The 71,906-nt window shown below is 33.8% G+C and overlaps 7 protein-coding genes across 9 annotated transcripts; 3 read left to right on the plus strand and 4 right to left on the minus strand.

Moving 5' to 3' along the window:
* Positions 1-2,193: 2,193 nt before the first annotated feature.
* Positions 2,194-2,820, minus strand: LOC130975132 (uncharacterized). The gene has a single exon (XM_057899964.1). It carries the CDS (start codon positions 2,818-2,820, stop codon positions 2,194-2,196), a length of 627 nt encoding a protein of 208 aa, XP_057755947.1.
* A 25,842-nt stretch (positions 2,821-28,662) lies between these two features.
* Positions 28,663-36,365, plus strand: LOC130936333 (DNA-directed RNA polymerase 1, mitochondrial-like). Its single transcript, XM_057866391.1, has 20 exons — positions 28,663-29,365; positions 29,893-30,189; positions 30,498-30,752; positions 30,838-30,971; positions 31,074-31,134; positions 31,283-31,341; positions 31,686-31,803; positions 31,897-32,010; positions 32,305-32,436; positions 32,539-32,955; positions 33,193-33,243; positions 33,597-33,667; positions 33,902-33,986; positions 34,197-34,349; positions 34,435-34,509; positions 34,633-34,722; positions 34,820-34,867; positions 35,136-35,250; positions 35,326-35,429; positions 35,509-36,365. Exons 1-20 carry the CDS (start codon positions 28,841-28,843, stop codon positions 35,617-35,619), a joined length of 3,015 nt encoding a protein of 1,004 aa, XP_057722374.1. The 5' UTR covers positions 28,663-28,840; the 3' UTR covers positions 35,620-36,365.
* A 548-nt stretch (positions 36,366-36,913) lies between these two features.
* LOC130942351 (amino acid transporter AVT6B-like) lies at positions 36,914-39,988 on the minus strand. Its single transcript, XM_057870997.1, has 5 exons — positions 39,446-39,988; positions 38,772-38,924; positions 38,475-38,678; positions 37,672-38,137; positions 36,914-37,295 (listed from the first exon to the last, which is right to left on the minus strand). The coding sequence occupies exons 1-5, from the start codon at positions 39,873-39,875 to the stop codon at positions 37,157-37,159; spliced, it is 1,392 nt and encodes a 463-aa protein (XP_057726980.1). The 5' UTR covers positions 39,876-39,988; the 3' UTR covers positions 36,914-37,156.
* Positions 39,989-42,548: 2,560 nt separating this feature from the next.
* LOC130961515 (uncharacterized) lies at positions 42,549-44,962 on the plus strand. 2 transcript variants are annotated; one of them, XM_057887458.1, is made up of 5 exons: positions 42,549-42,701; positions 42,810-43,384; positions 43,846-43,954; positions 44,029-44,349; positions 44,445-44,962. In XM_057887458.1, exons 1-5 carry the CDS (start codon positions 42,549-42,551, stop codon positions 44,460-44,462), a joined length of 1,176 nt encoding a protein of 391 aa, XP_057743441.1. In that variant the 3' UTR covers positions 44,463-44,962. The 2 variants fall into 2 exon arrangements, with proteins under 2 accessions (XP_057743441.1, XP_057743433.1); XM_057887450.1 differs by lacking the exon at positions 44,445-44,962 and having other exon boundaries at positions 44,029-44,408.
* Positions 43,360-48,098, minus strand: LOC130961506 (putative pentatricopeptide repeat-containing protein At1g68930). The gene is made up of 3 exons (XM_057887440.1): positions 45,395-48,098; positions 44,278-44,435; positions 43,360-43,420 (listed from the first exon to the last, which is right to left on the minus strand). The coding sequence occupies exon 1, from the start codon at positions 48,083-48,085 to the stop codon at positions 45,851-45,853; it is 2,235 nt and encodes a 744-aa protein (XP_057743423.1). The 5' UTR covers positions 48,086-48,098; the 3' UTR covers positions 43,360-43,420; positions 44,278-44,435; positions 45,395-45,850.
* A 1,231-nt stretch (positions 48,099-49,329) lies between these two features.
* Positions 49,330-53,465, minus strand: LOC130964487 (transcription factor bHLH49). 2 transcript variants are annotated; one of them, XM_057889893.1, is made up of 10 exons: positions 53,128-53,465; positions 52,979-53,018; positions 51,458-52,310; positions 51,151-51,381; positions 50,988-51,053; positions 50,821-50,889; positions 50,530-50,601; positions 50,240-50,440; positions 50,011-50,098; positions 49,330-49,909 (listed from the first exon to the last, which is right to left on the minus strand). In XM_057889893.1, the coding sequence occupies exons 3-10, from the start codon at positions 52,253-52,255 to the stop codon at positions 49,872-49,874; spliced, it is 1,563 nt and encodes a 520-aa protein (XP_057745876.1). In that variant the 5' UTR covers positions 52,256-52,310; positions 52,979-53,018; positions 53,128-53,465; the 3' UTR covers positions 49,330-49,871. The 2 variants fall into 2 exon arrangements, with proteins under 2 accessions (XP_057745876.1, XP_057745870.1); XM_057889887.1 differs by having other exon boundaries at positions 51,458-52,313.
* A 16,131-nt stretch (positions 53,466-69,596) lies between these two features.
* Positions 69,597-70,769, plus strand: LOC130946143 (pentatricopeptide repeat-containing protein At5g56310-like). The gene is made up of 2 exons (XM_057874822.1): positions 69,597-70,019; positions 70,142-70,769. Exons 1-2 carry the CDS (start codon positions 69,892-69,894, stop codon positions 70,428-70,430), a joined length of 417 nt encoding a protein of 138 aa, XP_057730805.1. The 5' UTR covers positions 69,597-69,891; the 3' UTR covers positions 70,431-70,769.
* Positions 70,770-71,906: the final 1,137 nt, after the last annotated feature.

Consider the following 71,906-nt stretch of genomic DNA (forward strand, 5'->3'; position numbering starts at 1 on the left):
CCGGAGGTTCTCAGTATGGTAAAGGTGCCACACACATATATAAGGTCCTGGGAATGCCAGAGGCAATCCTAGAACACCGACACTCAGATTATAGAGCTTAAAGTATTAAACATAAGCCATAGAAGGTGGTTTTCTAAGAGCATTTAAACCTAACTTAACTTAACCTTAAAATCTAAGTCTCATACTGCCATTCCTCCATACCTCCAATTCCATCATGCATTTTCACAGACAAATAAACAGATAAAAGCAAGCACAAGAAGGTTACAAATACTGCAGGTAACAAATACACATTTAACATGGCAAGTACATTTAGACACCCAATTAAAGCACAAGAAAGTAATTCAAGTAATATGCATATGATGCATGCCTGTCCTATGGCTGATGAGGCTCATCTGTCGGTTATCTAGCCAACCCGACAAGTCTGAATTGTACTTAGACTGTCCCCCGACGTGCATCCCCAAGAGTCTATGCATAGCTTTTTCTCAAATAATCAATATTGCTCAGTAGGGGTAACATTCCCGGGAATTTATATAGTGCCCGGTCACACTTACATCGTAGGGTCAACAGAGTATCGAGTTTTCAACCTGGTACACGTGGTGGCAAGCCACGGCACTTAACCCAGGGAATCTCGTATCTCAGATCATTCAAATTCATAAGCCATATAAACAATTCAATTATAATTCATCAACATCCACATCATTCTCAATTGCTTCTCATTCATCATTATACGTCAATCATATTCAATCCTTATCCTTCATTATCACACCTCCCACTCCGTCTATCAATAGTTCCAATTCAAAACATAATTCATTCTTTTCTAAGTGAATCAAACTTAAAACATGCTCATTTTCTTATAACTCTAATTCAAACCATATAACATTTGAATCTAAATCTTTTTAAATAATCATATAAACAAAATCTCTAATTTTTATAAAATTTTGACAGCATCTCCTCTAAAACTTGGACTTTGCCACCCTTTTCGGGTCCAAACCTGCTTTCTTTTCAATTCAACATACCCTTCCTCATCATCATAACAGTCACCACAATAAATCTACTTCAGATTAACAATTAAATTCATACAATATTCAAATCCAACAACCAAAATTCAACTAAGGATCATAGTTCACTAATCCTAGGCTTCTAACACAAAATATCTCAAATCAATAATTCACCAAATCATTAGCACTAAACCAACCATGTTCATCAACAATAACATTCACCATCCAAGATTAATAACTAATTATCCAATAAACTTCAACCAAATGTATTCATCGACAAATTACTAAACATTAAACATACACCTGCATTCCAACTTATCCTATGGCCGTTTAGCCTAAGTTTTCACAGAACATTATATATTAAATGCAAGAAACCTAAACCATACCTTAGCCGATTTCCACGTAACGACCAAAGCTATTTATTCAAAACCAAGACAGCCCCTCAAAACTCAACTAATCCGCTTCCTCCAAGTTCCAGTATTCACAATTTCAAGCTCCAATTATTTATTCACAACCTAATACACATTCATAACACATATATATATAATTTAATACTCAAAGCTCAAATTCAATGAAAATAAAATAGAATTATCGTATCCTCACCTTACCCAAGCTTCACATAAGCAAGAGTGAACGTTTCTCTCAAGCTAATTGGATCCTAAAACATCAGAAATCAAAGAAATTCAATATTCCCACTTAAAATTCGAAAATTGGGGGAAGATGAAGCTGAGAGTGATTAAACAAGTTACCAATGAAATTGTTCCGGTAGAAATGTAGAGCTCGACACGGTGGACGCGTGGCCACAAACGGTGCGGCAATCGGAGCTCGGACGGAAAAGTTACGGGGGATGGAAGGTTACCGTAAGGGTTCGGGAGTGTTTTTCTCCTCCCTGGGCATTTTCACGCTGCAGCTGGTGAAATGGAGAAGAAGGGCTTTCGGGCTCATTAAAAGTGTGGGTCCGGTTGGACCGACAGCCCGGTTTGGATTCGGTTCAACCGGTTCGGCCCGTTCGGTCCAATTTTGGACCGTTTTCTTCGAAATTGGTGTCAAAATTCTCGTTTCGATGAGCTCTATCCTAATTTAATATAATATTCACATTTTTAATCCTCCTTATTAAAAACTAATTTATTAACTAATTTAACCGGGGTTTACATCCTACCCACCTAATAAAGAATTTTGCCCTCAAAATTCAAATCTAGTTACCTGAAAATAGATGTGGATAGTCCTTTCGCATATTTGATTCGAGTTCCCAGGTATGTTCCTCGATACCAGTTCGTCTCCAAGCTACTTTTACCAATGATACTTCCCTTCCTCGTAATCGTTTAACACTGGTGTCATCAATCCTCACCGGAATTACTGGGAGTGTTAGATCTTCTCTCACTTGGATTGGTTCTGGTTCTAGAACATGACTTGCATCAGGAGTATACTTCCTAAGCTGAGACACATGAAACACGTCGTGCAAATTCAAAAGATATGGCGGTAAGGCAATTCTATAAGCCACTGGCCCAATCCTCTTCAGAATCTCAAAGGGTCCAATATAACGGGGATTCAGCTTCTTAGTCTTAATAGCCCTTACCACGCCAGTGGTTGGTGTAACTTTCAGAAAGACATGTTCTCCTTCTTCGAATTCCAAAGGCTTTCGCCTCTGATCAGCATAGCTCTTCTGGCGGCTTTGGGCTATAAGCATTCTATTACGAATCTTCTTTATCAGTTCAGTTGTTTCAGTTATCATTTCAGGCCCTAATAAACTTCTTTCTCCAGTTTCATACCAACATAGTGGAGACTGACATTTTCTGCCATACAGAGCCTCATATGGAGCCATTCCGATGCTCGCATGATAGCTATTATTATAAGAAAATTCTATTAATGGCATATACCGATCCCAGCTCGTCGGCTGGTCTAAAACACAAGCCCTTAACATATCCTCCAAGGTCTAAATAGTTCTTTCTGACTGACCATCTGTCTGAGGGTGATACGCAGTACTCAAGCTTAACTGAGTCCCAAATGCACGCTAAAAAGCTCCCCAGAACCTTGATGTGAAACGAGGATCTCTATCAGATATGATAGTAGAAGGCACGCCATGCAACCTGACAATCTCTTTAATATACATTCGAGCCAATTCCTCCATTGTGCAACTTATTCGAATAGGAAGAAAGTGAGCTTATTTTGTTAGTCGATCCACAACCACCCAAATAGCGTCACAACCAGATCGGGTTTTAGGCAAACCTATCACAAAATCCATTGCGATACTCTCCCATTTCCATTGTGGAATCTCCAAAGGCTGAAGGGTTCCTGATGGTCTCTGATGCTCAATCTTAACCTTCTGACACGTTAAACATTTAGATACATGTAATGCCACATCATTCTTCATCCCTGGCCACCAGAAAATCGCTTTTAGATCTTGATACATTTTAGTGCTCCCTGGGTGAATTGAAAACCCGCTCTTATGAGCTTCCTTCAAGATTCTCTGTCGCGGGTCTCCAATATCTGGCACAATAATCCGGTTCTTGAACCTCCACAAATCATCCTTTCCTTCTGACACTTTCCACTGTTTCCCCTGTTCGACTGCTGGTAATACCTTACGTAACGCTTCACTGTCTCGATGAGCCTTCAGAAGTTCTGATTTAAAGTCACTAGAAATTTGCAACTGACTCAAACACAGGATTCCAGATTCTTCTCTAACTCCCAAATTCAAACCTTGGAATGCCTTCAGTAACTCTTCCTCCCGTAGCATCATCCAAGCTGCATATAAAGACTTTCGACTCAAAGCGTCCGCCACAACGTTCGCTTTTCCTGGATGATAATTCAATTCAAAATCATAATCTTTCAGAAGCTCCATCCACCTCCTCTGATGCATATTCAACTCTTTCTGCTCAAAAAGATACTTCAAACTCTTATGATCTGAGAAAACATGAAACCTAACGCCATAGAGGTAGTGCCTCCAGATCTTTAAAGCAAACACAACAGCAGCAAGTTCCAAATCATGTGTCGGATAGTTCATTTCATGCGGCCTTAATTGCCGTGAGGCGTATGCTACAACATTCTGGTGCTGCATCAGAACACACCCCAAACCTTTCAGAGATGCATCACAATACACTTCAAACGGTTCACTTAGTTCAGGTAGTACCAATACAGGTGCAGTAGTCAACCTGTGCTTCAATGCCTGGAAACTCTCTTCACATTCCGAAGTCCAGATAAAAGGTGTATCCTTCCTAGTCAATTTAGTTAAAGGTAAGGCGAGCTGTGAAAATCCCTTAATGAATCTGCGATAATACCCCACTAAACCTAAGAAACTCCTTATCTCTGTCACTGAAGTTGGTCGCTCCCAATTCATCACTGCTTCCACCTTAGCAGGATCCACAGCTATCCCCTGCTTACTCACCACGTGGCCGAGAAACTTCACTTCACTCTTCCAGAACTCGCATTTAGATAACTTAGCATATAACTTCCTATCTCTCAGAATTTGCAGCACAGTTCGCAAGTGATCAGCATGTTCCTCTTCAGTCTTAGAATAAACAAGAATATCATCAATGAAGACAATAACAAACTTGTCTAGATACGGTCGAAAAATCCTGTTCATATAATCCATAAATACCGCCGGGGCATTAGTTAACCCGAAAGACATCACTGTATACTCATAATGACCATAACGGGTCCTGAAAGCAGTTTTCGGAATATCCTCGTCTCTAACCCTTATCTGATGATATCCGGATCGCAGGTCAATCTTAGAAAACACACCAGCACCCTGTAACTGATCCATTAGATCATCGATTCTAGGCAACGGATATTTGTTCTTCACAGTAATCTTATTCAATTGCCGATAGTCGACACACAACCGCATACTTCCATCCTTCTTCTTTACTAGTAACACTGGTGCTCCCCACGGAGAAACACTTGGTCGGATGAAATGCTTACCTAACAGATCTTCAAGCTGAGCCTTCAGTTCAACCATTTCTAAAGGTGACATCCTATAAGGAGTAATTGAAATTGGACCGGATCCAGGTACCAACTCGATTGCAAATTCAACCTCTCGGTTAGGTGGGAATTCATTAATATCATCCGGAAACACATCTGGAAATTCACATACAACCGAAATTTGCTCTAAACTCTGATCATCACCTGATACTCCCGCAGTTAATAACATAATACCCTGACATTCGGTTCCAGAACAGTTTACTATCATAGAATTCAAATAGTAACTATTCACCACATCCGGTGCTTCTGACCCTTTCGGCATAAACTGTACTGACTTTTCAGAACAATCAAGTAAAACATGATTCTTGGATAACCAATCCAATCCCAAAATGAGATCAAGACCAGTCATAGGCAAACAAATCAAATCATGCACAAATTCACGTTGCTGTACTCGAAAGGGAACTTGTGGACATCCTATCCTAGTCACCATAGCTTCATGAGTAGCATTATATACTTTCAAATCATAACCTAAAACCACCATTCTCAATCCTAATTCATGGGCCTTTTCAAATGCAATAAATGAATGAGACGCTCCTGAATCAAATAAAGCATTTAAGATTTTACCAGCCATTTCACAATTACCTCTAATCAGTGTCTCAGATCCCTCAGCACCTATGGTAGAAGTGGTGTATACTCTCCCTGGCTGCTGCACCCTACCAGTCTCATACTTCTTCTTCTCCGGGCAATTAGTGGCCATATGCCCGGGCTGTCCACAAGAATAGCATACTCCAAGTCCGAATCTGCACGGAACTCCAGGGTGATACCTTCCGCACTTCTGACAGTTCAGATCTTGCTGTGGCTGCTTCCCAAACCTTCTTCCTTGACTAGAATTAGTATTCGGCCTTCTATAATTACCTTGTCCCTGAGTCTGCTGCGGAACAGAGCCTCCATATTTGAAATTCCTACCTCTCGGAGCAAAGTTCCTTCCTGAAGGTCTCTGAAAAGGCACCCTCAAACTCCCTTTCTCTGCTGCCGCCTTCCTCACACAATCCTCAGCCACCCTACTCTTATTTACCAATTCAGAAAACACCCTGATCTCCATTGGGGCAACAAAGCTCAGAATATCGCTCCGAAGACCTCCCTCATATTTAATACACTTCCATTCAGCAAAATCTTCAGGCGCACCTTGACAGATACGAGAAAAGCGACATAACTCCTCAAATTTACTGGTATACTCAGCAACAGTCATCTGTCCCTGCTTTAACTGCATTAATTCAAGTTCCTTGGCATTTCTAGCTGAATTAGGAAAATATTTCTTATAGAACTCTGTCCGGAAAATCTCCCAAGGAATCGCAGCACCATCAGGCTGCAGGATACGTCGTGTTCCCTGCCACCAATACTGAGCTTCACCTTGCAACTGATAAGTTCCAAATTCAACCCATTGCTCTTCAGGAACCTGTTGTGCCTGTAACGCCCTTTCCATAGCATGAATCCAATTATCTGCGTCAGTGGGATTCGAGGTTCCTGATGAGCGGATAATTTATACGCTTTTTGGCATTGTTTTTAGTATGTTTTTAGTATGATTTAGCTAGTTTTTAGTATATTTTTATTAGTTTTTAGTTAAAATTCACTTTTCTGGACTTTACTATGAGTTTGTGTGTTTTTCTGTGATTTCAGGTATTTTCTGGCTGAAATTGAGGGATCTGAGCAAAAATCTGATTTAGAGGCTGAAAAGGACTGCAGATGCTGTTGGATTCTGACCTCCCTGCACTCGAAGCGTATTTTCTAGAGCTACAGAAGCCCAATTGGCGCGCTCTCAACGGCGTTGGAAAGTAGACATTCTGGGCTTTCCAGCAATGTATAATAGTCCATACTTTGCCCGAGATTTGATGGCCCAAACCGGCGTTGCAAATCAGCCTCAGAATTTCCAGCGTTTAACGCTGGAACTGGCATAAAAATTGGAGTTAAACGCCCAAACTGGCATGAAAGCTGGCGTTTAACTCCAGAAAAGGTCTCTACACATGAAAGCTTCAATGCTCAGCCCAAGCACACACCAAGTGGGCTCGGAAGTGGATTTTTCTGTCATTTACTCATTTCTGTAAACCTTAGGTTACTAGTTCACTATTAATAGGATCTTTTGACATTGTATCTGTACCTCATGACACTTTACATGTTTCTTTGTATACTTTCCACGGCATGAGTCTCTAAACCCCATGGTTGGGGGTGAGGAGCTCTACTGTGTCTTGATGGATTAATGCAATTACTACTGTTTCTTATTCAATCATGCTTGCTTCCGTTCTAAGATATCACTTGCTCTTAACCCGGATGAATGTGATGATCCGTGACACTCATCATCATTCTCAACTATGAACGTGTGCCTGACAACCACCTCCGTTCTATCTTAGATTAAGTAGATATCTCTTGGATTCTTTAATCAGAATCTTCATGGTATAAGCTAGAACTGATGGCGGCATTCAAGAGAATCCGGAAGGTCTAAACCTTGTCTGTGGTATTCTGAGTAGGATTCAATGATTGAATGACTGTGACGAGCTTCAAACTCCTGAGGGCGGGGCGTTAGTGACAGACGCAAAAGAATCATTGGATTCTATTCCGGCCTGATTGAGAACCGACAGATGGATAGTCGTGCCGTGACAGGGTGCGTTGAACATTTCCACTGAGAGGATGGGAGGTAGCCACTGACAACGGTGAAACCCTTGCATACAGCTTGCCATGGAAGGAGTCTTGCGTGTTTGATGAAGAAGACAGTAGGAAAGCAGAGATTCAGAAGATGGAGCATCTCCAAAACCTCAACCTGTTCCCCATTACTGCAAAACAAGTACTTATTTCATGTTCTTTTACTTTTCACAATCAACCCTGATAATCTTTGATATCCTGACTAAAATTTACAAGATAACCATAGCTTGCTTCAAGCCGACAATCTCCGTGGGATCGACCCTTACTCACGTAAGGTATTACTTGGACGACCCAGTGCACTTGCTGGTTAGTTGTGCGGGATTGCAAAAGTGTGATTGCAATTTCGTGCACCAAGTTTTTGGCGCCGTTGCCGGGGATTGTTCGAGTTTGGACAACTGACGGCTTATCTTGTTGCTTAGATTAGGACTGTTTTGTTTTTATTGGTTTAGAGTCTTTTAGTTGAGTCTAGTTTCATAATTTAAGTTTGGTGTCAATTGCATGCTTTTGTTTTTCTTCTAATTTTCGAATTTGCATGTCTTTAGTCCCTTTTTGATCCGTAAAAATTCTAAGTTTGGTGTCCTCTTGGTGTTTTTCCTTTAAAATTTTCGAAAAATTGTGTTTGATTTTCTAAAAATTTTAAGTTTGGTGTCATTTTGTTGTTTTTCTCTTTCTTCACTTCAAAAATCAAATCTTTTTCATAAAAATTTTTCAAGCATATCTTTCTAATTGCTAATCTCAAAATCTTTTTAATTAACTAATTGATTCAATTTTTAATTTGCTTTGATCTTATTTTCTTTTAATTTTCGAATTTTAATTTATTTTCCTTTTGTTTTATTTTATTTTTTTCGGTTAATTTAAAAAAAATAAAAAAATAAAAAAAATATTTTTCTACTTGCAATCCATATCATTCCCTTTATCCATCATGGACCTGAGTGAGATTGATCAGTCCAGAAGGACTCTGGGGTCATATGCTAATCCCATTACAGCTGCATATGGGAGTAGCATCTGTACACCTCCCATCAAAGCAAGCAGCTTTGAGCTAAACCCTCAACTCATTATCATAGTGCAGCAAAATTGCCAGTATTTCGGTCTTCCTCAGGAAAAGCCTACTGAGTTTCTGGCACAGTTCTTACAAATTGCTGACACAGTACATGATAAAGAGGTGGATCAGGATGTCTACAGACTATTACTGTTTCCATTTGCTGTAAAAGATCAAGCTAAAAGGTGGTTGAATAACCAACCTACAGCAAACATAAAGACATGGAAACAGTTATCAGACAAATTCCTGAATCATTTTTACCCTCCAAAGAGAATGACACAGCTGAGGCTGGACATCCAAGGCTTTAAACAAGAGGATAATGAATCCCTTTATAATGCCTGGGAGAGGTATAGAGGTATGCTAAGAAAATGCCCCTCTGAAATGTTTTCAGAGTGGGTACAGTTAGACATCTTCTACTATGGGCTTACAGAAAAAGCTCAGATGTCTTTAGACCACTCAGCTGGTGGATCTATACACATGAGGAAGACAATTGAAGAGGCTCAAGAGCTTATAGACACTGTTGCTAGAAACCAATATTTGTACTCTAGCAATGAGTTCTCTCCAGAAGAGGAAGTCACGACAGTAGTCACTGACCCTAATCCTCAAGAACAGATGATTGAGCTTAATCAACAATTGCTCCTGATGACAGAACAGTTAGCAGAATTTAAAGAGATGCTCCATGAAACTAAAGTTGCTAACAAGAACATAGAATTGCAGTTGAATCAAGCAAAACAGCAAATATCTAAACAGATAACAGAGGAATGTCAAGCAGTTCAACTGAGGAGTGGGAAGACACTGGATAACACTGCCCAAAAGAGCAAAAGACCAAATAAGGAACAATTGACAGAGGATAACCAACCCACTGTTCAAAATCCCTCTGAGGACAGTAAGAGCCCAGAGAGGAATGCTAGTGGCGTTCAAACGCCAGAAAGGGAGGGAAAGCTGGCGTTAAACGCCCATTCCCTGCCCAGTTCTGGCGTTCAAACGCCAGAAAAGGGGGAAAAGTTGGCGTTAAACGCCCATTTTCCACCCAATTCTGGCGTTCAGACGCCAAGGGGAGATCAGACACCTGAGAGTGCTGACAGTAATCCCTCTAACAAGGCTTCTTCAACCACTTCTGTAAGGAATAAACCTGCAGCATCTAAGGTTGAAGACTATAAAGCCAAGATGCCTTATCATCAAAAACTCCGCCAAGCGGAACAGGATAAGCAATTTGCCCGCTTTGCAGACTATCTAAGGACTCTTGAAATAAAGATTCCGTTTGCAGAGGCACTTGAGCAAATACCTTCTTATGCTAAGTTCATGAAAGAGATCTTAAGTCATAAGAAGGATTGGAGAGAAACTGAAAAAGTATTTCTCACTGAAGAATGCAGTGCAGTCATTCTGAAAAGCTTACCAGAAAAGCTTCAAGATCCAGGAAGCTTTATGATACCATGCACATTAGAAGGTGCTTGCACCAAGACAGCCCTATGTGATCTTGGAGCAAGCATCAATCTAATACCTGCATCCACTATCAGAAAGCTTGGGTTGACTGGAGAAGTCAAACCAACCCGGATATGCCTCCAACTTGCTGATGGCTCCATTAAACATCCATCAGGCATAATAGAGGATATGATTGTCAAGGTTGGGCCATTTGCCTTTCCAACTGACTTTGTGGTGCTGGAAATGGAGGAGCACAAAAGTGCAACTCTCATTCTAGGAAGACCTTTCCTAGCAACTGGACGAACTCTCATTGATGTACAAAAAGGGGAAGTAACCCTGAGAGTCAATGAGGATGAGTTCAAGTTGAATGCTGTAAAAGCTATGCAGCATCCAGACACACCAAATGACTGCATGGGCGCTGACATTATTGACTCTTTGGTGGAAGAGATCAATATGACTGAAAGCCTAGAATCAGAGCTTGAAGACATCTTCAAGGATGCTCAACCTGATCAAGAAGAACCACAGGAAACAAAGGAATTTTCGAAAATTCCTCAGGAGGAGGATAAGCCTCCCAAACCTGAACTCAAACCACTACCACCATCCCTGAAGTATGCATTTCTGGGAGAGGGTGACACTTTTTCAGTGATTATAAGCTCTGCTTTAAATCCACAGGAAGAGGAAGCACTGATTCAAGTGCTAAGGACACACAAGACAGCTCTTGGGTGGTCCATAAGTGATCTTAAGGGCATTAGCCCAGCTAGATGCATGCACAAGATCCTGTTGGAGGATAATGCCAAACCAGTGGTCCAACCACAGAGGAGGCTGAATCCAGCCATGAAGGAGGTGGTGCAGAAAGAGGTCACTAAATTACTAGAGGCTGGGATTATTTATCCTATTTCTGATAGCCCCTGGGTGAGCCCTGTCCAAGTTGTCCCCAAAAATGGAGGCATGACAGTGGTTCATAATGAAAAAAATGAACTGGTTCCTACAAGAACAGTCACAGGGTGGCGCATGTGTATTGACTACAGAAGGCTCAATACAGCCACCAGAAAGGATCATTTTCCTTTACCATTCATAGACCAAATGCTAGAAAGACTAGCTGGTCATGATTATTACTGCTTTTTGGATGGCTATTCAGGTTACAACCAAATTGCAGTAGATCCTCAGGACCAAGAGAAAACAGCATTTACTTGCCCTTCTGGCGTGTTTGCCTACAGAAGGATGCCTTTTGGTCTATGTAATGCTCCTGCAACCTTTCAGAGATGCATGTTATCCATCTTCTCTGATATGGTGAAGAAATTCCTGGAAGTCTTCATGGATGACTTCTCAGTATATGGAGACTCATTCAGCTCCTGTCTTAATCACCTAGCACTTGTCCTGAAAAGGTGCCAAGAGACTAACCTGGTTTTAAACTGGGAGAAATGTCACTTTATGGTGACTGAAGGAATTGTCCTTGGGCACAAAATTTCAAGCAGGGGAATAGAGGTGGATAAGGCAAAGGTAGAGGTAATTGAAAAATTACCACCACCTGCCAATGTTAAAGCAATCAGAAGCTTTCTGGGGCATGCAGGATTCTACAGAAGGTTCATAAAGGATTTTTCGAAAATTGCAGAACCTTTGAGCAACCTGCTAGCTGCTGACACGCCATTTGTGTTTGACACACAGTGTCAGCAGGCGTTTGAGACCCTGAAAGCTAAGCTGGTCACAGCACCAGTCATCTCTGCACCAGATTGGACATTGCCATTTGAATTAATGTGTGATGCCAGTGACCATGCCATTGGTGCAGTGTTGGGACAGAGGCATAACAAGCTTCTGCACGTCATTTATTATGCTAGCCGTGTTCTAAATGATGCGCAGAAGAATTACACAACCACAGAAAAAGAGTTACTTGCAGTGGTCTATGCCATTGACAAGTTTAGATCTTATCTAGTGGGATCCAAAGTGATTGTGTACACTGACCATGCTGCTCTTAAATACTTACTCACAAAGCAGGATTCAAAACTCAGGCTTATAAGATGGGTGTTGCTTCTGCAAGAGTTTGATATAGAAATAAGAGACAGAAAAGGGACAGAGAACCAAGTAGCTGATCATCTATCCCGAATAGAACCATTAGCTGGGACGTCCCTCCCTTCTACTGAGATTTCTGAGACTTTCCCAGATGAGCAACTCTTTGCCATTCAGGAAGCTCCATGGTTTGCAGATATTGCAAACTACAAAGCTGTGAGGTTCATACCCCAGGAGTACAGCAGAGTGCAAAGAAAGAAATTAATTTCAGATGCCAAGTACTACCTATGGGATGAGCCATATCTCTTTAAGAGATATGCAGACAGAATGATCCGCAGATGTGTACCCAGAGAAGAAGCACAAAGGATCCTATGGCATTGCCATGGATCACAGTATGGAGGACATTTTGGAAGTGAGCGAACAGCTACTAAAGTCCTCCAATGTGGCTTCTACTGGCCTACTCTCTATAAAGATTTCCGAGAGTTTGTGCGTAACTGTGACAGTTGCCAAAGAGCTGGTAACTTGCCTCACGGATATGCCATGCCTCAACAAGGGATATTAGAGATAGAATTGTTTGATGTATGGGGAATTGACTTCATGGGTCCATTCCCACCATCATACTCAAACAGTTACATACTGGTGGCAGTGGACTATGTATCTAAGTGGGTAGAAGCAATTGCCACACCCACTAATGATACCAAGACCGTGCTGAAATTCCTCCAGAAACACATCTTCAGCAGGTTTGGTGTTCCCAGAGTATTAATCAGTGACGGGGGCACTCATTTCTGCAATAGACAGCTATACTCTGCTATGGTCAGATATGGAATTAGCCACAAAGTGGCAACTCCGTATCATCCACAGACAAATGGGCAAGCTGAAGTCTCTAACAGAGAGCTAAAAAGAATCCTAGAACGGACTGTGATAGCCCAAAGAAAGGATTGGGCAAAGAGCTTGGATGATGCTCTGTGGGCATACAGAACAGCATTCAAGACTCCTATAGGAACCTCTCCATACCAACTGGTGTATGGGAAGGCCTGTCATCTGCCCGTGGAACTGGAACATAAAGCCTACTAGGCAACCAGATTCCTAAACATGGATGCGCAGTTGGCTGGTGAAAAAAGATTACTCCAGCTAAATGAGCTAGAGGAGTTCAGACTCAATGCCTTTGAAAATGCAAAAATTTATAAGGAAAAGGCAAAGAAATGGCATGACAAGAAGCTGTCATCCAGAGTCTTTGAGCCAGGACAAAAAGTTCTGCTCTTCAACTCTAGGCTTAGATTGTTTCCAGGAAAACTTAAATCCCGGTGGAGGGGTCCGTATGTGATTACAGGGGTATCACCATATGGATATGTTGAGCTTCAAGATATTGATTCTGACAAAAAGTTCATTGTTAATGGACAGAGAATCAAGCATTATCTTGAAAGCAATTTTGAGCAGGAATGCTCAAAACTGAGACTTGAGTGATTCTCAGTAAAGGTCCAGCTAAAGACAGTAAAGAAGCGCTTGCTGGGAGGCAACCCAGTCATTATGAGGTTATATGATTTGTTTTTACAGAGGCAAGTATCAAAAATGAAGGAATTCACAGAGTTACAGAAAGATTCAGCTCAAAAAGCAGAGAAAAAGAGCTTACTGGCGAAAAAACGCCAGTAAGGGGCATTTTGGGCGTTAAACGCCAGAAAGGGTACCATTCTGGGCGTTTAACGCCAGGAATGGTGCCATTTTGGGCGTTAAACGCCAGAATGGGCACCATTCTGGGCGTTTAACGCCAAGTGTGCAGCATCCTGGGTGTTTAGCAAAACGCCCAGTGACAAAGGGGAATCTGGCGTTTAACGCCAGCCAGGGCACCTGGCTGGGCGTTAAACGCCCACAATGGGCATCAAATAGGCGTTAAACGCCAGAATGGGCACCATTCTGGGCGTTTAACGCCAGAAAGGTGGGGGGACCAAGATTTTGTTTTTCCATCAAATTTTTTTTAAACTTTCCTTTTCTTACCCACACTTTTCTACATAAACACACTTCGACCTCTCATCATTCACTTTCAAATCTTCAAAAAATCAAAACCATTCTTCAAATCTATCTCAAATCAATTCCAAATCTCATTCAAAAACTCACCCTTCTCTCAAATCCTCTCCATATCTTCTCAAATCTCTTTTCAATTTTTTTTTTCGAAATCTCTTCCCCCTATAAAAACACGTTCGGCCTCACCATTCCCCCACACCATTCGAATTTGCTCCTCTCATCTCTCTCCTCCTTCCTTTCTTTTGCTTGAGGACAAGCAAACCTCTAAGTTTGGTGTGCTTTTCCGTGATCACTAAAGTCAAGATTCATCAAGATCATGGCTCCTAAGGGAAAACAAACCAATTTAAGAGGAAAGAAAGAGAATAATCCAAAGAATCTTTGGAATCAAGAGAAGTTCTTAACCAAAGAACATGAAGACCATTATCACAAAATAATGGGTCTGAGGTCAGTGATCCCGGAAGTGAAGTTTGATCTGAAAGAAGATGAATATCCGGGGATCCAAGAGCAAATTCGAAACAGAGGATGGGAAGTTCTAACCAATCCTGAAATAAAGGTTGGAAGGAATATGGTTCAGGAATTCTACTCAAATCTGTGGCTAACAGATAAGCAGAGAATGACTGAAACTGCTTACCATACCTACAGAACCATGGTCAGAGGGAAAGTTATGTACTTCCATCTGGACAAAATAAGAGAAATCTTCAAATTACCTCAACTGCAAGATGATCTTGAATCCTTTAATAGGAGAATGGTGAGAGCAGATAAAGGGTTGGATCAAGTTCTAGAGGACATATGCCTCCCTGGAACTAAGTGGATAACCAATTCTAAGGGTGTCCCAAACCAACTCAAGAGGAGAGACCTCAAACCAATTGCAAGAGGTTGGCTAGACTTTATTGGGCGTTCCATACTGCCCACTAGCAACCGTTCTGAGGTCACTATCAAGAGAGCAGTGATGATTCATTGCATTATGCTTGGAAAAGAAGTGGAGGTTCATCATGTGATTGCTTGTGAGATCTACACAATTGCAAATAAGAATTCCACTGAAGCCAAACTGGCTTACCCAAGCTTGATCTCCTTGCTCTGTAAAGAGGCTGGGGTAAAGATGGGAGTAGATGAATTCATACCCATTGAACACCCAATCACCAAGAAGTCAATGGAAGGACAAATGCAAGACAACTCTATCAAAAGGAGGGCGCAGGAGTTCCTCCCTGAATTCCCTGAAATTGGCTACTGGGCCAGCCTAGAAGCATCTATCAACAAGTTGCAAGAGACTGTGGAGCAACTTAAGGAAGAACAGCAGAATCAGAACTGCATGCTCTGCAAATTGCTGAAGGAACAAGAGAAGCAGGGGCGTGAACTCCAAGAGTGGAAACGCCAAAAGCTCTCCTCTCAAGCTGAGGGAGCATCCACTTCTCAAAATCAAGGTTGTTGAGTCCTAACTCTGTGAAAACCTCTATCATTAGGAGCCTAGTTTAAATTTTTGTTTTCTAATTTTTTCTTTTTAGTCTCACCTTATATCTATTTTTTGAGTCTTGTTCTTAATTCATAATTAATAGAATTTAAAATTCATGTCTTAAAGCTATGAATGTCCTATGAATCCATCACCTCTCTTAAATAAAAAAATGCTTTAATCACAAAAGAACAAGAAGTACAGGATTTCGAATTTATCCTTGAAACTAGTTGAATTAGTTTGATGTGGTGACAATACTTTTTGTTTTCTGAATGAATGCTTGAACAGTGCATATGTCTTTTGAAATTGTTGTTTTGAGAATGTTAAAATTGTTGACCCTTGAAAGAATGAGGAAAAAGAGAACTGTTATTGAGGATTTAAAAAAAATCATCAGATTGATTCTTGAAGCAAGAAAAAGCAGTGAATACAAAAAAAAATTTCGAAAAAAAAAAGAAAAAAAAGAAGAAAAAAGAAAAAGAAAGGAATAAAGTTGTGAACCAAGGCAAAAAGAGTGTGCTTAAGAACCCTGGACACCTCTAATTGGGGACTCTAGCAAAGCTGGGTCACAATCTGAAAAGGTTCACCCAATTATGTGTCTGTGGCATGAATGTATCCGGTGGTAATACTGGAAGACAGAGTGCTTTGGGCCACAGCCAAGACTCATACACTAGCTATGCTCAAGAATCATTATTCTTAACTAGGAGAATCAATAACACTATCTGAGTTCTGAGTTCCTAAAGATGCCAATCATTCTGAACTTCAAAGGATAAAGTGAGATGCCAAAACTGTTCGGAAGCAAAAAGCTACTGGTCCCGCTCATCTAATTGGAACTATGTTTCTTTGATATTTTGGAGTCTATAGTATATTCTCTTCTTTTTATTCTATTTTGATTTTCAGTTGCTTGGGGACAAGCAACAATTTAAGTTTGGTGTTGTGATGAGCGGATAATTTATACGCTTTTTGGCATTGTTTTTAGTATGTTTTTAGTATGATTTAGCTAGTTTTTAGTATATTTTTATTAGTTTTTAGTTAAAATTCATTTTCTGGACTTTACTATGAGTTTGTGTGTTTTTCTATGATTTCAGGTATTTTCTGGCTGAAATTGAGGGATCTGAGCAAAAATCTGATTTAGAGGCTGAAAAGGACTGCAGATGTTGTTGGATTCTGACCTCCCTGCACTCGAAGCGGATTTTCTGGAGCTACAGAAGCCCAATTGGCGCGCTCTCAACGGCGTTGGAAAGTAGACATCCTGGGCTTTCCAGCAATGTATAATAGTCTATACTTTGCCCGAGATTTGATGGCCCAAACTGGCGTTGCAAATCAGCCTCAGAATTTCCAGCGTTTAACGCTGGAACTGGCATAAAAATTGGAGTTAAACGCCCAAACTGGCATGAAAGCTGGCGTTTAACTCCAGAAAAGGTCTCTACACATGAAAGCTTCAATGCTCAGCCCAAGCACACACCAAGTGGGCCCGGAAGTGGATTTTTCTGTCATTTACTCATTTCTGTAAACCTTAGGTTACTAGTTCACTATTAATAGGATCTTTTGACATTGTATCTGTACCTCATGACACTTTACATGTTTCTTTGTATACTTTCCACGGCATGAGTCTCTAAACCCCATGGTTGGGGGTGAGGAGCTCTGCTGTGTCTTGATGGATTAATGCAATTACTACTGTTTCTTATTCAATCATGCTTGCTTCCGTTCTAAGATATCACTTGCTCTTAACCCGGATGAATGTGATGATCCGTGACACTCATCATCATTCTCAACTATGAACGTGTGTCTGACAACCACCTCCGTTCTATCTTAGATTAAGTAGATATCTCTTGGATTCTTTAATCAGAATCTTCGTGGTATAAGCTAGAACTGATGGCGGCATTCAAGAGAATCCGGAAGGTCTAAACCTTGTCTGTGGTATTCTGAGTAGGATTCAATGATTGAATGACTGTGACGTGCTTCAAACTCCTGAGGGCGGGGCGTTAGTGACAGACGCAAAAGAATCATTGGATTCTATTCCGGCCTGATTGAGAACCGACAGATGGATAGCCGTGCCGTGACAGGGTGCGTTGAACATTTCCACTGAGAGGATGGGAGGTAACCACTGACAACGGTGAAACCCTTGCATACAGCTTGCCATGGAAGGAGTCTTGCGTGTTTGATGAAGAAGACAGTAGGAAAGCAGAGATTCAGAAGATGGAGCATCTCCAAAACCTCAACCTGTTCTCCATTACTGCAAAACAAGTACTTATTTCATGTTCTTTTACTTTTCACAATCAACCCTGATAATCTTTGATATCCTGACTAAGATTTACAAGATAACCATAGCTTGCTTCAAGCCGACAATCTCCGTGGGATCGACCCTTACTCACGTAAGGTATTACTTGGACGACCCAGTGCACTTGCTGGTTAGTTGTGCGGGATTGCAAAAGTGTGATTGCAATTTCGTGCACCAGTTCCCCTGAAGGTCGGAGGATGAACTTTCAGAAACGTTGCAAGTGTCATAGGACTGTCCTCATCATTATGGTTCCCATGATTGCCTTGATTTATCTGATTACCCAGTGCCTCGGGCTGTCGCCTGCATAGCTGCAGCCATATTTCCCAGGGCAGCCATAAAGTCTACTGGATCAGTCCCTATAGGGGCAGGAGTAACGGTGCCTGTCCTACCTCTACCTCGCCCGCGACCGCGTCCGCGAGTTGACATCTGGTCCCTATATACACCAAACAAGTGATATTAAGTTGATCAGTCTCAATATCGCAAGTCTAATGCTTTAAGTTCCAAATGCATGCTCACAAACGTTTATGCCATATATATCAGTCAGATATCCTAATAGCACATAAACACATATACAAAGAATGCACAGAAGCACAATCAGTCCGTCTTTCAGGCTCTATCGGAACGAACTGCTCTGATACCATAATGTAACACCCTACCACACTAAGTATTACGCTTAAGTCGTAAAACAGAGGTGGTGTGGTATTACGACCTTTGAATAAAATAAGTACATATAATAGCAGAAGAATTATAATATGCTAGGAGCCTTGAAGAATAGAGGAAACAAAAATCGCGAAATAAAAGCGCAACGCTCAGGGAACGAGTTAACCTGCGTGCTAAGAAAACTATAACTATTAAACGCAAGATAACAGAAGTGGGAATAGAGTGCCAAAGATACAAAATACCAAGCTCCTAACTCAGCCTGCGAAGTCAAGACTGGCCGGAGAATATTTACACATATATACATACATATCCAAAATCCAAAAGTACATATACACAATCCTGCCTCTCCATAAACCTCTAAGAGGATCAAAAAGAATAAGTCATGCGGAGAGAAAGCTAAGTACATATATATACACCATAGCATAACAAAATATCCCAGTAACCACTCCGCTTCAAAAGTCCAGACGCCTAACGAGATGCCTCTCGACCTGCATCTGAAAAACAACAACATAGTATGGAATGAGAACTGGAGGTTCTCAGTATGGTAAAGGTGCCACACACATAATATATAAGGTCCAGGGAATGCCAGAGGCAATCCCAGAACACCGACACTCAGATTATAGAGCTTAAAGTATTAAACATAAGCCATAGAAGGTGGTTTTCTAAGAGCATTTAAACCTAACTTAACTTAACCTTAAAATCTAAGTCTCATACTGCCATTCCTCCATACCTCCAATTCCATCATGCATTTTCACAGACAAATAAACAGATAAAAGCAAGCACAAGAAAGTTACAAATACTGCAGGTAACAAATACACATTTAACATGGCAAGTACATTTAGACACACCCAATTAAAGCACAAGAAAGTAATTCAAGTAATATGCATATGATACATGCCTGTCCTATGGCTAATGAGGCTCATCTGTCGGTTATCCAGCCAACCCGACAAGTCTGAATTGTACTTAGACTGTCCCCTGACGTGCATCCCCAAGAGTCTATGCATAGCTTTTTCTCAAATAATCAATATTGCTCAGTGGGGGTAACATTCCCGGGAATTTATATAGTGCCCGGTCACACTTACATCGTAGGGTCAACAGAGTATTGAGTTTTCAACCTGGTACACGTGGTGGCAAGCCACGGCACTTAACCCAGGGAATCTCGTATCTCAGATCATTCAAATTCATAAGCCATATAAACAATTCAATTATAATTCATCAACATCCACATCATTCTCAATTGCTTCTCATTCATCATTATACGTCAATCATATTCAATCCTTATCCTTCATTATCACACCTCCCACTCCGTCTATCAATAGTTCCAATTCAAAACATAATTCATTCTTTTCTAAGTGAATCAAACTTAAAACATGCTCATTTTCTTATAACTCTAATTCAAACCATATAACCTTTGAATCTAAATCTTTTTAAATAATCATATAAACAAAATCTCTAATTTTTATAAAATTTCGACAGCATCTCCTCTAAAACTTGGACTTTGCCACCCTTTTCGGGTCCAAACCTGCTTTCTTTTCAATTCAACATACCCTTCCTCATCATCATAACAGTCACCACAATAAATCTACTTCAGATTAACAATTATATTCATACAATATTCAAATCCAATAACCAAAATTCAACTAAGGATCATAGTTCACTAATCCTAGGCTTCTAACACAAAATATCTCAAATCAATAATTCACCAAATCATTAGCACTAAACCAACCATGTTCATCAACAATAACATTCACCATCCAAGATTAATAACTAATTATCCAATAAACTTCAACCAAATGTATTCATCGACAAATTACTAAACATTAAACATACACCTGCATTCCAACTTATCCTATGGCCGTTTAGCCTAAGTTTTCACAGAACATTATATATTAAATGCAAGAAACCTAAACCATACCTTAGCCGATTTCCACGTAACGACCAAAGCTATTTATTCAAAACCAAGACAGCCCCTCAAAACTCAACTAATCCGCTTCCTCCAAGTTCCAGTATTCACAATTTCAAGCTCCAATTATTTATTCACAACCTAATACACATTCATAACACATATATATATAATTTAATACTCAAAGCTCAAATTCAATGAAAATAAAATAGAATTATCGTATCTTCACCTTACCCAAGCTTCACATAAGCAAGAGTGAACGTTTCTCTCAAGCTAATTGGATCCTAAAACATCAGAAATCAAAGAAATTCAATATTCCCACTTAAAATTCGAAAATTGGGGAAAGATGAAGCTGAGAGTGATTAAACAAGTTACCAATGAAATTGTTCTGGTAGAAATGTAGAGCTCGACACGGTGGACGCGTGGCCACAAACAGTGCAGCAATCGGAGCTCGGACGGGGAAGTTACGGGGGATGGAAGGTTACCGTAAGGGTTCGGGAGTGTTTTTCTCCTCCCTGGGCATTTTCACGCTGCAGCTGGTGAAATGGAGAAGAAGGGCTTTCGGGCTCATTAAAAGTGTGGGTCCGGTTGGACCGACAGCCCGGTTTGGGTCCGGTTCAACCGGTTCGGCCCGTTCGGTCCAATTTTGGACCGTTTTCTTCGAAATTGGTGTCAAAATTCTCGTTTCGATGAGCTCTATCCTAATTTAATATAATATTCACATTTTTAATCCTCCTTATTAAAAACTAATTTATTAACTAATTTAACCGGGGTTTACAGCATTCTTATGATCTTTTCAAATCAGTTAAACCACAGAAATTCTATTCTCTTTTTTACCACTCTGTTTCTGCTATCAGGGTGAAAAAAAGAAGATAAAAAGAACTAAAACTCAGAAATATTGGATCCCAAATAGTTTATCATTTTCATTTCTAACATGAGACTTCTTTTAACAGATTAATTAAAGCACAAACACTTAGAGACATTTATAGTTTAGAGTTTATGAGGGGTAGGAATTAATCCAGATCATTCTATCATCAAAGACTTAAATGTAAGACCCTAGTTTAATGCTATTGATCAATAACAGTCTTTAGTTTATCAAACTTGAGATTTTTGAATGGAAAAAATTATTTGAAATGTGTTATTTTTTTTTCTTTGCACTTTTTGACAATTTTAAAGTGTAGAATTGCATATCTTAAAAGTTTAGAATGTAAAGTGCACTAGCATTAACACAAGGTTTTAAGAAGGAACACACCGAATTAACTTAATAATTACATTAGTTGCTGATTCTACGGCTAAAAAATTACACAAAATAAATATGAATGTAAGTTTTGTAGTTATAATTTTGATCGGAGTTTTGAATCTCTTTGCTTTTTTTGTTGCAATGCAAGCAGTATTTAAATATTCACCATAAATATAAAATACGTCAAATAAATTATAATTTTTTAAAATAAAAAAATTAGTAAAGCAAAAAATTAATTATTCTTAAATTAAGATAATAAAATAAATATTTCATGAGAATTATAAATTCAACTGTAATTAACCCTCACTTTATTATTTTAGTAAGTATCTAAATTTCATGTTTGCTTTAACGTAACACATGCTTTTAATGCAAGTAAAAATAAGTTATTTGGTCAGATTAAATGGTCTTTTTCTTTTCTTTTTTTTTTCAAAGAAAATATTGCACAAATAATATCTATGATATCTAGTTAGCGGTAGTTACTACTCAATCATTGAGTCTAAAACACAATAGGAGAAAAATACTAAAATAATCTAAGATATAAATTACTATTTCTGCTTATAAAAATTTATAATATTAATAAATTTATTTATGAAAATTTAGCATATTGATAAATTTATTTGATTCAAAAAAAATTTTAGTTATTGTTGACATATAAAGACAATCATGAGCAGATACAAAACTAATTTTATTTATTTCTAAATAAAAGTAATTTACTCATAATATATCCTTATCAATTCCTCTCAATTTAGCCTTTATATAATTACAATTCTACTATGTATGTATTTTTATAGCAAATATCATCTTAATATAGTAACAATCAAATACGTTATATTATATTAAATACACAATGAATTCATCAGAACTGAATTCTTATTTTGTTTACAATAATAGTACCCTAATGATATTTTGCATACAATTATATCAGAATATATATATTAAGGGAGAAAGATAAATATATTACACTTTTTAATTACAATTCACATAAATTTTTATTAATTAAAAATACAAAAAAAATTTATTTTTTAAAATATAAGACATTTAAATCATTTCATTTAAAATATATAAAGATAACTAGATTTTTCAGAAGAATTTAGAGATTGCTGGAATTTTTTTGTCATCATTCGAATCTCTATCCACAATCACGTCAACTTTTTTTTGTTAATCTTTCAAAAACTATTTTATTAATAATATACTATTTTATCAGCACCAAAATCTTTCGAGTGTCGAGTATCAATTTAATATTTATCTCTTGATAAGAAGCTGAGTTGGATGCCCATTAATATATGGGTGGCTCAGTTTCTCAACGAAAAAATTGTTTTGTTCTTCAATAAATGAGATGTGAAAAAAAGGTGTTCCATATGTGTATAAATAGAGAGAGAGGCTTAAGCCTTTGAACACACACATCAGTAACAATAAAACAAAAACAATTCTCTCTCTCTTTACTTTTAATTTATACCTCTTTATATATATATATATATATATATATATATATATATATATATATATATTACAACATTTAATATTAGTAGATACATATATGAATTATTATTGAGTTAATTATATTAATATTAGAGTCTTCTATTTATACATCTTTATTTTATATTTAGTATAACTTTATTTATTTTACAACACGTTATCAGCACGAGACTTTGATCAAATTTTTAGGAAGACTCAAGTAATAAATTTTCATTATGTCGAAACTCTCTCATCTTGAATTCAATGCTCTTGATATATCTGGAAACAATTATTTATCATGGATACTAGATGCTGAAATTCATCTTGATTAAATGGATCTTAGAGATACCATTAAGGCTGAAAATAATGCATCCTAGAAGGATAAAGCCAAAGACATGATTTTTCTTCGTCGTCATCTTGACGAAGGATTGAAAAATGAATATCTCACATTAAAAGATCCTGCAGATCTTTGAAAAGACCTTGAAAAAAGGTACAATCATAAAAAAACGGTAATACTTCTTCAAGCTCGATATGAATGGACGCACTTGCGTCTACAAGATTTTAAATCTATAAATGAATATAATTTTGCAATGTTTCGAATCACCTCACGAATGAAATTATGTGGAGAAAAGATAATTGATCATGATATGTTGGAGAAAACTTTCTCAACCTTCCATGCCTCGAACGTGCTCCTGCAGCAGCAGTATCGAGAAAAAGAATTTAAAAAATATTCTGAGTTAATTTCTTGCCTTCTTGTTGCTGAACGCAACAATGAGTTGCTCTTGAAAAATCATGAAGCGCACCCAGCTGGCACCGCCCTATTTCCTAAAGTAAATGCGGTAAATTACCCTAAAAGAGGTAAATGACAAGGTTTTAATAACAAGAAAAATTATGGAAGGAAAAGGAATTATATTCAAAAGAGAGGATCTCACCAGAAGTGGGATAAAGGAAAAAATATCGGGCAGAATAAATCAACAGAGGATAAGTGTTTCCGTTGTGGTGGAAAGGGCCATTGGTCACGTACCTGTCGTACCCCAAGGCACCTAGTCGATCTTTACCAGGCATCTTTAAAAAAGGACGACAAGGGAAAAGAGTCGAATTTCGTTTCAAATGATGCTGAAAATTCCACCACTCATTATGATGTATCTGATTTTTTTGAGGATCTTGAAGAAAATATTGGTCATTTGATCAATGATGGAATGGTTTAATGTGTGAGATTGTTAATTATTCATGTAAATATATAATGTAAAGAACTTATTGTTAAGTTTTATTTTCTATGTATTTAAGTTTCAAATATGATGTATAAATATTTATGAATTTTGAAATCATTAAATATGTCATGTTTTAAAATAAAATTTTAGTATATGACATTATTTTATGTGTAGTATTTCTTAGAAAAATAATTTCGATCAAGTATTCAATTTAACTGTGCATACTACTCATTTTATTATTATTTGTCTTTGAAGAGAATGGCAAGGATATGTAATGAAGATGTATGCCTTGCGGATAGTACAAGTTCGCACACTATTCTCAAAAGTGATATATATTTTACCCATCTTGTGCCAAAAGAATAATGTGTTAATACTATTATTGACTCAGGCAATGTGATTGAAGGCTCCGGAAGAGCTATAATTTTGTTTCCCGGATGAACAAAATTTATAATAAATAATACATTATTGTCTACCAAGTCTCGAAGAAACTTGTTGAGCTTTAAAGATATTCGCCGAAATAGATATCATATTGAGACTATGAATGAGGGAAATCATGAGTATTTATGTATCACAATTCATGATTCAAATAAGAAATTTATATTAGAAAAATTACCCTCACTTTCATCTGGGTTGTATTATACCAAGATTAGTGCAATTGAATCACATGCCACTGTAAACCAGAAGTTTACTATCCCAAATGAATTCATAACTTGGCATGATAGATTGGGTCATCCGGAAACAACCATGATGATGAGAATTATTAAAAACTCCCATGGACATTCACTAAAGAACCAGAAGATTCTTAAATCTAGTGAATTTTGTTGTGCTGCATGTTCTCAATGGAAGTTAATTTTAAGGCCATCACCAGTAAAGATTGGATTTGAGTCCTCTGAATTCCTAGAAAGGATTCAAGGTGATATATGTGGACCTATTCATCCACCATGTGGATCTTTTAGATATTTTATGGTCCTGATAGACGCATCTTCGAGATGGTCACATGTGTGCTTATTGTTTTCTCGCAACCTGGCGTTTGCGAGATTACTGGCTCAAATTATTCGATTAAAAGCACAATTTCCAGAAAATCCGATCAAAACAATTCGTCTTGATAATGCTGGTGAATTTACTTCCCAAGCTTTTGATGCTTATTGTATGGCTAATGGAATAAGTGTTGAACATCCAATAGCTTATGTTCACACACAAAATGGGTTAGCAAAATCACTTATTAAATGCCTCCAATTGATTGCTAGACCCTTACTTATGAGAACAAATCTCCCAACCTCGGTTTGGGGGCATGCTATTTTACATGTCGCAGCACTTATTCGTTTGAGGCCAACGAGTTACCATCAGTTCTTCCCTATGCAATTAGCATTTGGCTAGCAGCCAAATGTTTCCCATTTAAGAATATTTGGGTGTGCGATATATGTTCCCATTGCACAATCTAATCGCACTAAAATGGGACCCCAAAGAAAATTGGGGATATATGTTAGATATTATTCTCCCTCTATAGTAAGGTATCTTGAGATACAAACTGGGAATGTATTTAAAACCCGGTTTGCAGATTGTCATTTTGATGAATCAAAATTTCCAATATTAAGGGGAGAGAATAAGTTTCCTGAAAAGGAACTTAATTGGAATGCATCATCCTTGATGCATTTAGATCCTCGATTAGGGCAATGTGAACTAGAAGTTCAAAAGATTATTATACATTTGTAAAGAATAGCAAATGAATTGTCTGATACATTTTTTGATACAAATAGGATAACCAAATCTTATATACCAGCAGAAAATGCCCCAATTCAAATTGATGTCCCAGTTGGACAAATTGCCACCGAAGCAAATACACGCCAGAAGCGTGGCAGGCCTGTCGGTTCCAAAAACAAAAATCCTTGAAAAAGAAAAGAGGTAAATACGATTTCTGTTGAAAAAGACATAGTAAAGACACCTGCAGTTGTCCAAAATTCTGATATAACGCCAGAAGATGTTCAGGTACCTGAAAATTATAAAAATGACGAGATCTCGATAAATTATGTTTTTACAGAAGAGAAATGGGACCGAAATAAGACAATTGTCAATGAAATATTTTCATATAACGTGGCATTAAATATCATGCATGAAAGTAAGGATCTTGAGCCAAGATCAGTTGAAGAATGTCGACAAAGGGATGATTGGCCAAAATGGAAAGAAGCCATGAAGGCTGAGTTAGACTCACTTGTAAAACATGAAGTCTTTGGACCTGTAGTCCATACACCAGAAGATCTAAAACCTGTTGGATACCGATGGGTATTTGTGAGAAAACGAAATGAGAAAAATGAAGTTGTGCGCTACAAAGCCCGACTTGTGGCATAAGGCTTTTCGCAAAGGCCCGGTATAGATTATGAAGAAATGTATTCCCTTGTAGTGGATGCGATAACATTGCGTTATTTGGTCAGTTTATCTGCATATCATAAACTGCATATGCATTTAATGGATGTGGTAACAGCCTATTTATACGACTCATTAGATCGGGATATCTATATGAAAGTCCCTGAAGGACTAAAGATATCTAAACCATCCAATGAATATTCGCAAGGGTTATACTTAGTGAAATTGCAAAGATCTTTATATGCTCTAAAGCAATCTGGACGAATGTGGTATAATTGTCTTACTGAGCATCTGGCCAAAAATGGACTCAAGAATGATGATATATGTCCATGTGTTTTCATAAAAAAAATCTGCATCTGGATTTATTATAATTGCTGTGTACGTTGATGATTTAAATATCATTGGGACTCCTGAAGAGATTCCAACAATTATAAAAACTCTAAAAGAAGAGTTTGAGATGAAAGATCTTGGAAGGACTAAATTTTATCTCGACCTGCAGATCGAGCATATAAAAAATGGGATCTTTATTCATCAAACAACATACACAGAGAAGATCTTGAAGAGATTTTATATGGATAAGTCACATCCATTAAGTACTCCAATGATCGTAAGATCTTTGAATGTGAAAAAAGATCAATTTCGTCCTAAAGAAGAGAATGAAGATATCCTTGGTCTTGAAGTACCATATCTTAGTGCCATTGGAGCGCTAATGTATCTTGCTAATAATACGCGACCTGACATATCATTCGCGGTGAATTTACTAGCAAGGTATAGTTCCTCTCCAACCAGAAGACATTAGAGTGGAATCAAGCAAATTTTTCGATATCTTCATGGAACAGTTGATATGGGATTGTTTTATCCCTATGGATCCAAGTCACAACTAGTTGTCTATGCAGATGCTGGATACTTGTCTGATCCACATAAAGGGAGATCTCAAACAGGATATATGTTCACATATGGTGGTACAACTATATCATGGAGGTCCACAAAACAGACAATAGCAGCAACCTCCTCTAATCATGCTGAAATACTCGCGATACATGAAGCTAGTCGCGAGTGTTTTTGGCTCAAGAGTTTGATCCAATATATTATATCATCATGTTGACTGATTGACCATAAGATAGCTCCAACTGTCCTGTTTGAATGTAATACAGCATGTATTGCTCAACTTAAAGGCGAATACATCAAAGGCGATAGAACAAAGCATATTTCTCCCAAATTCTTCTTCACTCATGATCTTCAAAATTAAGGGACAATTGATGTCCAACAGATCTGCTCAAATGACAATCTGGCATATTTATTCACAAAGTCACTCCCAAAATCCTCATTTGAAAGATTGGTACATGAGATTGAGATGTGCCGATTTCGAGACATTAAATGATGTCGACAAAAGGGGGAGACTGTACTTTTTTTCTTTGGTCAGGTTTTTTCTCATTGGGTTTTTCTTGACAAGGTTTTTAATGAGGCAGTCCCCATCATAAAGGATATTGTACTCTTTTTCCTTCACTAAAGTTTTTCCCACAAGATTTTCCTTTAGTAAAGTTTTAATGAGGCAATAATTCTAAATGGGCATCCAAAGGAGAATATTGTGATAAGAAGCTGAGTTGGATGCCCATTAATATATGGGCGGCTCAGTTTCTCAATGAAGAAATTGTTTTGTTCTTCAATAAATGAGCTGTGGAAAAAAAGGTGTTCCATATATGTATAAATAGAGAGAGACTTAAACCTTTGAACACACATATCAGTAACAATAAAACAAAAACAATTCTCTCTCTCTTTACTTTTAATTTATATTTCTTTCTATATATATATATATATATATATTACAATATTTAATATTAGTAGATACATATATAAATTATTATTAAACTAATTATATTTATATTAGAGTCTTCTATTTATATATCTTTATTTTATATTTAGTATAACTTTATTTATTTTACAACACCTCTATTAATTATTTATTGAAAAAGGGTTTTACAAGGAAACAGTAGAAGAAAGATGAGATAGGTTTTATGAAGGGTTTAGAGAGTTCCTCTTGAAGGCTTTAGAGGCGGCTGCTACTTCTTGCGCCTCTCACTCACCACATTCTAACTTATTTTCTCGGGAAAATCCCCCCGTCACTTTCTCATGACCCAAACACCATCAACCAGCAACTAAGCTCTCTCGATCTCACGCTTCCACCATCGCAAAAATGTGGACCTACTTAGCGAAGCGAGCTTCCTCAACCAAGTTCAAGCTACCCTCCGAATCCTTCTACTTACCTTCATCTTCCAATTCCCGAAGTTTTTCTCGGCATTGGAATTTTCCCGAGAAAATTAAACCCGCCAGGACCCAGATACTACCAGGGTTCCAGTTTTTGGGTTTCGATAAAGTTGGAGTCTTTGCACCGAGAAACGAACTGGGTGGATCCAGTTTTTCGTTTTCTGAGGAACACTTTGGTTTTTCTAAGTACTTGAAGTTAGCTAGATATTATGGTAGCGCTGCTGAGGCTATTGAATCCACTACTGATACGGAAGATGATTGTCCCACTTCCAATGAGGTTCAGAAATTGTTGGAGCATATGTTGAAGGAAGAAGAGAAGGGAAAAGCAAAAGCCCAAGTGGAAACGAAGAACGGTGGTGTTGAAGGCATGGCTAACTACAAGTTCAAGATGCTTCGGAAGAGGCAGATAAAGGTGGAGACTGAGGCATGGGAAGAGGCAGCTAAAGAGTATCAGGTATACAAGATGGTGGAAAATTGAAAACTTCAAATTTATATGTATATATGTCAGATACTTTGTAGTAGCACTAAATTCAATCAGTCCAATTTGATTGAAAGTCTTCACTTAGTAGACCAAGTGTACCCAATTGCATATATATCTAGTTATATCCCAATTTTAAAAGGATTTGATACTTAATCTTCTCATTTTGATCATGAGGGTATTGCAGGATTCAACAGTTAGATTGATGAAATTTAGTGTCTCTAAGCATATATAAAGGAAGTTAGCAAGTTAGAAAAGCATAATGTATTCTTTAATGACAATTTTTTGTTTTCTGAAATTCGGCATGTTTTGATCGCCAGGATAATATTACGGTATTCAACAGTTAGTTTGTTGAAATTTACTGTCTTTAACAATTTATTCAATGAAGTATATAAAATAACCCTTGGTGTAACTGGATCTATTTCCTAGGGGTAAGAGAGAGAGGGAGAGGTGTGGTGTGTAACCTAAGTAACTTAACTAACTAAAGTCATATTCGATATCAGGAGCTATTGGATGACATGCGTGAGCAGAAGCTTGCACCCAATCTGCCTTACATGAAATCGTTATTCCTTGGTTGGTTTGAGCCTTTGAGGAATGCAATTGCTGCTGACCAAGAGTATTCCAAACGCAATGTGCATAGGTTGAGCCATGCTCCTTATTTCAATGAGTTGCCCGCAGAGATGATGGCTGTGATCACAATGCACAAGTTGATGGGGTTGTTGATGACCAACAGTAATGGAGTAGGCAGTGCCAGAGTGATCCAAGCTGCTTGTCAAATAGGTGAAGCTGTTGAACACGAGGTATGAAATATTGATCTGATAAGGGAAACAATCTAATATTTGAGCTATAATTTGTATGGTAATTCCAGTAATCTAGTTTGGTTATGTGTCGTGAAACTTCCCTTGTGTTACAATCTCACAAATGTCAATGCTCAGTCAGATGAAGGCTATGGTTAATATAGTGCTAATGTTGCTTGGATTTTGTGTTCAGAAATAATGTGGTCAATTCCTGTTTTTTGGTTCTAATTAGATTGTTTCTTCTATGAATTCAAAATAATCAAGTTTTCAACTTTTCATTAACTGAAACTGTAACCTTGTATGTGGATCAGGCAAAGATATACAGATTTATGGAGAAGACAAAAAACACGAAGAGTGCAAATGCCGACAAGCCTGATGGTGGATGTGCTCCCGAATCCATAGAAACGGCCAAACTGAAGGAAGAGAAAGAGAAAATGGCTAAGGACCAGAAGAGACTCAGGAAAAAGGTTTCCATGTTGATGAAAAAACAGAAGCAACAGCAAGTGTTGGGAATAGTTCGGGGTCTAGATGCTTCAAAGCCTTGGGGACAGGAAGGTCAAGTAAAGGTTTGTGATGTTCTTGTTGTACCAACGAACATCGCATGGAAGATTTCTTATTTTTATTTTATGACATAGTTATTTTGAATTCCAGGTTGGTTCCCGTTTGATGCAATTGTTAATAGAATCAGCTTACATTCAACCGCCTGCTAATGAAATTGGAGATGCTCCACCAGATATATACCCTGCATTTAAGCATACTCTTAGAACTGTGACAAGTGATTCTCAGTGAGATTTGTAGCTCCTCTCTTTAATCTTTTGTCACAATCAGTGTCTTTTAATGTTCTACTTCTCTTTTGTTTCTCACCTGAATACTTTTTGCTTGATTAGGAGTAGGAGATATGGTGTTATTGAATGTGACCCACTGGTGCTCAAGGGCCTTGAGAAGACTGTAAGTGACATTTTAAGGTCTCATATCCACATTTCTGAGTAGGTTATTTAGACAGATTTTGTGTCTCTGTATGTCCAACATCACATTTTCTTTCATGCATTGAAATTCATGAAGTGATGCTAACTTCAAACTGTATTTACATCAACAGGCTAGGCATATGGTCATGCCCTACATGCCAATGCTGGTTCCGCCTATTAACTGGACAGGGTACTTCATATACTTTTTCTTAAATAATTTTATTTTGTAACATTCTGCAAAGCTCATTGAACCTTTGGCCTATGTTAGCCTAGTTTATTTTATTTGCATAAAGCCAAGTTGCTCAAAGTTTTTGCAACTAGCAACATTTGAATCATAAGTTCCTTTTGTTTTCTATTTGGGATAGCAGAAATTCAAAGATATTTGCTGTTCCAATGTCATTGCCCTTTTTTTTTTCTTAATTCAGATCATAATGGCACATTGCTTGAACGTGTTCAGCCAATTAGGTTGAACTGTTTTGATTGTTAATTTATTTATTTATTTATTTTTGGCGGAAATGTTGCAATATTTTGTAGGTATGACAAAGGAGCATACTTGTTTTTGCCATCATATGTTATGAGAATACATGGAGCAAAACAGCAACGTGAAGCAGTTAAACGAGCTCCGAGGTGTCAACTTGAGCCTGTTTTTGAGGTTGGATCCCCCCACCCCCCACATGTGCTTGCATCTGTACATGCTCAACAGTCAATAGATGTTGAAATTAATTCTATTATCATTTATGGTCAGGCCCTTAATACTCTTGGCAGCACCAAATGGAGGATAAACAAAAGGGTGCTCAATGTTATAGATCAAATATGGGCTAACGGGGGATGTCTTGCTGACTTGGTGGATCGGGAAGATGTGAGTACCCGACAAACTTTGTTGCTATGTTATTTGTCTTACCCCTATATACCCTCAAACCTTAGCCCATTCAACTTCATGAAAATGATCATGATTTATAATTGCTTCACAGCAAAGATTTGTATATATACAAATAAAATATTTCCATGTCACCAAATAATTAGATATGGCAATTTTGATACTCCTTTTACCCTTGCAGAAAGAAACTAAAGCTGCTTAAAAGAGAGTAGAAATTAAACTGACTTGGGTGGATGAGTCAATATGTTTTGACACTATTTCATCTTAATCTTAAAGGTTCCCCTTCCAGAAGAACCAGATACAGAGGATGAATCAGAAATCCGAAAATGGAAGTGGAAGGTCAAAGCTGCCAAGAAGGAGAATAATGAGAGACATTCACAACGATGTGACATTGAGCTTAAACTTGCCGTAAGAAGTCTCCTAATATTCTTCAAATAGACTAGTAATATGAAATTATTTCCATGAGAGAGAACATGTCAACACCAACACATTGGCTAATTTTGGCTATAGGTTGCACGAAAGATGAAGGATGAAGATGGCTTCTATTATCCTCACAATCTTGATTTCCGTGGGCGTGCATATCCCATGCACCCACATTTGAACCATCTTGGTTCTGATCTATGTCGAGGTGTACTCGAGTTTGCAGAGGGGCGACCTCTGGGAAAGTCGGGATTGCACTGGTTGAAAATACATCTGGCAAATTTGTATGCTGGTGGTGTGGACAAGTTATCTTATGAGGGTCGAATAGCATTTACCGAGAACCACGTGAATGATATATTTGATTCTGCAGACAGACCACTAGAAGGAAATCGTTGGTGGTTGCAAGCAGAGGATCCTTTTCAGTGTTTGGCAGCATGTATCAATCTCTCTGAAGCATTGAGAAGCCCCAATCCCGAGGCTACAATTTCTCATATGCCTGTGCACCAGGTATCTTCTGCCGAGATTTCATAATTTTTATTTGGGAACATATGTAATTGTGTGATTTGGCCTTGTAATTGTAGGAAAGTTCAGTTTAAACGGTGTACCAATACAATATTGTTCTGTTATTTTCTATTCATTTGCCAGAAGCATGCAAGTTGTGAAGTTGAGAATTGAGAGGGCAGATAATCATAGTTATGATTCCTAGCATTAAAATTTCTTTTTATATTTCCCCACATTTTGTAGGATGGTTCTTGCAATGGCTTACAACACTATGCAGCACTTGGCAGGGACAAGGTAATACATAACTGAACATTTTGTAGATGTTACATTGTTTCCATTGTACTGAATAATATGGTCTTGGTACTGCTTAACTTTTGTGCATCATGGAAAGATGGGATTGTTAAAACTTAAGATTTGATGCTCTAATTTCGTCAAAATGTTAACCACCGCATTTTATATTTGTCAAGAAGCAGCTGCCCCAGCATTATACTTAACAATATTTGATACATTCTTTTTTAATTTGCCTTTGAAACAAAACCTTTTCTGCTGTATGGTCGATTGAAATTTTTGCGGTTTTATCCTTCTCTTTTTCTTCTTTTTAATTGTGGATCATCTTAGATTTTCTGCATTCCTTTTTCTTTTTGAAGTTGGGAGCTGCTGCGGTTAATCTTGTTTGTGGAGACCAGCCTGCAGATGTGTATTCGGGCATTGCTGCCAGGTAATCAGCTCTGTGAATTATACATTATAGACTGCGGAATAAATTATTCTAATCGACGAAGCAATTATCAACTTTTTTTCCTTGATGCCACTCTATCAACTCAAGGAGTTGGTTGCATTTGCCCTTGCATTTGTAGTAACCCATATTCCCTTCTTGAATTCTAATATTATCATTTATTTCTCGTTTTCAATAATCTACCTGTTTGATGTTTTCATATTTGGTATTATGGTGCAGAGTTCTAGAAATAATGAAGAGGGATGCAGAGAAAGATCCTAAAACTAATCCCAATGCATTGCATGCAAAGCGTCTGATCAGCCAGGTCTCGGTTAATTTTCAATTTTTAAAAGATAATTTTATTTATTAAAAAATGTTTTTATTTTAATATTCTAAAATGAAAGACATGCATGTTAGACTAAAGATTTTGCTTTGAATGGTGGTTTTTGTTTTCCTCCTTCGAAATGTGAAATGACACCTCTATGTCATCCAATGTTACATTAACTGAACACTTTATCATTATTGACACCATTAGGTGGACCGAAAATTGGTGAAACAGACAGTGATGACTTCAGTCTATGGAGTAACTTATATTGGGGCCCGAGACCAGATCAAACGTAGGCTAAAGGAGCGATGTGCCATTGAGGAGGATTCGGAGCTGTTTGCTGCTGCTTGCTATGCCGCAAAAGTAAGAGAGAATTTCATTCTTTGGTGATGTATATACACATTTCCGAAGCGAGCATTGTTATTTACTTATGATTCTCTTTTCATAGACAACTCTCACTGCCTTAGAGGAGATGTTTGAGGCCGCAAGAAGTATCATGGGCTGGCTAGGTGATTGTGCTAAGGTATGACTAATTTTGCTTTGAATGGCATCACTTGAAAGAGTGAGTGAGTGGTTCGATTATTTATGCTTTTAAAATATATATAGCTAATGCTTCTAAACTTCATATATTTGAACATGGAATTAGGTGATAGCTACCACAAACCAAGCGGTTCGGTGGACTACTCCCCTCGGGCTTCCTGTAGTACAACCGTACCGACAATTAGGAAGACATCTTGTAATATTCTCAACTGTCAGCCTTATCTTTCATTGTGTATAGTCTCTGAAAATCAATGAAATTAAATCATTAACATGCACAATTGAATTCAATGCAGATCAAGACTTCCCTTCAGATATTGACATTACAACGTGAGACTGACAAGGTAACTATTAACTTGATCATGACTGTCAAAACAGACCACATACTACAGAATTGTGTAGTTACTTTAAAAACTAATTATAGTTCTATTTGAGTCACTGAGTGTCGTGAAATCCTGTATTTGTGAATCAGACTCCTTATTTTGGATGATTAATAATCATGCTTCATCTTGGCATTGTATAATTTAGACTAATTCATGTTTTTTGTGACTGAATTTCACGATCTGGTCTCTTCAATGAGATAAATATTTAAATATCGCATTTATTTTACAGGTCATGGGTAAAAGGCAGAGAACAGCTTTTCCACCGAATTTCGTTCACTCTCTTGATGGTTCTCACATGATGATGACTGCAGTTGCTTGTAAAAAAGCAGGGTTGAACTTTGCAGGTACTTACTAATTACTTGTATATATCTATATGTACATTAGCGTATTCTTTTTAATCAGGAATTTCTTAATCGCAGGGGTGCATGATTCGTATTGGACGCATGCATGTGATGTTGATGATATGAACAGGATACTTAGGGAGAAGTTCGTCGAACTCTATGAGGCTCCAGTATTAGAAAATGTAAAGTATCTCTAGTTTAGATTACAAGCTTCTTTATACAGAAATATTTACCTTTTTCTAAAACTTTTTTTATTAACAGTTGCTTGAGAGTTTTGAGAAGAATTTCCCAACCTTGAAGTTTCCTCCCTTACCGGAGCGAGGAGACTTCGATCTCCGAGAGGTTCTGGAGTCTCCTTATTTTTTCAACTAGACTCGAACCTAAACGCGAGTTGCCTATCTAATTATAATTCCCCTTGGCTTCATCCAAGTATGATGAAATTGGTATTATACCCTAGTTCCTACTAGTCTTGCATGAGATTTCAAAAAGCTCAAGAACAAGACATGAAAGAGGACACAAAAAATGCAAAGCAAACTTTGGGATATGGCAAATTCAGTGTCCAATAGGAACCAAGAACTTCCCAACACAATGCTGAACAGATATGCTTTCATCCATGAAGAGATGTCCAATGCCAAATCCACTCTGTTTATATAACAAGGAATCACATGATCCAACCGGGGACTCCATCTCGGTCCGGCGCCACCACCGAATATTTATTTACAGGTTTAGAACCCTGCTTGAATCAGTTGTAAGAGAAGATTCAGCAATATACAGCAGCCAATCTGTTTTTTGGTTCATAGTTGATAACACTGCTGAATAGTGTGATCATTCTAAGTACCAAGGAGATTTTCATCAGATGGCATGCTTCAGAAGAACCAATTTCTTTTCTTTGTTTTTGCTTCTTATATAGGTTTGTATTTTTAGTTTAATTGTTATTCTTTTTGTGGATGATGGGGAGAGGAGAAAAGATGAGAAAGTATATGTATCAGTTTTTTTTTTTTTTTTTTGTGAACAAGAGAGCTCAACACAATAAGTAGAGCAAGAACAACCAGTTTTAATAACTTGATAGAAATGTAAAGGCAATTTATATCAATAAAAAACATTATTACCTGAATTTACATGGTTGTATACTTGTATTCTCGCTGTTTCTTTAAACTTTCTCATTTAGTTTTTATTTTCAGGAATAAAAGCCTAACTTATTAAATTATAATAACCAATCCTCTATGGAAAATTAATTATTTTGTTTTTTTATAAGAGAAATGTTTTATTAATTTTAATATTTTTAATATGAAAAAGACTTAATTACAAAATTAAAAACAGTTTAAAGATCAAATTGAAAAAAAAAATATAAGAATCTAATTAAAAATTTAGTAAAATTATAAAGACCAACAAAATAACAAAATTATTTTAATTCATAATGTATAATCATATAATGATGCTTTTTTTAGCTCTTCTTCTCTCTCTCATTTGATACTCTCTTATCATTATCCATTAATCATTATAGTGATTACACTTTTAATTGTAATCAGTAATATTGACATTAAAAGTATTCATTTATTCAAGGGGCAATTAACATTAGAAAGAATGTAGAATCAAGTACCAAACTAAATTGGTAGTTGATTATTACCATTCTCCCCAAAACTAAATCTGCTAGGCACCACTTAAATTCTCTGAAAATTATGAACATTACATGTAAAATATATTTAAATGTTCACATAGTTTTTCACTTTTACTTTCAGTTCCTCTTCCAAAACTCTTTGCAGTGAGTCTTGTACTTCACTTTCTCAAACTCAATCCAAAAACAAGTTCATTCTCTGGTTCCATTAAAGTGTTTGTTTTGCTTAAATTGCTTGGAATGAGAGTATGGAACTTTTATCTATCAATGGTTACTTATAGGCACTTTAATAAGTCAATGAAGATCATCAACTTCCTTCCTGAACATGGAATTGGCGTTACTGTATATCGCTATGATGTTCGAGAATACGGCAAGAGCGATCATTATAACAGATAAAATCTTGTCCTTCTTTGATGCAATGCCATGGGAATCCCTGCAAAACCAGAATTATATGTCAGCTTCGAAAATGCATCTATGACATAGCTTTTTGAAAGTTCATAGCAATTTCAATCCCAATAGCTTTGTTTAACATGGGAAAAAAAAATTCCGGGGAAGCTTTCATTTACTCTAGCTTCTGCCGTGGATTAGTCTTACTTCTACAGAAAGCAAAAACTTGACACACTCGCATTTCACGCCTGTGAAATTGAGTTCATAATATACAACACTAGCATCCTACTACAAAGGGTTGTAGTAGGATGATGAAAGGGTTCAACAAAAAGATTCACATAAAGATTCACTACAAAGGGTTCAACAAAAATCAGCATGATGAAATTACCAAAAAGTAATGAACTGTGACTAAGAAATCGCACCTTAGAGCGATCGCAGCTGGGAAAATAAACCCAAGGCAAACAGTGGCAGTGGCTCCAGTGAATTGAAAAGCATCCCATATGCTTGGTATAAAGTTTGCAGCTATGTACACTAAAGCAACAAGTCCGCTGGTGATCGAGACAAATCTACACTGATCTGAATTCAGTGGCCTAGCTGAAGGAAAGATGAGATCGTCAAAATTGAAGCGCAACGAGAAGAAGATCACCGGGAAAACAAGCATGAGGTGGAGAGCATAGCTAATGCGAACAACGTCGTTAAGGAGACTACTGTAAGGGATGCCAAGATCAGTATCAAAGTTGGCTAGCACATCATCCAGAGTTGATTCACCAAATAGGAGGAATCCGAATAAGGCTGTAAGAATATAGATGCTGGAACACAGAGAGAGTGATGCGCGCACAACCGGTTGTATCAACGAGGAGTCTCCTAGCTCTTTGTCTATTGTATGAACTGCAGAATACAGAAACTTTGGTGAAAAAATTCTTCTAACACCTAATTGCTTAATATTATTGTTAGTTACATCAATTATGCAAGTAAACTAAAAAAGCATACATAAAGAACTATGTCATATTAGAAATCCTAGGAAGTATTAATATACAATAACCATATTCTCAACAGAAGAAAAGAACATGATTTGTAAGTCATAATTCATTTTATTATGCATTGAAACCCATGAAATCCACCCTGCTTTTCTTCCGCTCATGAAATAATTCCTACTAGGACATGTATCAGACAGAAAACATTGTTCACTGCTACATTTGCAATAGCGAAAAAAAGTAGGACTTACCATTGTAATGGCACACAAATGCTGTCACAAGAACTGGAACTGCTGTGAAGAGATTCCATAGAGATGCACTATCAGTAACGTTTGGAAGTAACCGCGGACTAGCAATACTGCCATTAAACAATTTAAACAGTGTGATTCCTGCAGTTATGACTAGAAACACGATCGCCAGAGCCACCGCTAAAGCAGAAGAATACCTCAATGAATCTGCATACCAATACAAGAAGATTACTCAACTTTGCCAAATGCTCCAAAATTATGTAACATTGCTAAAAAACTTGATAGTATTGTTGTTGTTACCTATTCTCTTAACAAATGCCAGTGGAGCAAATATGAAAAGGGTTGTAATAAGAAGAATGAAATAACGGCCAGTCCACCAGCATTCACCAAACCATCCTTCAAGCACACCAAAATGGTGAATTCCACTGGACGATGTTCCAGAAAGCACATCACCTAGAAATCCATCACAAAGCAAAAACAAAGTAAACAATTATTGAATATAAAATAAGGGTAAGTTTGTTTCATACTTTTCTTGCCAACATTCACATATTTGTATAAATTTTATAAAACAATCAAAACTTCAAAAAAGTTGTCTTCAGCTTTTCTAGAAAACCCTAAACAGAGCAATTTCTAAGCAACATCAATTTCCAGTCACTTCAACTATAGATTATATATTCACATATAAATCAAGCTATAGAATTACTTTTCTGGATATCATAAATAAACTAGGCACTCTAAATTCATCCACTTCAACTAGAGAAAGACAATATTCAATATTCAACACACAAAATAGAAACCAAGTCTTGGTCAATTGCAACACAAAATACACATTGAAATGAGTTAAACACTACATATATTATACACAGATATATAATAACCGATTTTTAACGTTCACATAGCATTTTTGGTATATTAATTTAGTTGAATCGATATTTATTTCGAAACAGAACAAATACAAAGTTTGAAATGTATACCAATTATAATCATATAGACAACAAGTATCCCAAGATTATTGATGAAAACAGATATCTGAAGCACCATTGTTCCAAGTCTTCCAAAAGCAGAACCCATGACATGAGCATAGGATGAAGCTTTTGCAACTCTGCTGAACCTTAGGAGTATGTCAAGAGAGGTGTCAGTGAGGAATGCAAGGAAGATGATTGATGAAATGCCAGGGAGAAGACCAAGCACTTTGATTGCTGCTGGTAAGGCCATGATTCCAGCACCAATGATTGTTGTTGATAAATTGAACACTGACCCAACAAAGGATGCACCATCACCATTACCATCATCATAATCATGATCTCTCTTTGTTGGTAGCAATGGAGAATGTTCATTAGCATCATCATCATCAATGATGAGTTGCTTCTTTGTTCTTGTTGGGGTGTTGTTTTGCAGTGTCATGGTTATTGATGAATGAATAATCAATGAATGATTGAAGAAGCTTCTCTCTTTCTCTCTCTTTCTCTCTCTCTCTGAGTTGTCACTACTATATTTATGTAATAGCCTCACATGTTATGGTTTTTATGGTTTTAGAACAAACAATCGTGTGTCTCGTGTTCAAATATCTATCAGAAATTTTAAAATATGTTCAATCAATATTAAAAATAACCTCCAAAATCAGATATATATTGAGTTACCTATTTTTAAATTAAATACTTAGACTAATTAAATTTATTATAATAAAATAATTAATTGCAATAGATAAATAACTAAATTTATTTATAATAATATAATAAAATTTTTTATGAGATGTTAAATATGTATTTTTATACATAGTAACTAATTAGTGGCTAATTTTTTTATTATGTATACGTATTATTATCGATTTTTTTATTTTGTCTTTAAAATAAAAAATATATTAAAAAATAAGGATTTATTTTTGTTTTAAAATAGCAGAATGGTAACAAAAAAGGAACAAAATATGTTTTGTTGTTGAAACGGATATGAACAAACAAAACTTTGCATTTTCTGATAAAAGTTGAAAGGGACAAGTTTTGTTTTGGGAGAAAAGCTAAACTGATTAATAGAATTATAATCCAACTTGTTCTTGTTCTATATTCTTATTTTGTCTCTTTAAAAGAGAGAGATAGTTAAATGAAGAAAATAAAAAATTTCATATGCTGGAAAATTTTAAATTTTAATAAATCTTATAACAATAGAAAAATTAAATACAGATATTAAACTTTTTTTTTCTTTTTCTTTAAATGGTATATTGTAATGATTAATCTCAATCTGTTTAATTTTTCTTCTTGAAGCTAAACTTTGCAGTTTGCCATGCTTGCATTCTTATCCTACACGGTTTTATGAAAGGGTTGTTGAATACTTGAACGGTAGCTGCCTATTCAGCCATTTTTTTATATTATTATTTTTAAGAGACATTATTTTTTAAGTCTCTTTCAAATAATTTTAAAGTTTTTATTATTTAATATTTAGTGAAAGGAATTAATTATTGTGAATGATCAAAAAGTGTATTCCAATTTTTTTATGTATAAGCATGTGACATGTAAGACTCGAATATTCTAGAAAGAAATCATAATCAAAATAATATGAGTTGTTGAAATTTGAGAACTTCGCTTCACATTTCCAAAACTTTTGCAATTTTTTATATATTGGAGACTAACTGTAATTTGTGCATTACCAAAGAATTATTATTTTTTGTGTTTTATACAAATATAAAAAATGTTTTGCTAAATCGAAAAATACATTTTGTAATTATTTTTTAAAATTTAGAATATAAAAAATAGACGGTATGATTTCAGTTATTTTAATTTTTTTTGTTTCTTTCAAAATTAGAAAACGGACATGCAATTTCACCACATAATAATTTTTTCAATTGTTAGAATATAAAAATCTGACAGTACATTTTAAAAAGGTACAAATTTTTCTAAATGGTAGAAATCGAACCATTTGATTTTACCCACCAAATACCACATTATTGTTATTCACCCCTTCTTCCAATATGTGTGATAATCACCCTTTTTACTACAATATAATAATTAATTTGTGTGGAACTTTTTCTTTAAAAATGGCATTATTTTTTTGTGTAGTGCAATTAGGTATCTTTTAAAAATTGTCCGTCATTCAATCTTTAGAAAAGAGAGAAACTAAAACAAGTAACTTCCTATAAAAGACAAATAACTTCTTATAAAAGTAGATATTTAAAATAATTAAATAATGTTATTTAAATTAAAAGGCTGAATAAATACTAAAAATTTAAAGGATAAGTAACATTTCTTTTTTTTTTTGTGTTACAGTATTTACTATGAACAGGGGATATAGCTAAATTCTTTTACACCAAAGAATTTCCAAAAGAACATTGATGCTGGCCAAATTGCCAAAACATCTTTCATATACACTACTATAATTCGAACTCTTGACTAGATCCTTAAACAATCTAATTAAATCTCAACTATCCTAGGTTTTGGAAACATGCCTCTTTTTTTTGGTCGTTATATACTTAAAATACAGATTTTGGCCGGCAAAAGAAAGACAATCTTTTGGCCGGCAAAGGAATCAAGCAACTCACAACTTGGCCTGTTAAACAAAAACTTAAATCTCATTCACTTTTCCTAAATTAAATTCTTAAAGGAAGTATTTAATTTTGATACAGTGACAATGTAAAATCGTCCAATCACATCTGTTTTTTTAGATGATCATTTACGGAATCAATATAAAAAGGAGTTATTTTAACTGATGTGAAATTACGTAATTACTTGTTTCATGTATGGTTAGAGACTTGTTTTCCTTATGTAAAGAACAACACAAAGAAAGTTGAGTGATTGAAGAGGCACAACATAGTTCCTCAAACTAGATTAGTTTAATTCCTATAGCAGTTTATCTATATACTGTAGTAAATAACAGACATCTAAAAATAGAAAGCAGTTGATTTGCCGACGAATATTTGCTATAATTATTAATTTGTAAATTGGCCTTATATAGAAAGGGATGAGATAGCTTGGTACACCTTAAAAATCATTCATGATTTGTATACATGATGTTGTGGACTGTGCATTTAACTTCTAAGCACATTCACACAACAAAGAAGACACTCATTCAGATCAGAGTGAATAGAGAATGGCTTCATTTTCAGTAGAGGAATTCCTAGGTAATGGAGTTTTGAAGGAACTGCTTCCTAATTTGTTGGAAGAAGGTTGGGAAGATGTGCCAACCCTCAAGGTTATGAATTTAGAGGATATGGATTCAATGAACATGACACAAAAACAAAAGGTATTAGCCATTAAACTCCTCTAAAACCTGCATTAAACTCTGCTAACACTATTTGAACTTCAGTAAATTTAATTTAAACAAACAACTTTTCATTTTCTTATGTTGTAGGAGGCACTTGGAATCAGGACATACCTGCATGATCGCGGACTAATGCAATATGCAGATAAGATAGAGGCCTGCGGGAGAAGTTTGCCGGAGCTTCTCAATTTAAGCACTATAGATCTTTCTGCTCAGTTTGACATGAAGAGGGATCATATTGCCCGCTTCATCGACAGAACCAGATTCAGTGACCCCCACAGATTACAAGCACTCTCTGCTAGAAGAACCAGCATGAGCTACAAAGAAGATAGGATCCCAATGCGCCTTTTATCTAATGGCTCCAATAGCATGATGAGATCAAATGAATACTCACTGGCTGAACCTAAGATTAAAGAAGGATATGTCTTCAAAGGGATTGTGGCTAGTGAGCCAGCTGATCCTAGAGCATGTGGCTGCGTGCAACCTCCTCCAGTCGTTGACCAAGTTGCTCCATATTCTGCTATTGAAAATATATCAGTTCAAAAGCTAACACCGGAGTATAAGATTGGCATGGAACCATTGGTGAAAACCAAGACTCCTCCAATGAAGGCTTCAGAACTATGGCGACATAAACCGGCTGTTTTCCTGTGTTTACGACGACCAGGGTAAATTCTCACAGTTTTCCATTCATTGCAAACAACCTATTTTGCAAATAAAACAAAATTAAAACAACAACAACAAAGCTTTATCCCACTAGGTGGGTCAACTACATGGATCAAACGAGGCCAGTAAACCCTATTATGTCTCATGTCTAAAGTAGGACAAAATATAATTTAAAGCCATGTGAAGAGTTCTAACCTACGCTCAATACTTATAAATATGTTTCTGTTGTTTAGGTCTAAATTCTAATGTGATAAACCATCTCTTTCAAAAAAAAAAAAATCTATTAGGGGAAATCAATGATTATTATATACAACAAAACCTCTCATGATCTGTTGTCTTATAAAACTTTAGTTGTTAAGTGAAATCTATGTATTTTCATATCTAACAAACTACACTTGTGCATTTCTATACATCATGTAAAATTGAAATTAGCTTCATAGTGTTCCTTAAACATGGGAAACAGGTGCATCATGTGTAGAGCAGAAGCACACAAACTTTTCTCCCAGAAACCAATATTTGATGCACTTGGGGTTCAACTATTTGCTGTTCTTCATGAGCACATAGAGGCAGAGGTATTAACAGACTTCAACTATCACCATTTCTTCTATCAATCAACTTAAACTCACCTATTATTGCTGTGGTGCAGGTCAAAGATTTCTGGCCTAGATACTGGGGAGGTGTTGTACTTTTCGATCGGGGAAGGGATTTCTTCAAAGCTCTTGGAGGGGGCAATCTGCTCAAGGAAAAGTTCCTAACAGGATTTCTGTTGAATCCTCGAGCAATTTCCAATTACAAGCGAGCCAAGAATATGGGAATTCAGCAGAACTTCAAAGGCGAAGGCGAAATAAAGGGTGGATTATTCATAGTAGGGAGTGGAAAGGGTGGAATCGCTTACCAATTTATCGAGAGGAACTTTGGTGATTGGGCACCCCTGGCTGAAGTCATTGAGATCTGCACTCAGATGCAGGTAATTAATCATTGTTTCCTCCTTTTCAATGTGATTGTTGGTCACTAATAATAGTTTTCTTTCGGATTTTACTATATTTTCTGAACCTGATGCAGAACCAACAGCAAGGTTAGAGGGAGTATAACCAGCCATCAAACAAATGCATTCACTATTTCACTAGAATTCAGTTTCTTGCGATAATTCCATCTCGACTACAGCCAGTATAATGTTCTTTGCACTCTAGAAGTCTGAAGCAGCTCAAGTAGCCTGAATTGAGCAACTCTATTTTGACTTCTAATATAAATTATGCAAATCAGATACATTACTTTTTTACCTTTCTATCTTCTGCCTGCTGAAAAGTATGTACTTATAGAAATTGATGTTATATCATCTTAGGAACCAGGATGAAGTTGTGAAACTTCGTAGTGTTAGAAAAGGGTTATAAAGAGTGTTAGAGATGTAGAAAGAGGAAGCTGAGAAATTAGTCAATGAAGTCTAGTAGATCAGGAGATCTCTCATGTATCACCCTTTGCAGTTTCATATTCAGCACTAATACCCATTTCTTTAGCATTCTGATCCCAGATCTAACATATATTTCAGACTGTTTGAACAGAGTTGCTCAATTTAAATGAAGGAAAACAGAAAACACTATGAAAAGAACCACAATACAACATCTTATCTGATTTGTGTTTATCAACTGTAACAAGAAAAAAAAAATTGCGCTTACAGATAATGCAATTTATTTATTTATTTGGTATGCTCGCAAACAAAGAAATTAAGTAAAGTAACATTAGTTAGTCTATAATAATAAAACTTTCTTCCACTAAGTTAGAAAACTGATAAATTAGTAAAAAAATAATAATAATAATAAAGAACTCATATATTGCCCTATGATCATGGTATCATAAGCTCTTCAAATGGGGGGAAAAAATCAGATGTGCATTTTGGAGAAGTGAGTGTTTTCTGGCTTAAACCCGGGCCTTCCTTGAACAGGCCAGTGCAATCATTAACACTGTCAGCTGCCTCAGCAATAACAATATCTATAAGATTGAAACGAGAAATTGACCTCTAAGATCAGCAGTATCTATCCAACTGGCCTCGTTGATAACGTAGCCTTGCCACTAAAAAGCCGCTCCGCCAACATGCCATTCCATGCCCAGATTGTGAGATTGTACCCTGGCTTCTGACTTGATCAGCATCTTTTAATGATATTGTACGGTAATAAGAATGTGCGTAGACTACATAGGTATCCTTCCTTGTGCTGTAAATTCAAATCATGGTCATATCAAGTCTCTTCCATTCTCCCCCCTTCAAATTAAGACAACCAACAATGTTGAGTCATATGCCAAGTGAGGACCACAATCTCTCATCTAGTTCAAGTTTTTATAGAATTATAGGATAGCCAAAACAAATGCATTCACCCATACACTTTGAAGAAAGTGGTCTCATAAGTCTCAGTTATGCCAGATCTCGTGTTTCGTTCATTTTGAAAGTCTGATAAATCGCTTTACACAAGTGGACTTCACCAAAAGTCTCCACAAGAACACGTTCCATCTTTAAACAAGTGGAACCGGGCAGCATCTCTCACTAGAATTTCCCTCTGGGTGATCTTAGATATATACTTAGTGGCATTGTGGCAATCCCCACAAACCCTCAAATTTTTAACTACTCGTATGGGAAGACCAGGAGGAATAAATACCAACCCAAAGGCAATAGCAAGCTTTTCACTATGATGATTAAGCATTCTTAATTTCTCTGAATCCCCAACATCATGCAGAACAGAGTTCATATCAGGCACATATCCTTCTTGTATCATTTTGTCATGCAACTTTTCAAGCTCAGAATATATCCGATCCAAAAATGGATTTGACTGATCATCCGCAGAGAAAATGTATACTTGGTTCTTATATTTGATCCAGCTACATCCTGGTTCCTTTCGCAGTCCCTTATCTCTCATCCCTTTTCTTAATTTGGCAACTTCTTCCCATTCCCCTTTGGCTGCATAGATGCTGGAAAGTAAGATGTAGCATGCAGTATTATGTGGTTCTAATTCCAAGAGAGACTCAGCAGCCCACTTGCCAATTTCCATGTTCCCATGGAATCTACATGAACTTAATAAGGTTGACCAACCAATTCCATCAGGACCGAAAGGCATCCTATTTATAAAATTCCTTGCTTCATCTAATCTACCAGCTCGACTAAAAAGGTCAATCATGCAGGTGTAATGATCTTGAATTGGCGTAATTCCATGTTCCTTAATCATCGATTCAAATATCTGTTTTCCGTTCTCTACTAGTCCTGCCCTACTGCAAGCTGCAAGAACCCCGATGAAAGTAACCTTGTCGGGTTTCAAACCATGTGCTAACATGGTTTCGAATAACCTGATTGTTTCATCGGCTTTACCAAACTGTGCATATCCAGAAACAAGTGCTGTCCAAGAGACTTCATCTCTGAAGGTCATTTCATTAAAAAGTCGATGGGAGTCTTCAAGGCTCCCACACTTCCCATATAATGTAACAAGTGCATTGGAAACAGTAAGAAAAGAAATCAGGCCAGAAACCAGAGCCCTCCCATGAAATTGGGCACCCTCTTCTAAGCTTGCAAGGTTTGCGCATGAGCTAATTACACTCCCAAGGGTAAAATCATCTGGCTCGATCCCAAAGTTTTGCATATCGCAAAAGACTTTAACAGCTTCTTCACTATAACCATTCTGTCCATATCCCACCAACATTGCGGTCCAAGAGATAACATTCTTGCAGGACATCCTCTTGAAAACCGTTTCTGCTGATTTTATACTCTTGCATTTGCAATACATGTCAACAAGAGCACTGCCAACAAATATATTATCCTTATAATCAGTCCTAATTATGTAAGCATGAACCTGCTTGCCTTCTTGCAAAGCCATAAGACCACCACATGCAGTTAACACACTTCCAAATGTGTACTGATCGATCTCTAGATTTTCCAATCTCATCTCTCTGAAAAAATCAATAGCTTCTTCGTGCAACCCATTCTGAGCAGACCCTGTGATCATTGTTGTCCAAGAAATCGAATCCCTCTCTCGCATATCATAAAACAAACGCCTCGAATCTTCAATCTTACCACATCGCATAAGCCCCGTCAACAAAGTATTATACAAAACCACATTCTTCTCTGACACTTCTTCAAAAGCCTGCCTTGCAGAAGATACCATTCCCATCCTCAAGTACATATTCACCAAAGGACTCCCAACAAAAACATAACACCCAAAACCGAATTTCACCACATGCCCATGAATCTGCTGTCCCAAATAGACACACCCCTGATCAGATGCAAGAATAAGCATCGTCGAGAGTGTGATCCTATTCAGATGGTACAACCCATCATTCAACATCAAGTTATAGGCCTTCACTGATTGGTCAAGAGAACCACAACCAGCATACCCCGAAATAAGGGAATTCCAAGACACCACATCACGGGTTGGCATGGCAACAAACAAGTTTTCCATCTCAGAAACCTGACCCAGTTTTGAATACGCAGAAAGAATGCTGTTCCACGAGTATACATTCGGTTGGGGCATTTTGTCGAACACCGTACGTGCATATCTGATTCTGCCGAGTTTTGCATAAGAGCTGATGATGTTATTCAATAAGAATGTTTCTGGGTCTATGAAAGCCTTGATTATGAGGCAATGGAGCTTCTTGAGTTGGTTAATATTGCGGATTTCGCAGCAAACTTTGAGCAAAGAACAGTAGTAGTTGGAAGAAGAGGGTGGCATATTTTTTTTTAAGTGTTTTGTGGCGCGAAAAAACGGTGCGTGCTAAACTGAACCGAGAAAGCAAAGGTTTTATAGAAATTAAATAAAATTAAACTATAGAGTGAATAATTAAACTATGAGTAAAAAAAACTAAAAAACGAGTTGCACTTCATATAATTTTATTTTATTTCAATTTTCAACTAATGTATTTTGTTATAATTCGATATTATTTTATTTTAATACATATTTTGACATTTTTGTCAAACATTTATTAAAATACATTTTTCATTCTCACAAGTTATGCATATTAATATTATGAATTTAATTATTCTATTAACCTTTTATAATTTTATCAAATTTTGAATTAGATATTTATAATTAAAAATTTATAAATACATCATTATACTAAACAAAAAATTATAATTAAATTTTTACTAATTAATCTTTAAAAAAAAAAAATATCACACAATAGTTAAAAAATATTCTATAATTTTTCATACATCAAACACAAAAACAAATACTTTAAAAATATTTTAAATTTCTAACAAAAAATTAGTTTGAAAAAACTTAATTAAAATTTTGTCTAAACTCAATTACAGTTTTAAACTATAAAATTTAATTAAATATTGATAAAGAAAAATGTTAGAGAGCCATCAGAATTTATTATTTTTAGTCGTTACTTTTAGTTATCAACTCAATTCCTTTAGTTTAGTAATCAAACAAGATGATTAATTGATAGTTAAAAATAACAAATTCTGATGACTCTCTAGTATTTTTTTTGGATAAAATTATAAAGACTAACAAAATAACTAAACCAATATTACACTATTATATATATTTTATGTGAAAAAGATTATAGAATTTTATCTTATATAATTTAGACATAAGAGAAGAAAATTAGCAGAACACCTAATTAAAAAGGTGGATAGGATAAATTATAGAAGGTAGACAGGTGACAAGTGATAAAGAAAGACTTAAAAAGATCATACATAAAATAATCAAAAGAGATCTACGTTTTAACAGTCTTAAAAAAATCATAAAAATAATAAAATAAGATCTACATTTTGACAGTCTCACTGTAAATATGATACATAATAATATACAATTTCCTCATTTGATCCATGTAATCAACCATACCTAATGGAATAAAACTTTTTTGTTGTTGCAATAGTAGTAGTAGTAATAGTAGTACTGTAGTAGTATACATTTTGTCACACCATATGGAATTCAATGATACTCACATTGCAACAATGAAACATAGCTGATTTTTGGAGAATGTAGCAAACATTACTTTATAATATGTGCAAGTAGCAAATAAGCATCAACTGAAAAAACCAGGAGCTTGTTACACCAATTAAAAAGGATAAAAAAGGGCTTTTGCTTTTGCTCATTCTGTTGATCAAACTTGGTGCAAAGCCACAAGAAACATTAAGAGTGGTGAGATCCCATCTTTGCATTCTGCTTAAATACATATTATACATTTAATGAACAAACTCTACTTCATCAAGCAGATTCCACTTCCAAACATACATTCAGGATATCTATTTTCATGCTTGAAATGTAAAAAAAGAAACACAAAGGAACATCCTTCAATACTCCTCTAATTTCCTTCTATGTAATAATCTAGAGTCGGTTCCTTCTTGTATGTAACTCTGCCCTTCAAAGCCTTCATCTAGAAGGTGTGTTGCGGGTTAAATTTGATTCGATTCGAGTATCCGGCATTCTGTCTTGGTAACTTAGATCCGTCTGCTCCACGGTGTGCCGAATTGGCTAATGTACGAGGATGCATGGCATGAAGACTTGAACATCAAGGTTCAGTTTTTGTTTGACCCGAAGGCGCAGAACCTGCATCAACATGAAACGTCAAGATTTTTCTTAGCTTTCCATTGGCAAGAGTTATGTGCAAATTGGAAAGGTTCATTCGTAGGCGAAAAACCTTAACTTACCATCCAGGTCTTGGCAACTCGGAGGGGCAGATGTCGGAAATGTCATCTGTACAACGTTGTGAAGCTCGTCGTCCCAGACTTCAGGAAGCTATTGCCATTCATAGAGAACATAAGAGATTGCGAAACAATCAGAAAAATCAACAAAATGCAAAGTTATTTCACAATTTGGGTCCTTAAATGATGTGTTGTCAAAATAACATTGCCTGTAGTGGAATAACTGAATAAGTACCTGATTTGGGTCCTTGAATCCTCCGCTCAAGTGCGCCAAATTTGGTTGAAGCGTCCGCCGAAGTATATCCGATGAATTTGCCATGCTAGGAAGAGTCGAATGAATAAGTCCTGGTCGAGATGGATGTAATGGCGGAAAAGCCATGGACAATTCTGGAGGAAACCCATGCGCGGAAGAAGTACCGGCCCGTTGCTGAAGAATCTGATGAAAAGTTCAGGTTGTATTGAGAATTTGAGATCAGTGATGTGTATACTGCCATGTGTATGTTTTAAACTCACCAAGAGACTTACTTCTTTAGCAAGCAATCCCTCAATATTAAAATCCATCCGCGGATTTACTGTGGCAAGTTTCATTGACAAAAACTGCCGAGAGGATGAAAGGGAGTGTCAACTTTAGCTCGAATAAATGCAAAACAGAGAAGGAAGAAAGAATACTTTAATTGTATAAAATGCTAGTAAAAGAATTATATGCCGAAATCATGCTAACAAAGAATCCAAAAACGACAGAAATTTCAGTTCCATGGTTCAACAATAACAGTTAAAAATATAGAGAGAAGATACGTTTTCAATTTTCATCCATACCTCAACCTGTCTTTGAAGAGACTGTACATAATTTATAATTTCGTCTAGCATCACCGCCTTTCCCGTGACCTACAAACATATTGAAAATGAAGTTTAAAGAAAGCTACACGCTAGTCCTATCAAGGCTTTAGGTAGAAAAATCTTCCAGTCTCAAATTTTAGAGCTACCTTGCTGCATCCAGGTACAAGGTCTTGAAGAAACTTCATACGCTCGCTGATCTTTTCCCTCCTTACCTAGAGTTAGAATCATAATCATCGTACTTTAAAATTCTTAATAAAAATAATTCTTTTTTCCCACCATAGACATAAATGGTGTCTTAATATGTCTTACTCTCTCTGCAAGGCTGTGGCTATTTGTTGCTTGACCCCGGCGAGCCCTAACATGTATGTACTCCTCCTTAGGTGAATCAGATGCTTGAGAACCCTGCTTGGCATTCTTCCCGGACCCCTTGGTTGATGGAGCCGGTTGTTGCTCCTCCTTTTGCTGTCGACTCCCGGAATTATCCTTCACGGCTGCACCAGGTTGTTCAGGACTTCCATCGACTTTATCTTTATCGGCATCCTGCAACACAATAAACAACAGAGTCACATACATGAATATGCATGCAAATTTGATAAATAGAGCTCAAAAACCATACCAGTCCAATTCTTTTCCTTTTCTTTGAGCTTAGTCCCTTATTCGAAGGCTCCCCACTTGTACACTCCAACATTGGGGAATCATCTCGGCCACTCGATTCGGCTCTATCTGATTCATTAGCAGAACCACCAAGAGCTTGTTTCCCTTCATCATGAGACACTGCAAGATTTTCACTTCTTTTATCATCCTGGAGAGTCATTTCTTTATCATCTTTCGCATCTTCAACTACATTCGGATCACTTTTATGAGATTGCCCTCCGAGTGCTGCCGATCTTAATCCATGTCCTAAAAGAGCATCCCCTGTTCCCTGCATTGTTCCCCCAATCCTAGCATAAAGGTTCATGGATTGAGGAATCCCAAATGAGTTCACCATGTCCACGGAATTCCCCGCGCCAAAGCACGAGAGTCTCGCAGCCCTCTCGATGAATCCGGAATCACTCGGAAACTGAGATAAACTCTGGGGAAGCATTGCTGGTCCATTTGGCAAGAAAGCATTGTTATCACCCTTCAACACAGAACTAGCATGGCTCCAACCCATTTCTAGTGTCCTATGATCATGACTGCCTCTACCGTAGCCGAATCCATCTTTTCCAATCACGTTCATGTTCGAAGAGCCCCCATTAATGTCACAAAATCCCAGGTTCTGGGAATTGGGGTGGTCCCAAAAGTTTGTAACATACGAATCCACCATTGAATTTGCAAAGTTCCCAACACCAAACCTCCAATCCGAAGCCATACTAGTCGAATAATTCACGCGATCCCGGTCTCTATCTACCTCGAAATTCTCTCTGTCTCCCATAATCCTTAACCAAAGCACTACCAACGAAAAACCACTAGCAGATTCTTTTCAATGGCTTCTAGAAGCAATCAAACAAACAGAAAGCAGAAAGAAGAAACAAAAGTTAAAAATTGAATAGTAAGTTAAAAATTCAAGGAAATTAAACTAATTCATGAAATTTCCTCTTCAACCAAAGTTAACAAAACAATGATCACAATGATAAAAACTTCATCAGTTCAAAGATGAAACTAACTCTTTTACTCTAGAAATTGAACACCATCCACAATAACAAGAATAAAACAAAGAGAGAGAGATATATACATATAAAAAAGATAGCAACTTCACTTAAATCAAACGAGTTCATAAACACCAAAAATTGAAAAGACTTTTAACACCCCAAGTGAAGTTCCCCAAAGATGTACTTTAAACTCACACGAGTTTGGCAGCTACCATTTCCAAAGCCAATCACTGAAACTTTGAAGGTACACCAAATTGTCATAAATGAAGGACCCTTCTACAAGGAGTAGAGAGGGACAAGAGGGCAATAAAGTCTCTTTCAAAAAAAGAAAAAAAAAAAAGAAAAACTCAAGTCAAATTAAATTAAACTAGAATCTAAAATGAAATTCAGATTGATAGTCATAATTTCAACAGAAACAAAGAAAGCTGAAAAGAATCTCAACAGATATATATGCAGTCAATCTCAATTATGCAAAGGACATTGATTTCAGTATTAATAATAAGTACCTTCATTCAAACCCTAGTCAGAACCCTGCAGAACCAAAACCTGCAGGGAAAGGGGGAAAGAAAGAGAGAGTAATGAGATAAATGAAGCAAAATTTATAACTAAAAAAAAAAGAACACTCCAAAAACCAAAAGTAGGAAGAGAAAGATACCCCATTTCTGATTCTGTACTACTTTTGGCACCCTGTGCCTTCCATTCATTCAATTCCTTCTTTAATTTCTTTTTCTTTTTTTCCCACTTAAAAAAATTGAAACTTTTATTGAAATTTTGGGACCCTTTTGGATTTCGTTGTGAAAAATCACTTGCTCCTACTTTCTTGTTAACAAACCCCTGCCATTCATTCACTGTCTATGGCAGCAACACATACAATAAAAAAGCTGTGATTTTTAGAGAGAGAGAGAGAGAGAGAGAGGAAAAAAGGAGGGTAAGAGAGAGAAAGGGTAAAACCAAACAGAAGTAAATGTTGCAGCTAACAAACCAATGTGTTAATGTGTGAAATTGGATTTTTTATTTTTTTTCTGAAGGAGAAAAAAATAATAATAATAAAAGTGATTGTAATTTGTAAAGACCCTGAAGTTATACCCACTCACTCTTTGTGCATTAAAAAGAGTGCTCATTCATGATTAACCACCGCCATTGCTATTTTATAATACTACTACTAAGTAAACCTTAATCTCCCAAATTAAGTTCTAAGCTTGAAGCTCCTGTTCCTAAGCTATAATATGGTATGATGTGAGATATGAATCAAAGTTGTAGTGGTATGTATATTCTTACCACCAACTTGCTATCATCTTTTATGACAAAAAATTGAGTTGAGATAATTTTTTCCGCGCATATCTAGCAAATCGATGAATAATTTGTCGCGAATCTATATTTTATTTTAAAATTTTTATTAGTTAATAAACTACTATGTATAAGATAAGATTTAAATTTTTGATATTTACTTAAACGAATGAATAACTGCTCAATCAATTAGGAGTAAAACTAATATAAAATTTGAAAAAGGACCAAAATTTAATTTTTAAATATAAAGAGATTAAAAAAAATTAAATCAAAATTTACACACAGTTTTATAAAAGAAAAATTAAAATTTAGGGATAAAAAAATAAATAATCAACTACCTATTTTTTCGAACTAATCTAATTTTTTATTGAATAATCAACACTTAAATCTTTTATTATTAGAAATAGTATTTTATTCTATTTTTATCAATAACTTGTTAGAGTAACTTGTCTCACTTTTCATTATTGAAATTTGAATTGTTAGTTATTCTGGGTTAAAATTCAATTGTTTGTAGAAAAAGTTGCTAAAAATTAAATTAAATTTTTATTCTAACTTTTAATTAATGATATTTGAATCGATTAATATATTATGAACAATGTTACATAGCAAATAAATATTATTATTTTTTTATCAAAATTTGATTAGTAATAATTTATATATATTTACAAAAATTTTATATACAAAAAATATATAAATTTTTTTTTCTAAAGATAGTAAATTATATTTCATTAATTATTGAGAAATAAAATACAAAGATGTCCAAAAATAAGACAACATAATAAAATGTGGAGATTTTCTAAAAGCACTATAATGAAGGTATTTATATTTATTAGAGAGTGTATTTATAAATCAATACAACAGTTTATATTCATAATTTTGAGAATTTGTATACATAAATTAATAAAGTTTATTTATTAAAATTAATTTAATTTTTATACTGATCAAATAATAACTAAAAATATAAAAAATTACTGGCCCAAAAATTTGTAATATTATATGGTAAAGATTCTTAATTAGATTTTGTTTTTAAACTTACAAAATAAAGGTGTGAATTAGATTGTTATTTAATATACTATCAAAGGTTTAAAGAGATATTAATAAGTCACTCATCAAAATATAATCAAATTAACACTAAGAATCAAGCATGTGTTTTTCGTAAGATATGCGGACATTTTTTTATACAAACTATAATAACTAACTATCTTTTGGAATAAAACTCTTTAGTTAATCTTTTGGACATTGTTTTATACCAACTATAATAACTAACTATATTAGGTTTTTTATGTTTTTAAGATATTAATATGAGAATGTTTAAAGATAATTAAAATTTATTATTTTTAGTTATTAATTTATTTTTTTTAATTTAATACTTTAATAAATATTAATAATTAATTACTGACAAAAAATAATAAATTATGTTGACCTTCCTAACAATTTTCTGTTAATATATGTGAATATTTCCTTGTTTTAAAATTACGGTGATATCTATATCGTTATATCATTTTTTAAAATTTTTCCATATATTATTGTATTATATAGTGAAATTATTCAAGTATCAATCTTGTTCATGTGAGTTGAATTTTATTAACACATTAAATGTTTAAGTTAATATATTATAAAAAAAAATTATAACCAATTATTAATGTATTTTTTATACTAACTAATAGTGGCTAGAAATCAAAACTATAACAACAAGAAAATTTTTTTGACCCACTTGACCCACTTGCATAGATAAAATAATGCTCGAGTTCTATCATATATCATGTCTACAAAGAGATTGTTTGTATATAGATCTTGTTTGACCATCTCATAAATAATTTTTCTAAGTCTTTTTCTGTCTTTCACCATTTATCCATACATCTTCCATCTCATCCACCTTTTTTACTAGGTATTCTGTCGGTCTTCTTTTCACATGCCCAAACCACCTGAAACGTGATTCTAACAATATTTTTTACAATAGGTGCTACTCTAACTCTCTCTCTTATATTTCCATTTCTTATTATATCCAATCGTATATGACTATTCATCTATCTCAACATCTTTATCTCTGCCACACTTAAGTTATGTTCGTACTCTCATTTTGGCCGCCCAATACTCTGTACCATAAAACATAACCGATCTGATAGCAATGTGATAGAATTTAACTTTAAATTGTAAAGACACTTTTTTGTCACATATAAAACCAGTCGCACTCCGTCATTTTGACCAACTTGCTTGGATCTTATGATTTACATATTTTTCAATCTCTCCATTATTCTGTATGATACATCCAATATACTTAAAACTTTTTAACTTTTCGTATGATGTTTTCTCTAATCTTCACATCTGTATTAGGATTTTTCCTTCGATAACCGAATTTACATTCCATATATTATGTCTTATTACGACTTATGCGCAAATTATACACTGTTAGAATTTCTCTTCATAAAAACATGTGTAAACTAATTAGTAAAATACATAATTTCATGTTTTAAGTTAATCAAGTATGTTATGTATATATGTTAAAAATTAATAATTTATATAAAATATATACTGAAATATTTATATATAAATATATAATAATCTATTTTTAATATAAATGTAAGAAGTGTTTAATATATTTTGCAGTGTTTACTAGCTATTCGAATTTCAAGGGAGGTTGCTTTTGGTTTTGTCGAAGTCATTCAATGTTCAATATTTTAAAGAAGAGATAATCATAACAGTTTGGCTTGCAACTGACATTGCCAACTCTTATTCAGGTTTTTTTCTTTTTTTTTTCATATCTTTTTTCCTTTTGATCTTATTACATTGTCCTTTTACTATTCCTTGAAAGAAGAGCTTTGCTATGAATATTTTTAATGAGAGTTTTGGTTGGTTTTGGTCAAGGCCCCCAAATCTAGCTGGGGCCATCTACCCCAATTTTTATTTTAGTTTTTATTTTTTTTGCAGAAAAAAAATATTTTAATAATACTACTAATAAAATGAAGTATATTAATTGCTAAAGAACAAAGTGATATGAGTCATGCACTTATATAGGGTTTCAAGAGAGACTAAATGAAATGAAACAACAAAAATAAAGATATGTAGATTCATTGTCTGTGGTTTTTAATTAAATGTGACAACTTAGCCATGTCAATGAACATACCCCCTTGTTGGTTTGTATAAATCTATATATGGAGATGAAATAAATCATTAACTAGTTTGGTGAATTCATGTCCAATAATATATAAATAACTGAAAATATAAATATATTTGGTGGTTCTTTATTTCTATAGTTCTCTTTGATAATGAACAAATTTATGGAGCCATAAGAGAAAAATTCCAAAGTGTTTTACAATCATGAATTATATATGATATTGTAATTCTCCTATGATTTTAATGTATAGCAGATCTCTCAAAAGAGTTGCTATATAGCTTGATTTGAAAAAAAAAATATTGCACCTCATCATTATTGTCTTCTATCTGACTTTATTATTATTATTATTATTATTATTATTATTATTATTATTATTATTATTATTATTATTCAAAGGAGATTCTTCAACCTTATTAAGATGCATTTAATTTGTATTTGTATTTTTTATTTTTTGAAATTTATGAAAAAAATTATAATAACAATAGAATTTTAAAAATAAAAATATTAAAAATAAAAACAAAAATAAAAAAATAAATTAAACGCACCCTTAACTTGTAATTTTCAAATAATCATATTCCATCATTATGTCTATAGCTACTTGTTCATATTTTTTGAAATTTATGAAAAAATTATAATAACAATAGAATTTAAAAATAAAAATAAAAAAAAACAACAAAATAAAAAATAAATTAAACGCACCCTTAACTTGTAATTTTCAAATAATCATATTCCATCATTATGTCTATAGCTACTTGTTCATATTTATAACGGATATGGTATTACGTACTTAAGGTTGCATTTGTTTATAAAGACAGAATATTTAAATATGAGTATAGAAATGTATAATTATATTTGATAGATGAGATTTCAACAGAGATATTATATCCAAAAATAATAAATTAATATATTTTATGTCTATTTTGACAGGAAAAACACAGATACACTAATAAGGGTCCAACTTAATTATTTTTTATTTTTTTATTATTCTTATAAATTTTTTTAATTATATTTTTATTATTATATTATTTTCAATTTTTTAAATAAAAAATAAAAATAAATTAAATTTTTTAATTTATTCTAATTTATCATAAAATAAAATACAAAAATATAAAATTTTGTGTTTTTGTCATTTTTTTTATTTTTATTATATTATTTTATCTTATTCTGTTTTCAAAAATAAACGGAATCCAATTTATGAGAGAATAATTAAATCATTTTTCTTTATTTATAACTTAGAAGTAGTTAGCACTCTTGTATAACTTTTACAGTTACCACTTATCATGCGTTAACAACACTTAGTAATAGTGTTGCTACTAATTAAGTAGTAACAGTATGGAGCCTTTCATTATTTATAATATCCTTAGCATTTGTTAGGTATCGTTTTGTAATAATCATCATTAAAATATCAAGACATACATTATAAAGTGAACAATGTTACCTTTTAATCAAATTAAGAGTAAAGTATCATTTTTGTCTCTAATATTTAGAGTAAATTTTATTTGTGTTCTTAATATTTAAATTGTCATATTTGTATTTTTAATGTTTATAAAAGTGATTCAATATTATTCTACTATCAATTATACTAATAAATCAGATTATATTTTTTAATTATTCTCACTTGGATGTATTTATTCTCAATTAGATCTCACTTGAATGTGTTTGATTTTAATATTATACCCACTATTTGTATTTAGATTCAATTTTGTCCATAAAAAAGTGAATTATATAAATATTGTAGGAATTCGTTTTAACTTTTGATGAACTATTTTTCAGAGTGGATCATCGATTTTATCACAGACATTTGTATTCTAATTTCAAAAAAAGATTTTTAAAACTCAAACTAAAGCGTTCATGATGTGTAATTGACGGCAGGATAACATTGAATCACTTTTACAAACGTTAGGGATACAAATAAAATGATTTAAACGTTTGGAACACAAATAAAATTTATCCCAAACATTGGAGACAAAAATGATACTTTACTCTCAAATTAATTACGTTGCAAACATATTGATACACCAAAAAAGGTAGTCAGATTTAAAGCTCTCATATTCTTCAAGCTCATTCTTGTAATGGAGCTTAATATTAATTAATATATAACTTTACTTGCATAGGCTTAACCTAAATTCGGCAAATTGTCCTAGCTAGTCCTTGTTGAGCCCACCACTTTTTATTTAAAAAAAAAATTATCGGTATTTACATTTTATTATTAGGAACTAAACTGACATGATTCAATCTTTTTAAAATCTTAAAACAACAAATAAAAGTTTTTAAATAAAAAAAAATTAGTTTGATTAGGAAGTTTTTTTTTTTCAAACAATATATATATATATATCAATTTTTTAAATTAATTTTTTACTTAAAATTTAAATTCTAAATTTAAAATTATAATTGAACTCTAATTTTTCTTTGATTAGAAACTAAACTAACTTAATTCAACCATTTTAAGGGACCACTATTAATTTTGGAAAGATGAACCATAAGATGTTAGCAGCATTAATTAACAAACATTAAATTGCAGCCAGCATGCAATGATTTCTGATTATTTTATGGTGAGATTTCATGATACTTTAACCAAACCTATTGACCTAAAGTTAAGGTTCTAATATTGGGGGCTACCTATGTATGCATATCATCAACCATGCATTGAACATTGAAGAAAGCAAAAAATAAATAGAAAAAATTAGAGTAAATTAAAGTATCGTATTCGTTTTTAATGTTTAGATTAAATTCTATTTATATTTTTAATTTTTAAATTGTTCTATTTATATTTTTAATATCTGTAAAAGTGATTTAATATTATTTTGCTATTAATTACCCATCATCAATTTTAGTTGGAGTTTTAAAAAAATTTTTTTAAAGTTAGAATACAAATGTTTAGGAGACAAAATCGATGATCCACTTCGGATAATAGCTCATCAAAAATTAAAATTAACCCCTATAATATTTACACAATTCACTTTTTAGAAATATAATTGAACCTGAACACAAATAGTTGGTACTATAATATTAAAATCGAACATATTTAAGTGAAACCAAATTGAGAATAAATATATTTAAATGAGAATAATCGAAAAATACAATCTAATCTAAAGTTATAATTGATAATAAGATAATATTAAATTATTTTTATAAATATTAGAGATACAAATAAAACGATTTAAAGGTTTATTTCAAACATTATGGACAAAAATAATGTATTGATCCAAAAGTTACTAATAATAATAATAATAATAAAAGATTAAAGAGGTGGTAGAGTAAGAAGACAGCACTTGCAAGTAAATATGTCTACAAAGTTCTTATATATTTTAAACCAAAATTTGGACTGTCCCTATTTTTCCTCCCATGTCATTATTAGTAGGATGCATTGGGACTTGCATTCACAAAGATCTATGGTTTACAATAATGGGAAGAGAAAAAAAAAACAAAAACAAAAAACTTAATTTGCCACACCGCTTTATTTGTATGTAAAAAACAATGCAAATAAAAATAAAAAAATCTAACATACATTCAACTCTTGCCTCTTGCCTTTGAGTTGGACATTGCTTATAATGTAAAATGTGTGATGATATACATTACTAGTTATATTATTTTTAAATTTAAATTTCTTTTTTTTATTTAAATATTCATAGTCTAGATATATTAATTTTTTAAACATATACAAAAAACTTAAAGTATATCACTAATAACATATAAAAAGAAAAAAATATTCTATATAGAATCAATAAATAAGAGCATATTATAAGAAAAAAATTTAACTGATAATCTAGAAATTAGTAAATTAATATTTTTTAAGTTGATACTATCTAATATATAATAAGCAGTGGAAATTGTACTTAATTAAGTTGAATAAATTAGTGGAAAAGTCTGCTTTGGTTTCTTGATTATTATATTAAAAAAAAATTATATGATAACACACACAAATGAGTGCTTGGTATGAGAAAACAAATAATAGAAAAACAAAGGGAGAAATTTAAAAGACTCCATACAAAAATTCCAGCAGCCTAAGCAAAAGGGAGGAGAATTAGATTCCTTAATTAGTACCTATAAATAACTCATCCAATGAGGTGTTGCCACGTGTATATTAGCTATTGTTTTATATTTTTCCTTTTTGTTTCATTTCCTATATATTGGAGTGGTTATTAATTAATAGATTGAGAAAATAAAAACTGAAATATTATTAGAAGTTACTAATAACTTTATAAACATAAAAGATTATCAATAGAGTTAACAAAAATAATAATTATATATAACTTTATTAAAGAATTAACTTTGATTATATGATGTAGGATGCATTTATATAATAATCTATAAATTTTTTTATAATTCAATTATAGAGTCATACTTTTTTTAGTTAATATCAGTTAAATTTTTTATTTTAAATTTTAAATTATTCAGAAAATAAAAGCTAAACTTTTTTACAATAAATAAAAATAATAAATATTAACTAATAATTAAAGGTTAATTTAATTTCTTCTAATTTATTTATTCATATTTTCATAAACTTTTAAAAATATTTAAATGCATAATTTGCTTTAATCTTAATATATAATACTATAGTAAGAGTTGGTTCATGGTTGGCAATTGGCATGGCTCTCCTTTTGGGAAAATGATTAAATATAGAGCAAGCAACCAAATCCAATTCAAATCAACATGGGATTCGAGATCTCTTAGCAGAGGCCTCCAATAATCCTTTAACCTAATTAATCAAAACATTGAGACATTGCTTATGATTACTCTTCCTCTTCCCTATTGTACAATAGTTAATATTTAATATTAATTAAATTAAATCAAATATGGTAATGTTAGTAACAACTTACTAATTAATTAATTAACTAACATGTGGTTCATGTATATATTATTGTGTGTCCTGAAAATACCATCCAATGTTTTTGCTTTAATCATTTAAAGGGTAGCATGTTTATTTGGACTTTTAATAATTATGATATTTTTTATTTGCATACTTTTTGCTATAAAATGCATGTAAACATGCTTCTGATGTGGTCATATCTTACATCTCTTCTCCCAAAAAAACCAAATTATTGATGTGATTAAAATAGCCAACATTTGCTTATTATTTAGAATACAAGGAAATTAAAGGTGCATTCAGCTTTTTTATTTTATTTACTTTTTTCATGAAATAATCTCTTATTTTTAGTAAAGATATGATTCATTATTATGAATGCTTTAATAGTGGGTGGCAGCAGGAAGGTTTTCCTATTATTCCAGATATGACACTTTCTTTTGTGGATTATGTGCCCATAAATTAAAATTATTCATCATTCTGTTTATTTTGATGTTATTAGACTAAAAATTGGATGTTTAATTTGCATATTATGTTTATATTTGAATTGAAGTCATGATTATGCTAAACTGAAAACTATTTAGTACTTATGTGAATATTAATATAAGTATAGTGAAATGTTAATGTATCTCATATAATAATCCAAAAAAGATTCTAGTAGTGATAGTTTGAAAGTTGTGTTTGAGATAGATATAATTACATATATATTTACATTATGTTGATTAAATAATTCAATAATGTTCATTAGTTAGTTAGAAGTACTTGGAGATGATAATCAATTAATTAATTAAGTGAACAAAGTTTAATTACTTATTATATTAACAGTTTTTAATTGAACAAACATGACATTTTGGGGCCATAAATTGGTAGCAAGCAAAGCAAAGATATATGCATGCATGCATGTGTTAGGGTTTTTATGAATTTCATGTAGACTACATGATGAGACTTGAATAATTATTACTTCCAAAACTTTTTCCAATAACCCTTTTTATTCGGTATTTACTTTTAGAAAAATAAAAAAACCCTAATGTTAAATTCTACCTGAAAAATCTTTTTTTTTTAATTTATAAAATGGACTTAAGACTATAAATATATATATATATATGAAAAATTTTTAAGTATACTACTATATCGGTATTTCATTGATTTTTATCTGTTGTCTTAATTATATGTATTATATATATTTTTTATAATTAAAAATAATGATTAAAAATTATTGAAATACCAATGTATTGTACACTTGAAAGTTTTCATATATATATCTATTATCCATTTTCATTCTCTCATCATGTGAAAGTGAAAGTGATTTTTTAGATATGGATTGGGGGTCCCTCTATCCTTCTCCTAGCTCTGAGCAATTTCCTCATGATCAAAATCACAAGTACCTGCTATTCCAAATTCTTTTGTCCATAGACTCAGATATTAATGTTAAATATATCAAAATACATTAGTGTCACAAAATATATACGAAAATAAAATTCAAAATATAGTTGACAATAATAAGTCATGTATATAGCTAAGGGTACACTTAGAACAAAAGTAGTATAGCTAAAACAAATAAAGAAATTTAGGTTGGTATGTGTCAATTCTTACTTAATCTTTTGCATAAATTATTGCACATCATATGATTAATTGATGATTGCTGAAATTTGTGGGTGGATAGAAGATATATAGAAGAATATAGACTAGGGGAAAAATCTAGTTTTTTTTTTTTTTTTAATCCCAAAATTTTGGTGCCTACTATGACCAACCCACCTACAAGGTAGAGCTTAAATAGTGAAAGTTATGTGATATTGGACATAAATTACTATTATCTTCTTCTTCAATATGGCTCACACTTGTAACCCCTATGTTTGTCTTTTTGTAGAAAATGGAGAAAGATGGCATGAGAAAGTACACCTTAGTGTCAATGTCATATTAATGATGAATTGTCAATGATGTATTTTAAATGAAATTTTTTTCTTTTTACATTATTTTTAGGTTAATACATCATATATAATAATATGAATTGAATTTAGATATATTATAAAAAATATTAAATTATAGTAATAAATAAAACATAATATTAAAAAACATGAGTATTCAAATACACAAATATTTCATATTAAAATTCGAGACAAAATTATGTCTAAACGATATAATATAAATAAACAATATATAGCCTAACCTAATTAATGAATATATTATAACTGATTTTACAATTTAAATATGTAATCTTAAAGTTACACAAATATTACTAATTATGATAATTATAATATAGATAGAGTAATTTATAAGAGCAAAATTATATATACATATGTAGAATTTAAACTCTTAATATTTATTTAAATATATTAGTACATTAATCACTCGATTAACTTAAGTTTGTTCAAGTAACCTCTCTTATTGTTGATAATTAGAAGGAATATTTTTTTTTTGTGATTTAAACCTAAGACAAATACTATTACTAACTATGCCATGATAATTAAGTCCTAGAATTAAGGATTACCACCAAAATGTCACCAACCATATATAGTCTTTTCTAGCTCATGATGAGGCCATGTAATCATGTATGTTGACCATTGCATGTGCATCACAGATTAAAGCTGAGTCAATAGTAACTAACAATAACACACTTGACCTAAAATTGGACAAAATTAATAACTAATAAACTCTAGAATTTTACATATCTTAAATTCTATATATAATTATCTAATTCATCATGCAGTTGATCTTATCTAGTTAATAGAATATTGAATATTTTATTTTTAAAAAATAACTATCTTCATATTTAAGTATCAGAATGTCGAGAACTCAAGATGGTTCTCCACTTTTCTTTGGTATTATCAATTAGCTAACTAACCTTATCTTTCTAAAGTTATTAATAACTTTTGCTTCTTTTGGTACATTGAATAATAATGAGTTTCTTTTTAATAATATTAATCAAAATGCTCTTATCTTATAGTAAAAATAAATTAAATATTGATTCTATTAATTATTGCTATTGTTTTTGGTAAAAGCTTCTATAACTTTTGACCAAAACCTAGTTCAGAGTTCCAAATTACACAAGAGTACGTCAAACACATTAATATGTTTATTATTTGGATTTATTAGTTTTGGTAGCAACTAAAATCCAAAACAGATTCAGAATTGAAAAGTTAGTGAGGGATCTGAGGGGGTGTTGGAGAACTTTTAATTTGGTGAGCTTTCCTTAAATGTTCTTATATTAAGATAGTGACAATGTGACATCCTTTTCAGCGTTTGGAATCACTTTTTTATTTTCTTTTGATGGTATTTTTTAACTTAATAATAAAAAATTAATTTATAATAAATTTAAATTTTATTTAAAAATTTATTATTAACTAATAAATTATTATATATATAAAATAAAATTTAAACTCCTAACATTTATTTAAATCCTTAAAAATTCTTGTATCTTTTCAAAAAGACTCTTTACAATTTCATATAGATAATATTTAATTTGAGTATGTATTATATTGAACCGACTCATTGTATTGAATTAAGTTGTAGCTTCTCTTATCTTTATAACTTTATAAAAATCTCGGTAAAAATTTAAATATGAGTATATCCTACTTTATCCATTTTGTATTATATTTCTGAAATTATCACTTGGATTGAATTGAAATGTTGTTCTCATCACTTAAATTAATCAAAGCTTCACACTCAATTCGATAGTAATGGATGGGTTCGCTTGTTATACAATAGAAAGTAAATATAATATAATTATTACTTACATATATAAGAAATTTATGTTGAACTTCTTTTCATGGGTCGCAAAAATATCCACTTAAATACAAGAGTGTTGTATGTATATTATTTTAGGTGTATATCTATATCTTATGGGTATCAGTATTATTTTTACTTTGGGTATTAAAATAATAATTTAATTAGTTATTATAATTTTATCAAATTTTAAATTTAAAATATTATAATTTAAAAATTTATAATTAAATTTTATATATTAAATAAAACTTTTAATTAAGTCTCATCAAACTTTTTTTTAAAATACAAAATATTTTTAAAATATTAATTTTTATATTTGATGTGAAATAAATTATACAATATTCTAAAACAAGTTTTTAAAATTATTAATTTTATGTTAAAAAAATAATAACTTATTAATAAATAATTTAAATATATTTATAATTAAATATAAATATAGTACTTAAAGAGTACTTTGGTATATATTTATTACTATAAATATATAATATTTTTATGTGTATTTAAATTATTCATTAATATAATTAGTAAGATTTCATTATAATTTTTATCTAATATAAATTTTTAAAATATAAAAATTTAATAAAAAATATAATAAAAATTACAAAAAATTAATGGAATAAACTAAAAACTAAAAAAAATATTTTTTAAATCATGAAAAAATATATCCTGAATAATATATATTAAAAATAATATAAAATATGATTTATTTTAAATACGTGTCGATCACAAGAAGTTATGGTTGTAGTATTATAGGGGGCCTCACATGACGAAAGCTCCCAGCTTTTATAGCGACGAAGCTGACATGAGGCACATATTGAAGATGCCAACTTTGGCATAATATGTTCCACTTTTGTTTGTTACTTTTCCATGTAACTTTGTACTTGATTGACAACTTTTGTATTTTAGAAGAAATACAAAAACTCACCTTGAAATTTCTTGTAAATTAATTTTAATATAAAAGTTTGGGATGGTATAATACTAAATTACTAATATATTATAACAGAAAGGTATAATATGCTGTTATGACGTTAGAATTTATCACAACCAAAAAACGTGACTAACGATTGTTAGAGTTTGAACAACTTAAAAAAATTGTTATTGACGATTTCTATCGAATTGAATATGTGACTAGGATTAAGAGAAATTGAAAAAAAAAAAGGCTATAATTGAAATATGTTTTAAATAATTTAAAATTCTTTTGGTAAAAGATCGTGACTAATAATTTATTGTTCAGTTATAAAATACGAACATTTTGCTGAGTGCTGTGTTCATATAATAGATATTTCTATCATATCTTAATAATTTTTTTTAAACACACTTGAACACATCTAAATATCCTCACGTGTTACCGTGTTTAATTTTATTTTTAATATTTATTTTTGAAATAAATTTAAAAATAATATATTATTATTTATTAAAATAAAAAATATTTTTAATATTTTTAATAATTAAAAAAGATATTAAAATGATTAAAAAATATTTTATTTTTTAATATCAATAAAATATTATTATAATTTATTTAAAAAATACAGAAATTATTTTTAATATGAAAATAAAAATAGTGTTTTAGTTGAATATTGACCTTTAAAGTATATTATATTATTGTGAAAATATTTAATACGCCTGTCACGTGTTTCAACACGCCTCTGCGTATTCACTCCTCACCTCGTTTCTAACAAAAACACCAATATTTTTTTATATAAAAAAATTAATAAAAAATACTTTATATTTTATATGCCTATTTAATAAAATTTTAAAATTTATATGTATATATATTTCATATCATATTTCATTTTATATTCATGTCAACATTCGTACATCATTACTTTTCAAAAATTTCTTCTCTGTAAGAATTGTTACTACTTACCAACGATTTCTTTAAGGAGAATTTTATGTTTTGAGAATTATTTAACTATTCATCGTATTCATGTAGTACAACAAAACATGATAATATTAACACAAATCACATCTCATTCTCCAATATAAAAAAGAATTAGCCGAAATTTCTTATGGGATATAGCACTTTTATCTTCCTTTCATTTTTAATTTTCTTCTATAATTAAGATAATAATGCTTCTTTATACTTTTGTACTATTTATTTAAGAAGGGGTTAAAGACAAAATGTATAAGCCAAGTAAAAAAGATAAGTGACCTTAGGACATAATTAGGGCTCATTAATTATGACATCTTATATATGATGATGAAATTAAAGAGCTTAAGTACGTGTGACTTGATACCCTAATAAACGTGTAATTTTCTTTATCAATTAATTGATAAAAAAATAGTAGAAGAGTCTATTTTGAACATTTAGAAAAGTTCAAATTTTATTTGCACCTTTTAATATACAGGGAATATATATATATATATATATATATATATATATATATATATATATATATATATATCAAGAGAATGAAATCCTATTTTCCTTTGCCGTATCTTATTTCTTAATTTAAACGTTTACAAAAACACTACAACAACAAAATTAGTTTATCATATTTTTTGAGTAAACTATCATGAAAATATAAACTAACTCAATAATCATCAAAGGTTGGATAATCACTAAAAAAAATTAATTTCTCAAAATCAATAGTTCGTTAGGTAATTTTATCATATACATCCAACTTTTGATGGTATCAAGTTAATTTAATTTTTTATGATTAAAATTATTTGTTCTCAAATCTTTCATGATTAAAAGTAATCTTATTAGTCTTTTTTTTTGGTCAAACGAATCCAATACTTAGCACAATTGGCCAAAGTTCAAACTCGGGTGAGTATATTAAGAAGCATATAGGTTACTACATGAGTTAAGGTCTCAGCTTTTAATTACTAATTTTTTTAAAGAGTAAATTATTATTTTTATTCACGAAAGTTAAAAACGTTAATATATCTTTCTATAAAAAAAATGATCATTTGTACTCATAAAACATAAATTTTTGTTAATAAAATTATCCAAATCCAAAAAAATTAATTGAAATTCTCAAATTATCCTCTAATATAATCCATCTTTAACTTCTCCTCTTATTCCGTACCACCATTTTTTCAATCCCAAATCCTACCACCACTAAAACTCTTTCTCACCACCCCCCTAAATCCTAACTACCACCATCACTCAAGTACAAACACAGGACAAGTACAAACTTCAACCATGTCTTGTTGTAACTCCATTGAAAGGGTAGCAGATGTGGCAGTCATAAGATACAGATCTCAATCCGTTTCCAACCAACCAAACATTCGCTCGGCAGTGACAACGACGGACTCCTGCTCTCTTTCCTTGTTACTGTTCTTCCTTCCTCACTGAATAGCGTCGAGGATGATGGTGGCAGTGACACCTACCGGCACCGTCGCCTTCTCCTCCTTTTCCGATCTCTTACTTCTCTCTTCCTTCCAGACCAGCGACAACGACAGCGATGGACTCAATCAATGGAGGCGACAGACACGACGGAGCCGGCAGCAGCAAGGCGCGACGGCGGCGACAGCTCCCCCTCCCTCGGTTCTAGCTCGCATCTTCTCTTTGGACTCCCTCAATAACGACGACGATGATGCAATAACGACGGCGAGTCCCCACGTTACCAGTGCGGTTTCCCTCCCCCTCCTATTCTCTTTTTCTTCCTCGAGTGGAGGTGTGTGTATAATGTCCCTATGTGTGAGTTTTGGAGGGACACGGGGTGGTGGTTGGGTGAAGAGGGTTAGAGTTAGAAATTCTTCCATTTAGGGTTGCTGGGAGAAGGAGGTGGGGGTGGAATTTGAGATTAGAAGGGACAGGGAGTGGTGAAGAGGGTTATGGTTAAAAACTTTTCTATTTGGGTGGTTGAGTGAAGGGGGTTACGGTTAGATTTGAGATTAGAAAAATGATGATAAAGATAAGGGTAATTTAGAAATTTTAGGTAATTTTTTAGTATTTGGATAATTTATGGATAAATATGTCAGCATTTTTAGTTTTCGTGAGTAGAAATAGTAGTTTACTATTTTTTTAAATATATAGCATTGAAAATAAATGGGCCTCAAGAAGATGGAACTAATTGATAAGCCCAATAATATATCCAATAAGATCATTATAATAAGCCCAATACATAGTGGGTTGATCCAAAATGCTGAAACAGTGTACACCAAAAAAAAAAGCTGAAACAGTTGAATATGCTGTATATGTTATTGGAGGGTCAAAAATATATGATCGAATTTTATTTGAGATCCTTCAAGCAAATCCATGCACAATTATTGATCTCTGCCCTTGTTTCCAGTGACTTATCTCCAAAGTTTCAAACTTTATCAGTAATCATGTCACTGAGGTTCATTACCGCTGCAATTACTTGAAGCAATTTGATTGGAGCTTGAAGCAATTTGATTGGAGCTTGAAGCAAGTACAGTGCTTGCAAGGTGTTTGATGAAATGCCTATGAGAGATGTGGTGTCTTAGACAGTTAGACTGGTTTGATATCGAGGAATGTGAAGGCTGGGTTGTTTGAAGAAGCCCTTGCATTGTTTTTGAGAATGAATGTTGAGCTTAATGTGGCAACTATTGTTGGCATGCTCGGTGCTTGTGCGAAACTGGGTCGGTTAGAGGTAGGCAATGCTGTGATGGATATGTGTATGAAGTGTGAGTCTGTTGAAGATGCAAGGCAAGTGTTTGATGAAATGTCTAAGAAGGACATTGTTTCTTAGACTAGTATGATAGGTGGATTGGTGCAATGCCAATTTCCGAAATCTGAACGAATCACTTGACATGTTCTATGAAATGCAGGCATCAGGTTTTTATTATCGCAGATGGGTCCATGAATACATTGATGGAAGCCAAATCAAACAGGATGTATAGAGATGGCGCAGAATGCAATAAATGGACGTGGACAAGAATTCAAGAAGCATTGAAACAATTTGCAGAGTTGATTGAATCCGGCACGAGGTCTAATGAGGTCATATTTTTGGCCATTTTCACAGCTTGCTGCCATTCTGGCTTGGTCGACGAAGGTTGTAGGCTTTTCAATCAGATGACAGATGAAGAAGAAAGGAATAACCAAGGCTCCAGGTTCTAGTATTATAAGAGTGGATGGAAAGAGCCATAAATTTTTAGTTGCAGATAGTAAACATTCTCAAAGTGAGGGTATTAGTGGTTAAAAGTTAAAACCAATTTTTCAAATGCTAAACTAGTTTTTTTTTCCCTATATAAACTAATTTAAATTGGTCCACCATATTATTAACCAGTTTAAAACCAATTTACTATACAAAATAGTCATTTAGTGTAGTTTCTAAACTATTTATAGTGATTTGGTGCTTCAGTTTGTGATTATAGCATGATCACTCTTAATCTTAATAATACGGATATTGATTGTAATATTTAGTAGTGAAGTTAGAGAGATTTTGGTATTTTGGAAATGTGGAAATCAGTATTTGACAGATACACACAACTATTTTTCACAAGTAAATATTTGCTTTTTATTTTGGTGTTGGCTTTTCAAATAATGTGGAGACTTGATGTATTTTTCTTTTTTCATGTGGAGAGCACAAATGTGAGGATCAGATTTGTGATTTTCAATTTTTTTAAAAAAAATACAAATGTGAGGGTCAGGTTTATGTTTAAATGTGTAAATTGGACCCTAAATTTTGTATCCTAAATTCCGATTTGTTCATCACCTTCACCACGCCATAATCGGACCCTAGGTTTGGTATTGCTGACAAAACTAAGCCTCCAATTTGCAAATTCTAATTAAAAAAAATATTCATCTCCATATCCATAAAAAACACGTTATAGCACCATAATTGCGCATAACACATACTAGGTCTCCATTGCTAAAAAAATTAGCCGTAAATATTATTTATTTATTTATTTATTAAAAGATATCAAAGAGCATACAATACTAATGCTGTTAACCAGCTAGTAGATGATCACCAATTAGGAGAACAAGAACAAAAACAAGGCCTAATTTAACTGAGAATTGGGTTTAGTAGTGTCCTGTAGAGGTTGATAATCATCTTCAGTTTTCTGAGAAGGGCATTTCTGACAAATGCATTTTCCATTTATGCAGCAACTGGGAAATCCTTGACACACACTCTCACAATTTATCATCCTTGGACATTCAAAGGGTCCCCTTGCTTCAATTCTTGCTACTTCCACTGTCCAATTACAATAATAACAATCACATAAGACACTTCTTTTTATTATTTTTATTATTATTATTATTATTATTATTATTATTATTATTATTATTATTATTATTATGTCAAAAAGTAGAAAATTTATTTAAACATATTTTTCTTGTTATCCACTCTCCAACCATTCATTTTTCTCTTTAATTTCACTCTCTCCCCTCTCCTACTTTAATTTTTTTTAATAAAGATTTGACTAATAAAGGGAAGGAAATTCATTGTATTATTTAAACTCAAAAAGTAAAATAATAGGAACCATATATAGGAAGAGGAAAAGATTAGAGAGACTAACCAGATATGCAAACAAACAAGAGGATCCAAAAAGCTAGCTTCATTGAACTCTTTGCCATTGTTGCTAATTTGCT

This window comes from Arachis stenosperma, chromosome 1, assembly GCF_014773155.1.
Source record: "Arachis stenosperma cultivar V10309 chromosome 1, arast.V10309.gnm1.PFL2, whole genome shotgun sequence".
NCBI classification, from domain to species: domain Eukaryota; kingdom Viridiplantae; phylum Streptophyta; class Magnoliopsida; order Fabales; family Fabaceae; genus Arachis; species Arachis stenosperma.

Bases quoted from the DNA above. Each gene is read 5' to 3' on its own strand.
- LOC130975132 (XM_057899964.1), bottom strand. From the start codon at position 2,820: ATGGCTCCATATGAGGCTCTGTATGGCAGAAAATGTCAGTCTCCACTA.
- LOC130936333 (XM_057866391.1), top strand. From the start codon at position 28,841: ATGTGGACCTACTTAGCGAAGCGAGCTTCCTCAACCAAGTTCAAGCTA. The intron at 33,987-34,196 runs GTCTCGGTTAAT...TGACACCATTAG, and splicing joins CAAAGCGTCTGATCAGCCAG to GTGGACCGAAAATTGGTGAA. The intron at 34,510-34,632 runs GTATGACTAATT...ACATGGAATTAG, and splicing joins GGCTAGGTGATTGTGCTAAG to GTGATAGCTACCACAAACCA.
- LOC130942351 (XM_057870997.1), bottom strand. From the start codon at position 39,875: ATGACACTGCAAAACAACACCCCAACAAGAACAAAGAAGCAACTCATC. The intron at 38,138-38,474 runs GTAAGTCCTACT...TGTATTCTGCAG, and splicing joins ATTTGTGTGCCATTACAATG to TTCATACAATAGACAAAGAG. The intron at 37,296-37,671 runs GTGCGATTTCTT...CTGGTTTTGCAG, and splicing joins CCAGCTGCGATCGCTCTAAG to GGATTCCCATGGCATTGCAT.
- LOC130961515 (XM_057887450.1), top strand. From the start codon at position 42,549: ATGGCTTCATTTTCAGTAGAGGAATTCCTAGGTAATGGAGTTTTGAAG. The intron at 42,702-42,809 runs GTATTAGCCATT...CTTATGTTGTAG, and splicing joins ACATGACACAAAAACAAAAG to GAGGCACTTGGAATCAGGAC. The intron at 43,955-44,028 runs GTATTAACAGAC...GCTGTGGTGCAG, and splicing joins ATGAGCACATAGAGGCAGAG to GTCAAAGATTTCTGGCCTAG.
- LOC130961506 (XM_057887440.1), bottom strand. From the start codon at position 48,085: ATGCCACCCTCTTCTTCCAACTACTACTGTTCTTTGCTCAAAGTTTGC.
- LOC130964487 (XM_057889893.1), bottom strand. From the start codon at position 52,255: ATGGGAGACAGAGAGAATTTCGAGGTAGATAGAGACCGGGATCGCGTG. The intron at 51,054-51,150 runs GTAAGACATATT...TTCTAACTCTAG, and splicing joins GCCACAGCCTTGCAGAGAGA to GTAAGGAGGGAAAAGATCAG. The intron at 50,602-50,820 runs GTATGGATGAAA...TCCTCTCGGCAG, and splicing joins CTCTTCAAAGACAGGTTGAG to TTTTTGTCAATGAAACTTGC.
- LOC130946143 (XM_057874822.1), top strand. From the start codon at position 69,892: ATGAATGTTGAGCTTAATGTGGCAACTATTGTTGGCATGCTCGGTGCT. The intron at 70,020-70,141 runs GCAAGTGTTTGA...TATGAAATGCAG, and splicing joins GAGTCTGTTGAAGATGCAAG to GCATCAGGTTTTTATTATCG.